Raw genomic sequence first — 71,821 nt, forward strand, 5'->3', positions numbered from 1 at the left:
GTTCATGATCAATTCATAATGTCAATCTCCTGCTAAAGGGAGGAAGTGTAGCAGATCACAGTCACTGTCATCGGATGTTTTGACTCCAAAATTTCATGCCGTTCGGTGGTTTAAGTTAGAGTTACTTTTTAATTACATACATGACAACTGTGACGAGAGGAACATCCCTGGAGTCTACACCAAGGTCTGCGTCTACAACTCCTGGATCCGCTACACCATGTCCACCAACTAGTCACTTTACAGTCATTTGTTGCGAGACAGATGTGTATATCTCTTTAATAAACAAAGAAAAAAAGCCCTCAATTTCCAACAAATCCATTTGACTTCTTTCTCTCAGAATGAACTCCTCACTTTTCAGTTAAAAAGATGCTGGAGCTGCTCACGAATGCACAAATCTTAACTTAAAAATGACAGACATAGTTATATGAATACAAAAGTGACCTTTATTGTTTTCAAGAGAAATTATAGCATAAAATGATATACAACAGAGCATGGTGTGAATCTGGTAAAGAGCTTTTGAAATGTTATTTTGTTTTCATGATCCTAAATCATGATCAAAATGTCGTCGTTCCCCCCCCCCACCTAAAGCAGCGAACAATAATGGCTGTTCAACAAAACAGAACATGTTTGACGGGTGTTTAAGTATGTTCTCGAAAAATGAAACATAATTTCAGTCATCATATTATAAGTTCACAATATGAAAAATAAGTGCAAAGCTTATATTCACTGTCAAATACAAAATGCAGATACAAGTCCTTATTGTAGACCAAACAAATTAACGTCCGCCGAGACAGTTTGACTTTTAGGGCAAGAAAACATCCACATGATTTGAAGTTTGATATTAAATTCACAGCGGACATGTGGTAATAAGATGCATCGTGATAAAGTGTTGGGAAATTGTTGAACTATCCACCTTTCATGAACTAGTCATAACATTCATCTGTCGACTCAAATTTTCAAAGCAATAATGAGTTGAATATTAATTCAGGCTGACCTCCATCAGTTTTGTTCAACGCAATTTATGTTGTGTACTTTTCCAAGTTGGGAGTTCACTGATTTCTTGACTATGCAGGGTAACAAGAATACACGAGGGATCCGAATCTTTCAGAGGTTACGTCAACGATATCAATATGTCCTGATCAAACTCTGGATTACCATGATTGGTTATTAACATACAGCACAATGTCTGTATTCGTAAATATTGTTGCGCGACATTATTCCACGGGTGCTTCTGGTTTGGCATCGGTTCATCCACTGTCGAACTTTTGTGGGACATCTCTGGGACAATGGGCTGCAGTTTACTTTGACAAAAGTGTCCAATTTAATTTTTTTTTCTCTAAAACGACATCTCTTCAGTTCATTTTAAGAATCAGAAATGTAATTATAGAAACTAAAGAAAGGTCAGTGCTTTCTACCTGAAGTTGCTTAAAAAACTTCATGAAAACAGAGAAACTCCAATCAAACTGACACGTGACTGGTTGAAATAACAATCGTGAACTCATCTTCCAAATCATTTAAGTTTTCCTACGTTTTTCATGTGTCCAACAATGTTTTGTAACATCTTATTAAGGCCCCCCCCCTGTGTTAAATACTGTTAAAACCATTAATGCACACAGAAAGGGGCACTGCATTTCCATTTTGTTTATTACACTTGGCCTCTGGCATGCTGCAAATAATGTTGATAAAGGTCTGAAATGGCAGGGTATGCATTCCCACACACGGCGCACCGAACACCATCTGGTGAATCTTCATTTGATATGCTGGCCTTGTACGTAAAGTGTCTCTTCACAGTTCTTAAAGGTGTGATGGGTTTTGCAGGAGCGTTTTCTTCTATTCTGTCATGACAGGTTTCTCTATCTTGAAGTGAATCTGTGTTGCCGGGATGCTCAGAAGAGTTTTCTGAATCAGGACTCTGAGTATGAACAAAGGAAATCACGGGCACTAGAGGAAACTCTTGACAAACTGGATCTGGATATTTGGATACAGGGCTGAAAGAAGAGTTGTTTTCCTCAGGCGCTGAGGGTAATGCTGCTGTATTGTTATTGGTAGGCGGGAGGAGCGTTTTGTTTTTTGACTGTGTACCGGGGTCATCTATGAAGAAATCGAAATCGGAGTATTTGCGAATGTCCTGCGTCGAGGAATGGCAGAGCTGGTGACTGAACAGCAAGTCTAAAGTCTTAAAGCTGCATCTGCACTGGTCACACTGATACGGCAGAAACACTTTCTTAGGCCTGACTTGAAGCCACTGGAACTCCGGGTGCTCGCTCATGTGTTTTTTGTAAGGCTCTACAAACCGGAAACCCCGCCCGCACTGAGGACAAGTGAAGCGGCCCCGTCTCTGGCGGTGGATTCTCTGGTGATGCCACAGTTTTTTCCAGTTTTCTAGTGTCTTACCGCAACAGGAACAGGTGTAACTTTGGCCCGCCGCGTGCGTGAGCATGTGAGCTCGCAGTCTGCCCATGTGTCGGAACAGTCGCCCGCAGCTTGGACACAGATATTTCCTGGGGTCTGACCTGTTGTCTTGTTTGTTTAACTTTGACACGAGATGATGAGGCGGTAGGACTGTTGATTGGAACGGTTTCTTTAAGTTAGCGAAGCGCTTCTTGCGGCCGGTCTGTGATCGTTTTTTCTGCGTTTCGCAGGTTACAGCCGGGCCAGGAGCTGAATTCGGTCCCGATGAACACCTAAGTGCAGGCACTTTGTACTGAATTAACGACATCGTCACTTCCTCTTTTGCTGCGGAGCCGGACGCGTTTCTATCTACTCTACACTGACTGCGATGGGCACTAAATTCAGACATCACGCCAAACAGCTTGTCGCAATACAAGCAGCGGTAAAGCTTGGCACCGGTGTGTTCTTTCATGTGGCTGTTGAACTCCTGCAGATGGTCAAAAATGTTCTTGCAGATGTGGCACGTGTACGTCAGCGTCGGCTTTACCTGTCTCTTGGGTTGCAAGTCGTCGCCGCTTTCCAAAGGTCTGCACGTGTGATTTTTTGCGTTGCTATAGTGAGTGAATGATTTTTCGCAGCGTGTGCAGTTGTAACGCTTCACAGACCAGTGCGTGAGCTCGTGGACACGCAGGAAATAGGCCTGGCCGAACGCTTTGCCGCATATGTCGCACTTGTACGGCTTCTCCCCCGTGTGGACGCGGACGTGTCTTATGAGGGCGGACTGAAACGGGAACGATTTCCCGCAATACTGGCAAACTTTTTTCTCTCTCTTCACCGGTGAAACTGGTCTCTGCGGTTCCTGGCTGTCTTCAGGGTCGGCCCCCTTGCTAAGTTTTTCGGGCCTGTTGTCCCTGTCCTCCTGGCCCAGCTCGTGTGCGTGCAGCTTCATGTGAGAGTCGTACTCGGAGCAAGAGAATTTGATCTTGCAAAACGGACATTTTTGATATATGTTCCTCTTTCTGTGCGTCTTGAGATGAAGATTTAAGTTTGAATTTTTGCTGAAGCCTTTGCCACATTCATTGCACTTGAAAGGCCTTTCTCCTGTGTGAATGCGCTGATGGATGACAAACTGAGACAGAAATTTAAACGTACGACCACAGTAATCACATTTCAGCAGAGTTTTACCCCCTTTTTTCGAGTAAACCACATTTGTATTGACATCGGGGTTAACTTCCTTGTCCGCATCGCCACAGTCTGGTTTTTGTTGAGCCTCACCGCTGGCTTCGTGATTCTCTACGAGCTGCTCTCTCGGCGACAAAACACGACTTATTCTCCTCCGCCTCTTGCCGCCTCTCTTGCGCCTAAAAGTGTTTTGCCGACTGTTTGGACGCTCCGATTTCGATGTGGTGTTGGCACTGCACTGAAGAGATTTTGGACTATTCGACTGTGACACGGGATTTAACCGATCCAGCTCAATCTCTATATTCTCAGCTTTCACAGCAGGAGGGATCCCGACAGATTGAGGTGTTTGGTCGGAGGATGTTACGATGTCTGTGCTCGAGGGCTCTGCCTCCTGCGACTCTATATTCGTTGGAGATTCAAAGGACTGAAGGGTTTTTGATTGTGACTCCTCGCTGCCATGCGCGTCCACTGACTGCTTCATTCCAGGGTCATCGGTCTGAGTAGGGCTTACCAAGTTAGGGCAGTTCAAGCCCTCTGAAGGAGTAACTTCAGGTTGTGTCTGGGACTGCAGCTTTATTTGTGGTGACTTCGGTTCCTTTAATTGCGTCTGCTCCTCTTGCTTTTCGGCGGACTGCGGAGAGAGTTTATCGGCTTTTCCATCTGTATTAGTCTCTTGTTTGTCAGTGGTGACTTCCGCCTGTTTATCGGTCTCTGCTCTCCCCCCACAGTCTGTATCATTACTCAACACATACAAGACCTCCTTGGAATCGTCCAGCTTGGACACTTTTGCTGGAACCTGCTGATTAACCTGCAACTTAGGCCTCCTTCTTTTTACACCCTGAATTCTGGGTACATTACTCCTTTCTGTAGGAGTCAATTCAGATTGCTCGAGGTCTCCCTTGCTATGAGACTCAGGCTCTCCATCCTGCGGTGAAGGATGTTGCTCTCCTCTACTCCTGAGTCTCCGTAGAGGGGCGCTAACATTGTTAACTTGTGGAGGAGCAGCAGGAGTCCTGGCGACAGCTGCCTTAGAAACCTTCTTTTGGAAAGCTGTGGCTTCTTTCTTTTTGGGCCGACCTCTTTTTTTTCTTGGCGGGAAAGGGACACCAACCTCTACTTTATCATCCACAACATGAGGACCAGGCATCTCATTATGAGGCAAATTATTAATTAAATGACCATCTGCAGTGTTAGGCAAATCATTGCTGTTGTGGTTTTCTAAAGACGTCGGCACAGGTATCGAGGTGCTGACCTCTTTATGCTGAACCGCATCAAGACCTGCAGTATCCGCATCTCTTTTTTCTTTAGTCAACAACAGTTTTATTTTACGAGGCCTCCCGGGTTTTCTGCAGAACTCCTTGGGCTTTCCATGATTGTCTGTAGTAGAGCTGCACACTCTCGCAGAGCTCATTTGAGACTTTGCTTCCATCCCTACCTGTGACGGCGTGTGCTCGCTCTGTCGACAATTTGTCCCGCCTGCTGTTTCGGAGTCGATGTGGCCATCAGGCTGGAGGCGCCCAGACGACTGGGAATTAATCTCAGACCCACTCAGCTCTGATGCTTTCATTTTGTCTCCCCACCTGGAGCCCACGTCTTCCTCACTGCATCTTTTGTCTTCAGGTGTCTGCGGAAGAAAAACAAAGCCTCATCATTAATGTATCAATAGTTCTAATGTCATTAAAAAATATAGCAAAATATTGACAAGGGCATGCTTATTTAACTAGTAGTTAAGTAAGTTACTCAGTAACAGTAAATGTAGGTTGTCACTTGAATTGGGAAAACAATTGCTTGTTTCCAACACACACACACACACACACACACACACACACACACACACACACACACACACACACACACACACACACACACACACACACACACACACACACACACACACACACCTCAATATATAAAGATGTCTTTACAAATATACCAATCAAAGTAGAAAGCATACACACTGCATTATAATTCAATGCACTCTTACTTAGTCAAGATTTAAATGATGCTTTATTCTGTAACAGACAGCTGAAATTTAGGTGACATGCCTATTTGGTCTTTCTCACTGGCTACCTGCTTGCAATCCGTGGGGGCATGAATGGAACTGCGAGGTTGAGGTGTCACAGAAGTTAACTCAGAGACTGTATTTTGCTCACTGCTTCCTCTGCCGAAGGACATTTTACTCCCCATGTCAAGAGTCTGTGGATTAAACAGCGACAAGGAGGCTGTAACGCATAAAAACAGTGACGTGCAAAGCAAAATGCTATCACCTTACAAATCCTGGCCTAAATAAATCTGTGAATAAGCTGCAGTCCGTTTATCAAAACAATTTATAAGCGGCTGGCTGCATTGTGGTTGTTCAGAGGTAATAACTTTTCCAGGCAATTCCATTTTGTTAATTCCACAAGCACTGATGTCTCCAATGAACCGGGCTACTTCACGAGCGGAGAGTATGGATTTGTGTTCAGTTAATGTGAGCTGCTTTGCCTGGGATTGATGACTGATTAGTTTTGGATAGTACTTCCGACCCTTTAATAGCCCGTGGTGGAAACAAGTAATGGAGAAATTAAAAACCCAATACGGAGGTATTTTTTCCTTTTGGCAAATCCACTTTAGACTGCCTAAAGTGTCAACTCGTCTCGTTTTCCTTGTTTTATTGCTTCATAATAAACGTTATAATGATCTGCTCGTTATGCACTTTGTGTTGTGTTAAATGCATGAATCGTGTTATAAAAATAAAGTCTATTTTTGCTATTATTTATACTTCACATTGCAGAGGGAGATATTTTACTTTTTACTCTTCAACATTTACATGAAAGTTAGTTAGTGGTTGCAGGGTAACATTTTCATTAAAAAAAAAAAAAAAACTTATAGGCATCTTAATATGCATCTTTACAGAATATTTTCCCCAACTTTTTCTAAACTATATAAAATGAGTTCCATCCACCTCCACAACAACATCAAAATTACACATATATTAAATAGTATCGATAATAAATGGTGGAATCATGTTGTGTTGCACAACAGTTAAAAAAAGATTTAAGTATAATGGTTAGAAAACACTGAAATAGGGAGATGATGATGATCCTGGAACATTTTGTTGAAGAGAAATTCTTATGTAGGAGTTTAACTTGTAATAGAGCAATTTTGCCTTCAACAATTCAAAGTATGAATAAGTTTCTCTGCTCATTGCAGAACACACATTACTTTAAAGCTCATGACTCTTTGTGTGTTGCAGTTATTAAGGAACTACATGTATGCACAGAGGTGCCTTATTAAAGGTACTCTTTAGAATACAATTATTTTATATCCTTCCTGTCCAGTGAAAATCATCTATCTCCCAATTTGCTGGGTTTAAATATATTGATAAACTGACGGATTAGATTGGCTCTTAATGGATTGAGAAAAATTGTCCTCCACCTTAAACTAAATAAAAGATTAGAAAACTTTCTCGGATTAGCCGGAAAACGAATCAACACGAAGCCCAAAACAACTGTTTTTCTGAGCATGTTGACTATTAAACAGGACCTTGGACAGCGATGCTGAAAACACATCATGATCATGCACAATATTACGAATTAAACTAACCAACGGCATTTAAAACACTTAAAATCAGCTTTACCTTAAAAAAAAAAAAAAAATCTGCAGCTGTAAAAATGCAGTACACAATCATGGAGCAGTAATATTGATCCAAAATTACGCAATACCAAGATATAAAAGCAAAACGCTCACAGGGAGTATTTTTTTTTTACTGCATTGTGTGTACTTTTGATACTTTAATTACATTTTGCTGATAACGCGCACATACTTGGACTTAAGTTTTAAATGCAGGACTTCCAAGTGTTTGTCATGAGGCCCATCATCCCAGCGAAGGGCCCTGAACACTGTGAAGGCATCAGATGTAGTAACACGTCTGGTTTCTAATGGTTGCTCATGTCAGCCCCTCCTTTCATCTAAACTGCAGAATACATCTCATGCAAAAATACACAAGAGCAGATGGCTTTTCATTTGGTGATTTCTCCCCCTCCCCAACCTCTCTATTTAAACCCGCCGAGACACAACCGCGTCCCGGCAGGTCACTCCATATGTATTTTAAGCACCTTTCGGGATTCAGTTGCCAATAATAATAATAATAATAATAATAATAATAAGGTGCTTACAATGTTAAGTTAGGCGTTATCGTTTGGTAGGCCAGACAGCTAGCTGCGCTTTCATTACAGGCCACACCAACCCCGTTAACCGTGATGTCAGGGCATGCGACTTTTCTTTAAAGCCAATATGCGGTCTGTTGCTCCGCGCCGGTGACCAGATGTGATGGGGTGGTAGTTTAAAAAAAAAAAAAAAAAAACCCGAAGCGCTTGCCTGCGTGGGGAGAGAGTCGGGGCTGGTTTCTGCGTAGCCATGCACTGACCGCCGCCGCTCACCCTGGCTAGCGCCCCGCTAACGCAAACTTGGACATGTTCCCCCTTGTCGCTCCGCGTCTCGTTTGGGCACCTTTCACATCGGTGCGTTTTGACGTGGACGCCGGGGGCTGCGGACGTCAACCCGGCTTGTTCTCTCCCTTCTTTACGGAGCGGTTTCGTTTGACGGAGGCGCCGCTCGAGATCCGCGCACAAAACAAACCAGCCGCAGAAAAAACGTCAATCACGGCAACAAGGAGAAACACGGAGCGGATACTTCAGGTGCGGTGGGGAATTTCGCAATTATTCTTCCAACGCGTGACACGAAACACTACACGAAAGACGCCTTGGCAATGATGATATGTAATTTTTTTTTTTTTTTAATCGAATTAAATTAGATAACGTTTTATTAAATTTAATTAAATTTAAATGTAAATACATTTTTATTTATATAGTGCCAAATCACAACACAGGTTATTTCAGGGCACTTAACACAGGACAGTCCTTATTACAAAACTTTGCAACATTATCCAGAGGAACCCAACGATTCCCACGTAAACTCGGGAGGACAAACGCAGGCGTCCAGTGAACGCCACCACCAGGCGGTTCAACGCAGTTCAGCTCGCCACCACACCTGTGATGCTGGATGGCACTCTGGAGCTGGAGGCGTGCAAAGTGATGGCGATTTGCTGCCATCATGAATGTGGAAAACAACTGCCTGGTGTTACTCCTTTTTTCTGCCATTCAAGGTATTTACAGAGTGAGTCAGTGTCACACAACAGCAATAATCCAAAAGTATATCAGTATACCTGTCCCGCTTTTGGTACTGGTCCAACTAACATAGGTAAACTCAGTGCGTGAACGTCGCATACAGGTATTAGGATGGGGGGGGGGGGGGGATGTTTACCTCATCATAATGCTCATTTTATATTTTAACTATATATTTAGCTAAAACTTAAATTATAATATTATAGACTGTGTGAAGCAAAGTTCTAGAAAAGTGCTACAACTGCTGTTTCCACTACTTCATATCATAAACTGAATCCTGTTGCGTTTCTTATGCTTTTTATCTGTTTCTTATGCATTTTATCTGCTTCCTTATTGATTTGATCTGTTTTTATGCATGGTATCTGTTTCGTCTAATTTCTTTTCTATATTTTAAAAGACTTATTTAAACAATTTTATGTGAAACACGGCATGTCATTCTCTTGCTGTGAAGCACCTTGAGCTGCATTTCTTGTATGAAAGGCGCTATACAAATAAAGTTTATTATCATTATTATTATTATTATTACTGGACACTCAACAGCGCCTTGTTGGAGCCATGCACTATAGACCCTGAATCAGTGACCAAGGAAAATGGGTTAGTCATTATAAGGAGCTGACAGTGGTGGAAGGAGTATTTAGATCCTTTAATTAAGTACAACTAAGTAAACAATTATATAAGTAATAATGTAAGACGTTATTCGACTATTAATACTGAAGCGCCAATGTTTAAGCAGCATGTTACCGTTGTGGCTGCTCCAGGTGGAGCTGGTTTTAACGAAGCCTACTTTATAGTTTTATAAATAGGGACAACAGATAGATCTGAGGGGTTGTCAGATGATTTCTGGGGGAGGAAAAAAGAAAAACAAAGTTCTGATACACAAATCTGTTCTCAGTTTTTGGACTTTTTCACCAATTGTTGATTTTTGGTGAAATATTGGATCATTTGAATACTGTTTCAAATGAAACTGTGAGAAGTTTAAAGAGAAAAAAAAATCCCTGATTAACAGAGCTGTTAACAACTTACCTCGACTAGAAATCTGAAATTGAGAATTGAGGGACCAATATCAAGAGATAAAAAATAATTTTGAAATTGAACTTGTTTGAGAGAAGTGTTGGAAATGTAAAGTCCACATAAGCACACCTATAATTGTGTAGGAATGTCAGTTCAAATTACAGCTATTTGTGAACAGTAATAAATAATAATAAAATAAGTATTAATCTTTTTTTTCTGCCACTAAATCAAACACATCACAACATACTAGTGGGAAATAGCCTCATTGCTTTTTGATTTTAATTAAACCTTTACTTTTCCTTTTTTTCCAAATATACTTAGTTCTCATTTCATTTTTGTTATTTTACACACTTAAATGTACTGTTCTTGCAGGCACCATTAACTGCACTTTAAAGTTTTAAGTATTAATTATTCAATTTCCAACCATCAATTGAACTTCCATGCACAGCACTAAGGTTCAAAGCAGTGTACATTTAAGTCCATGTATGTTGTGAATAACCTTGTCGATAATACAACATGCTGCATTATTTCAGGAACACAAACACGGGGAGTTTGAAAATATAGTTTAATACATCATATACTGTATTCTTAAAGTCCGACAAATCTGGTAACACACAAGGTAATGTGGTCAACGCTTCACAACACATTCTGATCATACTAAAAACAATATCAAGAAAATACCTCGAACAAAACAAAACTATTATACAGTACCTGGTTATCCCACTGAACATGGGTAAAACCATGAACATACATTTGGATAATAAAAGGATGATTTACACCTTCCAAACCTACTGCGGGGTCAACAACTTCACTCTTGGGAAGTTAATATTGGACTGTTAACTGTACTAAAAAAAACAACAATCCAGCTTAATCAAGATGCTTGTTTGTTATCACTATTCATTCTAAACTTCTATGCGGTTTTTTTATGTGATTTGGAGAAAGCCAGGAACAATTGTGATCCTGTGTGATGAACCGAGTAGATGCCATTCAACCAGGAGACTTAATGCACTTGGTCCATAATTAACATACAAGTGTGACATGCAGACTGGATGTGCCTCGCTAGTTTTGTCAAGTCTTGATAGGGAGAGTGGAGGTTACTTGGTAAATCATTTCAGCCGGTTTGTCTGGTCCGCTTTCAACAATGTAACAGTCATCGTCACTATCCACGTCTGTTGTCCCGTTATCCGGAACCTCTCCCGGCCCTTCATCCAGGCTCATGGCGACGATTTGGTTTTTCATCACGCTGCCGGAAGAGGGGACCTCAAATTTTCTCTCGCCATTAATCGGAGCCCGATTTGAGCTCGGCGCTGGTGCTATCCTCTTGGGTTTGTACTGCTGTTTGCCATCTCGCATGTGCCGCGCCATAAACTCCTGTGCTTTGACACACTTGTGCCTCTGAAGCAGCTGAGGAGTATCAAAAGGAATATAACAGACGCGGCACATGAATGCACCTGGTGTTAAGGAAGTTTCGGTAGGTTTCCTCAATGCGCCCAATGTGTGCCTGTTTAACTGCATCGTGGAAAGACCCCGACTGCTTGGATTCAATACACTATGATTTGGACTCTGACTCTTTGACAGAAAGGAGACACCGCTGAAAGGTTTGGATGCGCTGGGATGCCAACTCTTCAACGTCAGAGGTGGTGTGACCTTGGGCCCGTGATCGTTATTACTGTATGTCCTGCCGCTCTGACTTTTAAACTGCAGGAGGGAAGAGAAGTAGAGCGTCTGACTGCCTCTAGCGGCTGCACTGGGATTCTGTTTTTTCCACTGCAGAGAAGTGGGCTCAGGCCCCTGGGAACCCAGATTCTGTCCAATATCTCTACCGGCTTCCTTCGGTGTCTGGGAAATCAGCGGCCTTGCGGTGATGAGTCTGAATTTGGTTGCATTGTGGGTCGAGTTACAATTGTGGAAGCGAGGCACTAGCTTCTTGCTGGAGAGCAACATCCCACATCCTATGCAGCCAGAAACTTTATCTGTGACATGCGAGCTGTGGTGGAGGATGAGAGAGCTCTTGGTCATAAAAAGCTGCCCACATTTACCACACGTGAATGGCTTTTTCATGCTAAACTTGCCCACCGTTTGCAATAATACAACTGGCTGATAAAGCGTCCAAAGATCCACCGTTGGTGAACCGACGTCTGCAAAAATATTCAGCATGTCTTTCGCTGAGGGGCTATGATTCGGGAGCAAAGACGTCTGTGAGAGCGAGGGGTACAACTCAGGCACTTGTGAAATCTGCGCAGACTGCTTGGGAACCTGTGACATGAAAGCTGATGTATTCGGTGCTTGCAGCAAACGTTTGGCTCCCAGAGACATCGATGGCACGTTCTCCAACTTGGGGGTCTTCCACACAACCTCACCTTTCTGCAGTCTTTTCAGTTTCTCCTCCTCCTCTTTGTGCTTCTCAATTCTTCGCTTCCTTATAGTTTCATGATCAAGCACTTGGTGCCCCGGTTCATGTGTGGTGCTGTGCTCCAGCATGTCTTTGTATTCGGTGAACTCGGTTCCACAGGAGCAGATGTGGCTCGCAGCGGGGCACGCGTGTTCCTCCAGGCATTTTCGATTTGCAAATATCTGCTCGCAGCTGAAGCAAAACTGGCTGGCGTTCATCACGTCTCTGCCCGAGCCGTTCACCAGGACATTTTGACGCTTTTGCCTTCCCGTCTTCATGGTGCAGCCGGGCATGGGTGGGTTCACCGGCCGTGGATGTGGTGCCCACCGGAGCACCTTACCTGTTAAAAAAAAAAAAAAAAGGAAAAACATTTTTGAAATTACTTACGAGTTAAAACAGAATATAAGCAAATCCACCAAACACCATCTACTGCAGGCGACTGATGCCAAGTGGCACCGATGAGCTCGTTACACCAGCGGCTGCATATGATAAATGAATCGCACGCAAAGCTTTGACCGTGTTATTCAATATCACTCACAGCTTTCCTTGCTCATCTTTAAAAGCTGACCCAAACTTCAGACGAGCTGATGAACTCTTTACCCATTTATTTCCTTACACAGTCCGCGGAGTGTGAAATACACGCCGTGCTCACCTAACCCCACAACATGGTGGTGTACTACTTATATACGGGTTTTTTTTTTCTTTTCTAAACAGTCCGGTATTTGGATAAATGTTTTAAGAGTGTCACGTTTTACAATTTATAGCGAAGATATCATGTTGAACGCGCCCTTTGCTTTGCTACAATGCTAACGTTAGCCTCAACTAGCTCACTGACAATAACGCTGTCTTACCTTCACATGAAAATGAATGTGCCGTCGTATCAATACTCTGACTTATCCTTGTAAAAAATTCGCGGACAGACTGTTCATTGTCGTTTTGTGAGACATTCAGAGCCGGACTCACTCACACACACACACTCACACACACACACACACACGCCGGTGTTTAGCTGGAGAAGCTATCAGTTAGCCTGTCAGCCACACCAAAAAACAAGAGGGAAAAAAACCTTTCTTCTTCTTCTTCTTCTTCGACGGTACAACATCCGGGGTTCTGCCGCGCTACACTGACACCTATCGGCTTAAATTCATAGCACACATTTTATTGTTACTACCGCGACAGCTCGGCTAAATTAATTTTCGTCTTGATGATACAAAAAAAAAAAAAAAAAAAGGATCGATAAATAACACGAGCGTGAGATTTTCGGTATTGAGATTAAACTGAATTTCTGAAAATAATATATTGAAATGTAAGCCCCTCTGCAATCAGCACCATTTTCAATAATAACTAACTTAATTACATATTTTTTCTTAAACCACAACAGATCTCAGTTACATTTATTTTGTAACCTATTTACATAAATTCGATACATGTAACAACTTCCCAACAGTGGATATAAATATTTCAGAAGACACTTGGGACTCGACAGTTCATTCTTGTAATTGCGAGCAGTCTTAATTCAATCTACTGATGGGGACTGTGTGATACAGTCAAAAGCTCCTGAGTAAGTGAGTATGGATCTTGAGCACTGGAGGATATAGAACATTTTTAATTTTGGCACAATATCCCTTGAGGCTTTGGGAGAGCTTAACTATTGGCTATGTTTTATTTGTAACTGTAAAGAAAAAAACATACAACAGTTAATTTAATAAACACAAAAGCTGTATGATGATGATGTTTTTCTTCATTTGAACTTTTTCTCATACCAAGAATATTGTAATTTGCCCCTTCAGACTGTGAATACATATTTTGTATCAACCATAACAGTCTTAAGGAGTTAGAGCATCTTGGGGAATCAGTGTTCCCTCATTAATATGCAAATTAAATGTAAATGAAAAGACCAGATCTGTCCATCTATCCCTGTGGTAGTATGTATGAAGCTTCCATGCATTATTCTTCAGTCATCATGATAACAAGAACATATATATATATATACACTGCTCAAAAAAATAAAGGGAACACTTAAACAACACAATGTAACTCCAAGTCAATCACACTTCTGGGAAATCAATCTATCCAGTTAGGAAGCAACACTGATCGTGACTCAATTTCACCTGCTGTTGTGCAAATGAGAGGCAATTATCAAGACAACCCCTATAAAGGAACGGTTCTGCAGGTGGTGACCACAGACCATTTCTGTCTTTGTCCTTTCTGGCTGATTTTTGGTCACTTTTGCATTTTGCCAGTGCCCTCACCACTAGAGGTAGCATGAGGCGGTGTCTGCAACCCACAGAAGTTGCTCAGGTAGTGCAGCTCATCCAGGATGGCACATCAATGCACGCTGTGGCAAGAAGGTTTGCTGTGTCTGTCAGCACAGTGTCAAGAGCACGGAGGAGATACCAGGAGACAGGCCGGTACACCAGGAGACGTGGAGGGGGCCGTAGGAGGACAACCCAGCAGCAGGACCGCTATCTGCTCCTTTGTGCAAGGAGGAACAGGAGAAGCACTGCCAGAGCCCTACAAAATGACCTCCAGCAGGCCACTAAAGTGCATGTTTCTGCTCAAACCGTCAGAAACAGAGTCCATGAGGGTGGTACGAGGGCCCGACGTCCACAAGTGGGGCCTGTGCTTACAGCCCAACACCGTGCAGGGCGATCGGCATTTGCCAGAGAACACTAAGATTGGCAGCTTCGCCATCGGCGCCCTGTGCTCTTCACGGATGAGAGCAGGTTCACACTGAGCACATGTGACTGACGTGACAGAGTCTGGAGACGCTGTGGAGAACGTTCTGCTGCCTGCAACATCCTCCAGCAGGACCGGTTTGGCGGTGGGTCAGTGATGGTCTGGGGAATAAATAAATAAATAAATATATATATATATATATATATATATCCATATACATATGCATGTATATGGCCTATGTCAGTGAAGGTCGATGTATTGTTGTGACCCTGTTTGCATTTGGTTTCTACTCCTAAAGATCCATGCTTGCGTTTGTATTCCTCTTTAACAATTTATATATTATAACCAACTATCATTTTTGTATTTATTTTCATTTGTGAAATGGTTTAATACTACCTGTAAATGTAAAACAATGTATGCTTAAGTTATGTATGTATATATCTATAATGTATAAGTTTCTGGTCTCTTTGTTGTAGTATGCACTCTCTGTGTAACATGTTTGAGCTGAGTGGCAGAAGTTGGCATCAGCTGAAGTTTGGAGTCTTTAGAAAAGCCTTAAACATAATCATTAGAAAATATATGATGATGATGGAGAAAATTGGTCAATAACTGACAAAACTGTGAAAAAGCCATGACTTTGATAAATGGTTGTATTCATGAAGATTATAATGCATATAATGAACATATTGTGGTATTGTGTATACTGGGTCCAGTGACAGTAATACAAAAAAAAAAAGAAAAGAAAATGCAGACTGTCATTCCAGTTCATGCAACATTAAAAATTATGAACAAAACACACAAAGGAAAAACACAAGATTCATAACCTAAGATTCAGGAATGCCTCCCCAGACCATCGCTGACCCACCGCCAAACCGGTCCTGCTGGAGGATGTTACAGGCAGCAGAACGTTCTCCACAGCGTCTCCAGACTCTGTCACGTCTGTCACATGTGCTCAGTGTGAACCTGCTCTCATCCGTGAAGAGCACAGGGCGCCGATGGAGAAGCTGCCAATCTTGGTGTTCTCTAGCAAATGCCAATCGCCCTGTAAGGAATATATACATCATCATGTTGATGTCGTGACATATGATATATAACATGATGACAGTGTCCCAAATACCTTGGTGGATGGGAACAAAGAATCAGGGTTATGAGTTTCCATCAGGGTAATTTTAGAGAGCAAAACCCTGACAAGAAACATGGAAATCTTTATTTAAAAATTTAAAAAAAAAAAAAAAGAAAGCCATATCAGACATTTATTAAGTGCAGTTATTCACCTATATTTGAGAGACATAAACCTTTGTCAAATAGGATTCCACTAATATTTTAATTTCCATGTTAAAACATGCTCTTTTACACAGTTCTTGTGCAAATTGTGGAGTCTGTGCCTTGAAGCCTTTAAGCAAGATATTAGATCCTGTTCAACACAAAATAATACAGTATATATTTGTCACATACTGGAATTTTTATTAACACCAAGAACAACAACAAGCTACCACACCAACTCCTTGAAAGTTTGATTACCAAATACTCATTTTGATACAGGCTAATGAGGCTATGCAATAGAAGGATTACTTTGACAAAACTAAAATGTTCAGTATAATAAAGCATTGGTTTTTACAGTGGAAAGCTACTAGAACACCCAAATGTTTCTTAAAAATAACTAATGTAGCTGTACAATGGCAGAGAGTGCCTCCCGGAAAGGAAAAAACAAATGAGGTACAACTGACAAATGTGAAAAGAATTACAAATATTAAAACGGGCTCTGTTCTTAAATGCACCAATGCCATAAAGTGTTGTTAAGATGTCAGTTGTTCTTGTGTCATTGGTTTTGTGTCCCCAGCCATGATGCGATGAATCCTCCTGCGGTGGTTTTTGAGTGATTTCAGGTTTGGATATGTACCCTGACAGACATCACAGCGGTACCTTTCAGACTGTTTGTGAGTAAGCAGGTGTTTCTGCAGACTGTCCACAGTACCAAACCAGCGAAGGCAAGCAGGGCAACGAACAGGCTTGATGGCGGGCTTGCAAGCGCCACTCCTCTGATGAAATATTAGACTGATAGCATTTGGGAAGTCGGAGTTGCAGTGGGAACAGTGATAAGTCTTGGGTGGATTTGTGAGGGGATTTATAACCCGTGCACCTTTGCATCGATTCCAGGATATGTGCCTTCGGAGGGAGCAGCGAGTCGCAAAAGTGTTCCCACAGCGCGTGCATACGATCCGCTGCTGCTTTTTGGCTGGAAATGGAAGCAGCTCTGGGTGTGGTTTCTTCTGTGGAGGCCGATGCACTGACTGAGATGGCGGCTGCTGCTGCTGAAATCGAAGTAATAGAGGTTGTGATCGTTGTGGTTGTAGTCCCTTCAGCAGCTGGTGATGAGGATGCATATGGATCTGCAGATGAACTTCGTAGTCAGCCCAGGAATTAACAGTCTCTCCACAAGTCGGACACGTGTACGATTCTTGTGCATGCTTCTGCAAATGCTCCAGGAGAAGCCTTGGAGACGTAAATCCGACCCCACACTCGCATGTCACCCTCCTTGGAAGTACAGAGGGCAGTGACATGATGCCCCAGTTGCCTCCATCATCATCATCATCATCATCTGCGGTTTGACAGTCTGTGGCAGCATTCCCTGGTAAAGTCTGCTGAACAGTCTCTCTTTCCACATCTGCCATTGTACGCTGACATTTTCTTTTGTGAACCATCATGTTATCTTTGCGGTTAAAAGTCTTCCCACAGACAGAACAGGAGAACAGTGGTCTCAAATTACTGGTATTCACTGTAATAGCACTCTGACCACCACTCTGTGCGACAGTCCCGAGCCCGCGTGGCCTGAACCCACACAGTCGTAGATGGCGCCTCAAAGTAGATGCCCGACTGTAGGTTTTCTGACACCTATTACAAGGGTAACGTTTTATACCGTCTCTGACAAAATAGCGCAGGCCATGAGGCGCCATCTCTACATGTTCGACTGACACGGACTTCTTCACCTCTTCATCATCACTAGCTTTCTCTGTAGATCTCAGCACCTCCATATCATCATCTAAGGGCATTGTCCACTGCCCTTCATTACTGTCTTCATTATCGAGTGCTTCTGCATTCCAGCTGTTTTCATCTCCTTTCTGGATGGAAATCCCACAAAGAGAGGGATCGCTGTGCTGCTCTATGATGGAAGATTTGGTGGAAAACGGGGCAAATTGGCTTGCTGGAGAAGTCCAGGTCAGCTGTGAAACCGCAGACTGCTCTGAATCTTGAGAGGTCACCTCGACCTTGATACAACCAGTAACTTCAGTGCCCACAGCAATACTCTTGGAAATCTCCGATCCAGCTTCCTCTATATCAGTTGAGGTATCACTGTTTGACCTCAGTTGTATTATTTTCTGAATCGCGGGGTTGGTTTGCCGATGGAGGACTGATCGTGGACCCTGACACTTATGCGTTTTGAGGTTCCACCTCCGAGCATAGCTGTGCTTGCACAATGGACAAAAGAAAACTTTTTTTGTATTGTTGAAACTATGGAATGGCACTAGTTTTTGGGCAAATGGTAACTTTAAAGAGCTCGATGACTGTATAGTCTTGTTTCCTAACTGAGGGCATACATGATTGTCCGGCAAAGGCACCCGTCCAATGATCAGCTGTTTACAACGACGACAGCATTTGATCCTCTCTTTTTTGTGCAGGAAATGATGCTCTGTCAATCTATTCATGTTTTGAAAGACCCGCCGACAGCGGCCACATTGATATTTCCCATATGTGTCATTATTACCAGGATCCATGAGCTTTTGACGTGTCTCAAGAACCACGACCGGAGAGAAAGTCTTCGTTAGAGAGACAACCCTCTTCCTACTGGACTCTAGAATTCTGCTAATGGATGGAGCTTTCGTCTTTATACCGGGTTTTGCAAGAAGTCGCCTCAACTGTTCAATAGACAGATCGTTGATTGGTGACGCCGCCGTTTTTGCTCCGTGGGTTATATCAACAGGTAAAACTTCCTGCTTGGGCCTAGCTGTGTTATTGTTCTCATTTTCAGACTGAGGACCTGCAAAGCGTTTTATGTACGCCGACGCCAGCAACTTCATCAGGGTGTTACTTTTGGACATATCATCATCTTTATCACTGCCGTGAACAGAAGTGGTTTTATCCTGGATGTGCACGTCCTCCACGGTCTCTGGCATTTGCTCTCCTGTGGGTGACATGTTCTCAAGTTGTTTCTCACTGGCACCTTGAGGGGGTGTACACTGGCCTTGAGCAGTGGTTACTATGGCAATACGGTCTTCCAATTTGGATAATTCAACAGCTGGGGACTTGGAGGTAGAGGGGCAACTAGGAGGAGTGAATGATACATGCTGGGTAGGAAAAACCTTATCATATCCTGTTCCACTCGGGAGAACAATATTATTATTGTCCAGTAGCTGTGCTTGAGAGGCATGTGAAAGTTTATGCTCCAGCATAAGACCAAAGTCCTGAAATTCCTCTCCACAATCACAAATATAAAAAGAAAGTGAAGGACTCTCTGGTAAGAGTGCTGTTGGACTAGGGTGCTCAGTGGATGAGTCTGTAGTTTCAAACGGTGTTTCCTGTGGGCTGATGTTGGGCTGTGTTGGAGGGGCGGCAGAGACCTTGGTGAGCGCACTTGCATGGGTTGCCTGATGTACTAGCAGGGAGGCCAGTCCGTTGAAGGTGGCTGAACACGCCACACAACGATACACTTTGGGGGAAGAAGTATTTCCATGTAGGCCCAGCATCATGGCAGCCAAACATACACGACCAGGCAGCAGGTGTTCCGGTCAAGCTGGGCAGATTCCTGTAAATCACACACAACAAACAAACAAAAAAAAAGGACGTCACCAACGGAAAGCGGACAGTCCCAAATTAAGCAGGTCGATTTTTCAAATGTAGATCTTTCTACTCCCTTTAATGGTATGTTTCTATAGACCAAAAGTCTTCCCCATTCACGTCACCGTCTCAACTCATTTCACTGTTAGATGTAGTTTCATAAATATTAAAGCAAAACAAAACCTTTCAAACCTTTTGACAAGAAATGACATATCATCATTTTCGATTCAGACAAAAGCTTGGTTGTTAGGTGCAGACTTGATGGTACAATGCCTGATCAGAACATTTTCAAAAAACTTCAGCCAGTAAACCACTTAAACTAAAGGACATGCTTCATCAGAGTTGCTTTTGCCTGCATTTCTCCCAGCGCCTGACGGAGCGCCTGAGGCATGCCCTGGACTGCAACATGAAGAGATACAGCTGCAGCCGCCACTGGCCAGCAAATCCATCAGGTCTTTTTGCAGAAATGGGATCAGATCCCACAGCAGACAATTTACACAACATTTCCACCGGCGTGATCAGGCGCGTTTCCACCTTATCCTCACAGCAGGAAAAAAGTGCACAGACCTACGATACTGTGATACAGTCTTTACCAAGCTGCGTTGTGGAGAAACACCAATTGGCTCGACATGAGTGGCAAAGCAACAAACTAGTATTTTATGTCATGTAACAACACATCAACAGAATTAATAACACAAATATACAGTGGTGTGAAAAAGTGTTTGCCCCCTTCCTGATTTCCAATTTTTTTGCATGTCTGTCATACTTAAATGTTTCAGATCATCAAACAAATTTAAATATTAGTCAAAGATAACACAAGTAAACACAAAATGCAGTTTTTAAATGAAGGTTTTTATTATTAAGGGAGAAAAACAATCCAAACCCACATGGCCCCGTGTGAAAAAGTGTTTGCCCCCTCCTGTTAAAACACAACTTAACTGGTTTATCACACCTGAGTTCAATTTCTCTAGCCACACCCAGGCCTGATTACTGACACACCTGTTCTCAATCAAGAAATCACTTAAATAAGACCTGCCTGACAAAGTGAAGTAGACCAAAAGATCCTCAAAAGCTAGACATCATGCCGAGATTCAAAGAAACTCAGGAACAAATGAGAAAGAAAGTAATTGAGATCTATCAGTCTGGAAAAGGTTCTAAAGCCATTTCTGAAGCTTTGGGACTCCAGCGAACCACAGTGAGAGCCATTATCCACAAATGGAGAAAACATGGAACAGTGGGGAACCTTCCCAGGAGTGGCCGGCCGACCAAAATTACCCCAAGAGCGCAACGACGGCTCATCCGAGAGGTCACAAAAGACCCCACAACAACATCCAAAGAACTGCAGGCCTCACTTGCCTCAGTTAAGGTCAGTGTTCATGACTCCACCATAAGAAAGAGACTCGGCAAAAATGGCTCGCATGGCAGAGTTCCAAGATGAAAACCACCGCTGAGCAAAAAGAACATTAAGGCTCATCTCATTTTTGCCAGAAAACATCTTGATGATCCCCAAGACTTTTGGGAAAATACTCTGTGGACTGACAAGACAAAAGTTGAACTTTTTGGAAGGTGTGTGTCCCATTACATCTGGTGTAAAAGTAACACCGCATTTCAGAAAAAGAACATCATACCAACAGTAAAATATGGTGGTGGTAGTGTGATGGTCTGGGGCTGTTTTGCTGCTTCAGGACCTGGAAGACTTGCTGTGATAAATGGAACCATGAATTCTACTGTCTACCAAAAAATCCTGAAGGAGAATGTCCAGCCATTTGTTCGTGACCTAAAGCTGAAGCCAACTTGGGTTCTGCAGCAGGACAATGATCCAAAACACACCAGCAAGTCCACCTCTGAATGGCTGAAGAAAAACAAAATGAAGACTTTGGAGTGGCCTAGTCAAAGTCCTGACCTGAATCCTGTTGAGATGCTGTGGCGTGACCTTAAAAAGGTGGTTGGTGCTGGAAAACCCTCCAATGTGTCTGAATTACAACAACTCTGTGAAGATGAGTGGGCCAACATTCCTCCACAGCTGTAAAAGACTCATGGCAAGTTATCGCAAACGCTTGATTGCAGTTGTTGCTGATAAGGGTGGCCCAACCAGTTATAAGGTTTCGGGAGCAAACACTTTTTCACACAGGTCCATGTGGGTTTGGATTTTTTTTTTCCTCCCTTAAACCTAAAAACCTTCATTTAAAAACTGCATTTTGTGTTTACTTATCTTTGACTAATATTTAAATTTGTTTGATGATCTGAAACATTTAAGTGTGACAAACATGCAAAAAAATAAGAAAGCAGGAAATGGGAAAACACTTTCACACCACTGTATATTCGGATTCGACTCTTACGCTAGTCAAACAAATCTTTCAATGTACATGTTAAGATCTTATTACAGGTATCTGTAATGATTGGAAAAAGGCCCTCAATGTCACTATGAGCTTTCTGACTTAAATGAGGACAATATTTTACTCTTGTATGGTGGATATGGTGCTGTATAAAATGTGTTAAAAGCAATTATTTCCTTTTGGAATACCCTGAATAGAGATTAAACTGATATTGGAGACAATTTCACTTCCCCAGTGTGAACATCACCCTCAACCAAACTGTGACTTGAGTTGGTATAAACTGAACCGATTGGACACTTCAGAAGTGCTCGTGCAGCGCTGACCTTTCACTTTTGATGTGGATTTCCCTTAAGGAGTGCCAGAAATATGTCTTCTGACTTGAGTACATTTGTGGTACACCTGCGTTTACCTTTAATTTTGTGAACCAAAGACTGTGATCTTTGAGATTTATTTTTCTCCTACATCTCTGTTCTTATTCTGATTTACAAGATAGTATCCATGAGGTTTCTTATCCACTCTGCCATATAAGTGATATAATTGCTATTTCAAGACATAGCTAATGCCACTACACTCCACTCTTATTGTGGAGCACCGATAGGAAGGTCACCCTTATTTGTTACAAAAGGCTCGCCACCATCTGCTGTGGCCTTGTTCATTAAAAATGGGCCTTAACATCAAAGACAGACATTTTTAGTTGTTTTTTTTTCTCTTCATGTTTGCAGAATAGCTTCAATGTTACAAAAGTTGAATAAAATGAACAGACACTATGAACAGGATAAATGGAGAGCTGAGGTGACAAATGCTTTTTGTATTTTATGGTAATACACAAGTGAAATATCACCTGTGCTCAAAATCCATTTTTAGGTTAACTCTAGCTTCAAATGATATATGTATATTAAAGTCACTGTATTACAAAATAAAAATCCTACAGTTAATAAATGCAAAGGAAAACTGTATTGTTTCAATAAAGCCTATTTGGGTGTGACACATTTGCTTTATGTCCTGCCAGGTAAACAGTTAAAAGTGTAAACAATATTTAGAATAACTTTAGAGTTTGCCTTGCCATCTGACAGCCCTTTTTTTTTTATTTATTTATGGGGAACTAAGGTCTGCTTCTCCCATGTAATACAGTGACTGACTGAATGAATGAGTAACTTATACAATCCCAATTCAAACAAGCCGAACCATCCCTTTACCAGTTATTTCAAGATATCCTGTATGTTCATCGTAATTTTGAACTCTTATAGTTTTCAGGTGATGTAGTTCTCGTACATTCATACTTGGGGAAACATTTACATTATACGTACAGTGTTACTGGACGACTCTGTGTGATTATAATGTCTAATAATTTTGTCACGTGATTAAAGTTGTGCCGTCTTCTGGGATGTCAGCCACGCACAAGGATGTTTGGGCTCTCCAGGAGACACCATCTGACCTGTCACAGGCGGAAAAACAAAGGCTGCATCCAACTTAGGGGAGGAGGTCCGTCTTTTGTACACACGGGGTCTCCTCGGACCTATATACATGTCAAAACGTCTGCTGTGACAAAAGGTCTATTTAACATCCAAAACGCGAGCGATTTGCTATAAACAAGACCACAACATCAGGTTAACCAAGTGTTTACATGTGCGGTGATTCAGATGGTCTGGGAGCAAAGTCTTGTTTTCCGGGTTGCATTATTTGACTGCCACAACCGCAAAGCAGAAAGACGCCAAAACATAAGGAGGGGACATAAACACGTTAACGGGAACACTGCTGGAAGAAGAAGAAGAAGAAGAAGAAGAAATCACCACCAGACTGCTGGTATTGTCAAGCCACGTTAGCTCGCCAATGCTGGACACATTGCTGACGACCACAGCGGGGTTTTTTTTGTTTGTTTGTTATACTTACAAGCTAAGTTGCACATACATAAGCATCCTTTTTTTTTTTTTTTTTTACCATCACCAACCATCAAGGCTGAAGAGCTCCAAACGTGAGCAGCACTATGTATCCGCCGCATATGCAAATTGAAACATGTGGCCCTAACCATTCATAAACCCTCGGGTGTTGCTTTCGCGAGGGTTGGTAGTAAAAGCTAACCGGGTGGAGGAGGTGGAGGAGGTGGACGGCCACGTTCCCGTGGAAGGCCGGAGAAAGGAGCAACTTGGCAGCTAGCAACCATGACCTATGAAGCGGAGGCTGCACGGCAAAACGCCCGTCCGTGTCTTGCACGTACTCACCAGTCAAAAGGAGCATTTTCAATCGAAGAGACGCGCCGCAAAGGCTGGGAAGGACTCGGAGACACGGCTCGGCGGACATCTGTCCGTGCATGGGGAATAAACTCTCCCGAGGAAAAGCGGCTTCTGCTCAGCTCTGTGGCGAACAAATGTGATGATGTGCCAGGAGTTACAGCGACGAGCCGAGAGCCGCAGCTGCTGCAGGCGCGGAACGATTTACATCGCGCATGCGCGGTTAACGCAGACCTTTTTTTTTTTTTTTTTTTTTTTGGGGCAAAGTCCAGTCGTCAGCGTCATCTCCGCTCTCTCCAAAGGACCAGCTCCACTTTTGCTTCTTTTTTTTTGTTTTTACAGCAAAAGTCTGACCGATAGTTCCCGGAAGTTAGCAGCAAATACGATCGGAGCAGTAGAGTGCAGCACAATAGATCGTTTCCAGTGCACTTTTATAGGGTAGGACGTTAAAAAAATGTTGGTTTTTTTATATTATTAGATATACCAAAGTAGCATATATAATTGTAATTCATTACTCTAACTTATTTGATCAGGCCTATAAATTATATTACTATATATTATATTAAATTAGCATATGTAGTGTATCATGTGGATGGATTACCCCCACCAAATTAGTAGATTTAGGGAATTTTAACATATCAAGCTCAAGTTTGTTCACTAATTGCCATTGTTGTACAATTACAAAAATAGGCAAAAACCGTTTATGATACAGCCTGCGTTTTAATCACAGACTATAAATGGAAGTTGCTACCAGGTCGTTAAAATAACACGTTGTGGAAATGCGGAAACTGCAATGCCAACCAGAGCCACTAGGGGCTGGCTCCAAAAAAGGCTCAGGCTTCATAGATTACCATTGAACTTCTCTCATGAACTATAAAGTCACGAATTTTTTTCCATGAGTCATTACGGTATCATTTCTTAAAGTCACTCCTTCTTATTAATTTTCTATAATATCCCATCATTAATTTAATATTTGGCCTCAAAAAGCAGCATTTTGTACTGCAGTCAGGTTTCTGTTATTGGTGGGTGGGGTGTAGTGTCCTTGGGTTTCCAATCAATCAATCAATCATCTCCACTGCTCACTCCTTCCCAGCTTGTCCAAATAGGATGATTTCTGCCTCCAAAATAGCAAGCTATCAACAGCCAAAATGCCAAACTTGAGGCTTCCGAATGGCAGTTCATAAACCAATAAATTAAGTCTGTTAGTTGCTGCTTTGTTTTAACGTTTTTTTTTTTTTTTTTTGTGGGGTGGAGGGGGAGTCAAATATTCATTAAAGTAGTGTAGGATTTGGTGGATTTTAGCATAGAGGTTGCAGAATGCAACTAAATGAATACTCCTCTCTTTAACATCCACTTACAAGCATGTAGGAGACACGGTAGCAATGAAAACTTGTTAAAAATGCTAAACGCCTTCTCGAGAGCCAGTGTTTGGTTTATCCATTTTGGGTTACTGTGGAAATACGGCGGTGGAATATGGAATAAAAAAAGTCATATGTCACTAACGTAAAAACATATCCATGATTAAATTATATTAGTTCATTTGTGAAGATATTAATTAACCAACATGACATAAGTCACCATACACAAATTCAGTAACCACGAATTGTAAAAGCACAGGATGCAGCCTCCATGTGAGTTTCTGCTTGGCGAGTGCTGAAGGGTTATAACTGTTTAATTGCATCAACCTGAGATCAGAAGATTTGGGCCCCGACAGAAAGAATCACACTGCAAAAAGCTGATTTAAGATTTGTTTGGGCTCCCAAGGATAACTGTCCCCCAGGTGCTCTCTGGAATGTGCTGTGGCATCAATCAACTGAATGATGCAAGAATGACATCTTGAAAAAACTGAGTTGGAACTACTTCAGAAATACAGGATCAAGGAAATGCCTCTTTCAAGGAAACCAGGATAACTATCCGTTATGACAGTTTGACAGTAACCTGCTGAGACACTTTAAGCATCATGTAGCTGTAGCCAGTCTGAAGCAGTGTCTGGACTAGCAGTCCCTTAACTCATTATACTGTGGCCATGTATCTGCAGGTACTGCACCTACTTGTGCAAAGTTTTTTTTTTGGTAATCAGTGTTTAGCAAAGTACCATACATTTATTTTTAAATAAATATATAATCAATTTAATTGATTAATACCTTTTAATGCAATTGTTTGCAATGACAACTACAAAACAATACATTTTAAATGGCCTACATATTAAATAATGTTTTTGAGCCAGTAAGTCATTCTGGTTTGCATTATAAAAGTATTCCCCCTTTCAAAACTGATATTTTCATTCTGTAGAAGTGCTTAATGTGTTATGTTCTGTAGGCATCAACAGTGCAGCTGCTTATTGAATTTCAACTTCTTGTGATTTAAATTTACAGTAATATTGATTGATAAATTCAAGTTGCAAGTAGCCCAATTATCTGATATGGGTTGGTAAATTTCTTCATTGGTGCACAAAAACACAAACGAGACCCACAAATAGATTTTCTAGTTGACTTTACTCCTTAATTAAATGCATCAACTCAAATTTCTTGAGAAAAGTAACATCTTCAGGTTTTGAAAAGAAAATTCAATCAGAACATCTTTTGAATATTATCAAAAAATTCAACATTTGACAAACACAGAAAAAAACCCAGAAATTTACAAAATTATATATAGTACATGAAGAGTCATACCATAGAAAATATCATGGAATAAAATGGCCAGTGTAAAGTCTACTTTACATACCGTCAACAAAACTGATGAACATTATTTCAAAATATTGTCAAAAATGATCATATTTGATCAGTAATCTTAGTCTTTTTCAGACTTATTATTCAGTCATGAATTGTCCGTGTTCAACCCATGGTTTTAGTAAACCGCTTCTGTCATGGATTTACAAACACTGTAAAGACACAATATACATGTATTGTATACAAATCCCAATATTTTAACAGAAAATATATACATTAACAATAAAAACTCGGGTGAAGATCCTCTGTCAAAATGACATGGGCCAAGCGATTTGTAAGTATGCAACGAGAGCAAAAAAATAAAGAGGATCTAAATTGAATTACAAGTGGAAGTACAAAATCAGATGTAAGGCATGAAAGGGATTTCAAGATACTTTAGTGACAGTTATTCTAAGCAAAGGTATAAGTACTATTACTGACATACAAGATGTAAATAGCATTATTGAGAGGATCCAGCATGAGTCTGTTGATGTTCCTCCAGTAGGTTAGGAAAAGCAAAGGCTTTGTCACATTCTGTGCATTCATATACAACCTCACCAACATGGCTCTCTTGGTGCTGCTTAAGAAGAGACCACCGGCTGAATGACTTGTAGCACATATCACAGCGGTACTCTCCAACCGCTTCTTCAGCATGCACTCTCATATGCAAAGAAAGATCATAGGATGAGGGAAACCTGGCCTGGCACTGGATACATCTGAAGGCCCTCTCACTCGACTGAGGTGCATTTTGAGTCGTCACTTTCACACGATGCCTACGCTCATGCTCTTTAAGGTACTGCCTCCTGGCAAACGTTTTTCCACAGAGCTCGCATTTGAACGGCTTCTCATCTAGATGTCGTGCAATTTGATGCTCCAAGAGGACACTTTTGGAGGAGAACTGCATTGAGCAAACAGAGCAATTGTACAACTCGTCTCCGGTAACGTCAATCTCCTCCTCCTCTTCTGTTGCGTGATAATAAGTTGGAGTGGATTTCTTGGTTGATGGATTTGGGTATTTGGTCCCCGTTATTGCCCGTCGTTGATGGGAACAGCGGTGCTGCTGGAAAACATTGTACCCCACAAAGCTCTGACCGCACTCTGTGCATTCATATTCAGTAGCTGATGTCAGACGATGGCGTTTAGGTTCTTTAAATTTACTTTCAGAGGGAAGTGCGCTTTCGTCAGATTCAAACGCAGCTTCAGGATGTGTGGGAAAATGATGAATCAGTTCAGTGACACTGGAAAAACACTGTTGGCAAACTGGGCATATGAAACTGTCGGAAGGTCCTTCATCTTCAGACTCGCGTTTAATTTTTGCAGCCATATCAACATGGCTCTTGAGATGGCTGACGAAGTGTTGAGAGGACGAAAAACTACTGTTGCATTGATTACATGAATACTCCCTATTGGACCATGATGGTTGATGGGTGGTCCTGTGCTTTTTCAGGTGAGATGCGTGAAGAAAATGTTTCTTGCATTCTGAGCAATAGTATGGTCGCTCTTTGGCTTCCAGGCACCCATGCTCGGACAGCTCCTCTGGGTCTTTGAAACGCTCACTACAAACACCGCAGCGGTACTTCAATTCTGTGGTGAATCCAGATGAACTTTGTTCAGAATGTGAGGCAGACTTTTCATGCTCTTCCTTTGAAACCGAAGGTGGGGGATGGTCACCATAATTGGAGTGACTTTTCCGATGCTCTACTCTACTACTCTTGGACATAAACACACAATTGCATATGTCACAAGGGAAGTTCTCTTCACGGTGGGTAGACATGTGTTCTGCTAGCTGTAACGGTCCAGTGAAACTGAGGTCACACTTGGAACAACGATGAGGACGATTCTTGCCGTGATTATGCTTATGGTTATGCAGTGCAAAGAGTGTGACGAACCCTCTGCCGCATGTCTGACACTGAAATTCGGACTTGTGCATTCGCTGATGCTGCTGCAGCTGGGATGCCTGGAAAAAACATTTACCACATTCTGCACACTCGTGTGGTTTTTCACCCAGGTGACACAGCTGATGATCCTCAAGACTTTCTGACATTGGGAATGTCTTTCCACACACATGGCATGGGAAGTATGGTGCAGAATCTGAGTCGCTGTCCTCACTGCCTTTATTTTCATCCTCCTCACTTTCGCCAGCTGTACTGATTTGATTGCCGGATGGTTGTGCACTGCTGCTCTTTTCCTGCAGAGTACTGGAAAGATCCTTTTGCTCTTTTTGATGCCATTTTCTATAGTGTCTTGCCAGTGATTTTTTGACTGCATAGGCTTTGTTGCAGAATCGACAAGAAAATACATCATCTTCATGATCTTCTCTGTAATGGTTACATAAAGATGGTCTTGTCCAAAACCGTTGTTTACAAAGTTTGCAAAGATAAGGCCTCTTTCGATCATGGCATGTTCTGTGGGTTTCAAGATCAGATAAGGTGTAAAACATCTTGGAACAGTCAGGGCAAGGGTAATTGTTATAAATTCCATGCATCTTAATATGTTTTTCAAGATTTGCTTGACTAGAGCACACCCGCCTACACTTAGGGCATGTATTGCGCTTTTTCTCTTGTTCTTGCCTTCCATGGTCTTCAAGGTGACTAATGAGCATTAAGCCATCTGTAAAGCTCTTATCGCATTCTGAGCATTGATACTGCACGGGTTTATTCTCCGTAATTGAGCTGCTTTGCAACTGATTTCCTTCAGAATTTTGTTTGGAATCGTCCATTGAGTCATCGTTGCAGGAGAAGTTGGTCTGCAGAGCCCCAGTGCCAGTTGTTTTAGAGGCTTCTTTGAAAACAAGAACAGAGTCATTCAGCGCCAAGTCAATCGCTGCTTTCAAAGGGCCTTCTGACTGTTGGGGTGTAATTCGTCTATTTCTACATTTCCTGTAGTGATTTCGGAGGAGACTTTTATTCCAAAAGCCTCTCTTGCATGTTCTACAGCTAAAAGGATGCCCCTCTGTATGTGTCCGCAGATGAGCAGTTAGTCCCGCTTTACTTGCAATGGACATATTGCAGTCTGGGCAGGAAAATGATTTGGGGACCTCATTATCAAGACCTGCATCAAGTTTACAAATTAAGTTTGTATTTTCACGAAGTCGATCATTGCAACTCTCATCAATAGGCTCCTCTTTGATGTTTGGTATATTAGATAGATGCTGTTGCAGGGGAGCAGTTGACACTGGGGGAACCATCGTTTCCAGTTTGTGTGCACTCAAAAAATGCTCTTGTAGTTGTGAAAAAAGCAAGAAACGGGAAGTACAGTATGCACAAGAAAAGCCTTTTGGTGGACTTTGAGACGTTGACTCTCGGCAAACTGTTGATGGTGATGACCTTGATAATGGCGTGCAACCTTTTTTGTGATTTTCAAGCTGGTCTTTAGAAAAAAATCCTCCACATTTGTCACAGAGAACATTACTCGCCTGTGGTTTTTTGGTGCACTTTGGAAAATGACGCTTCACGTAATCCTTCCTTATAAATCTCTGGCCACAGTACTCACAGGAAAATGGCCTCTCTCCTGTGTGCAGGCGGGTGTGCACGCCTAATTGCCAGGCGTTTCCAAAAGCACGCGGGCAATAGCTGCATGAATACTTGTACTTTTTTTTAAGATAAGGCTGGATCCTCTGTAGGATTCGAGTTCTCATTCCATCAAGTGGTCTTGTCACATTTTCTGCTGATGGATTCGTTCCTAGCCGTTGAGAGGCATTTGTTTCACTGGAGACCTTTTTGCACTTATTCACCTTCTTGTGTTTTTTCAGAGATTTTTCATGAGAGAATGATGAGCCACAGGTGCAGTTGAACAACTTCACTGTATGGAACAAAGTGAAATGTCTGGAAAGTTTGGATTGAGATGGAAAGTGTTTAAAACAGACTTTACAGTCAAATGTCTCAGGCTTTTTGGAAGGCTCAATGCTAAGCTTACTTTGCCAGCCTTTACCAACGTCATCCAAGCTGATTTTGGGAATACAGACTTCCAATCGCCTTTTTTTACCCTTACATCGAGTCTGATGTACTTTCAGATGATCATACCTTGAAAAGCAGCTGTCACAGGCTTTACAACGATATGGCTTCACTTCATTATGTGTCAAAATGTGACGTCTCAGGTTTCGTGATTTCATGAAAGTCTTGGTGCAGAATTTGCACTTGTACTCAGCTTCATCTGTTAGGGGCCTCTGCATTGTCTCTCTTAGAGAAGGCATGTTTGCCGATTTTGTTGATGCATCGCTTTTAAGTTTTGGGAGTCCTTCTTTGTAAACACCATCACAGAAGGCTTCATGCTGCAAACACATTGACTTGGTTGAATATCTGTGGCCACAGTGCATACATACATAGGGTTGCACACCAGTATGTGAAACAAGATGTCTAAAGAGTAATGATCTGAACCTGAACCTCTGTGGACAGTGAGGGCATTTAAACGGAAGTATCTTGGTTGCGCTGGTCTGCAAAGGCTTTTTGTGGACATTCTGGCTTGTCTGTAAAGTACTTTCATTGAAATTGCCTGTAGGAGATGATAAGCCAATGTTGACCTTTTCAGTCTCCCTGCAATTCTGCTGATGTTGATTTATTTTATTGAATCCATAGTACTGCCCACATTTTTCACATAGATGCAGAGAGTTCGTCCTGTGGCCACGGAGATGATTCTTCACACGGTCTTTCTTACTAAACAACCGTGAACAATAGGGACACTGGTGTGTCCTTTTCGTCTTAGTCTTGGACAGCTTTGGGCCAGCATTCTCAGGTGGAGGAGGCAAACATTCCCGAGTATGAAGTTGAAGGTAAATATGACGGTAAAACTGTTTTCCACAGTTGGTGCAGGAAAAGGGTTTGTCTCCAGTATGTATGACCATATGGCGCAACAAATAGCGACGACTATTGAAATCAAGCTTGCAAAATGGACACTGGTTTGAGGAATCAGATATGTGCGTAAGACAATGTTTTCTCAGTATTTGGGCGTCACTAAATACTTTTTTACATAATGAACACTGTAGCTGCTTAGGTTCATTTTGCTCTTTCATAGATTCCAAAGACTGCTTTGGCTTTGATGGTGTGGTCTCTTCAAGACAATCTGCTTTGTTTTTGCGCATTTTGTGGGTATCTAGATGTCTGAGTAGATGTGCAGGATACTGGAACTGCAGATGACAGTCTGGGCATTGAAGCGTTCCCTTTTTAGGATGTGACCTTCTGTGCTGGATTAGTTCTCCAACAGTCAGTAGGATCTTTCTGCAGACAGTGCACTGTATTCTCCTCTGGTGAACATTTTTATGACCAATCAGATGACAGCGTTTCTTGAATCCCTTTCCACATTCCAGACAGCGGTAAGGCCTTTCACCACGGTGATTGCGCTGATGTTTCTTCAGTAACTGGGATGTGCTGAAAAATTTCCCACAAAATGTACAGCTCAGGGCAAGATTGCTATCCGTTTCATTTGATTCTGAGCAATCCTTACTCTCTTCAGTCTTCGCACGACTGGAAGTTTGTAGTTTGGATGTGATAGAGGAGACTGAATTTCGATACTTGAATTGTTTCCCAGTAAGTTTAAACAACTCATGTTTCTTCATATGTCTGTACTTTCCAGAAGCATGGCAAAAGATTGCTGGGCAGAGGTTACATTTGTAACGTGGTACAGTTTTGGGAGCTATTAAAGCTGAGGCTGTTGGTTTTCTCTGTTCATTTTCCTTCGATTGGGTTTTCTGCTCATTTTCTTTTGTCTGTATTTTCTGCTCCTTTTTCCTTATGTTTTGCTGTTCAACTTCTTGCGATGAATTTGCCTTCTCTTTCGCAAGCCGATTAAGACATTCTCTGAGGCAACCCACTTTGATATGTCTGTATCGGTTGGATGCCAAAGTGAAGTTAAAGTAGCACAAGGGACACCGATATTTACCATCAACTTTTCCCTTGCCACCATATACTGCATTTCTGACACAGTCACGCAAATGTCGAGCCCTGTTGTAGGAGTACTTGAAAAGCCGTGGACAAAGACGACATTTATATTTTCCTCTTGGGCCAATTCCTACTTTGCGAATTTTCTCATCATTGACTCTTGTGGTAGACTGATTTGTTGAAACTGCCCCACTCTTTCCCATGTGCACATTGTAAAAGTGCTTTTTGGCCTTCATCGGAGAAGCGAAGCCTTGACCACATAAACAGCAATGTTTTGCCATGGTGATGTCAACAAGCTTTACATAACATTTAGGCATATTTTCATATGTACTGATTTGTTCAGCATCCTTTTCTGATTGCGTTTCGGTTTTGCTTGCATCAGAATTTGCATCTGCAGCTATAGTATGCTTGCATCTGCCAGGTACTCGCTTGTGTCTCCGCAGGGTACCAGGCTGTGCAAAATACAAGCCACATTCTTTACACTTAAAGGGTGTTTGGCCCGTGTGCGACCGCATATGCTTTATATAATGAAGTATTTTTGAAAATCTGAGTCCGCACTTACTGCACCTGTGGCGGCCCATGCGTTTTCTCTTCGGTTGGCTACAATCAGAAGAGGGCTGAGGATCCCGTTTCATTACACCACTCAAAGGTTTTTCCGCTTGTTCATTCATCATCAGATGGACATTACGAGTGCTACAAAATGGAAAATTCGGAACTGAATGGCAACAATGATGGTGTTCAATTAGTTGATCTACATTGTGGGTTGTATGTTGGCAATTTTCGCAATGATACGAGTTACTCATTACTTTTGCTGACTCCAAGTTCTTTAGTATCACAACAGGGTGCAGGGATTTTCTCATTTGTCCAGAAGATTTTAGTTGAGGTACTTGTCCTTGTGAATGGCCCATGCTGTCTCCGTCAGGTCTGGACACACATGTTTCTTTATACTGATTACTGATTGAGACAAGTTTTGTTTCATCAGTGTCACATGAAGATTCTTCTCTTGACAGAGGTTCACCATACAGCATGCCAGTCACTGACTGTTCCTCAGTAGATGAGTCCAACTCTTCAAAGGACTCTCTTGAATTTACAGCAACTTCTCTACGAAGACTTTGGGGTTCTTGGGCCACTGGACTTTGATGTAATGATTGTTGCTGATCCGGAGAGGTGCTTGTATTCGTATTCTCTCCTGGACAAATCCATTCCTTTTCTGAACAAGAATTTATGTCTGGGCTTGACGTGCTTGGCTGTAAGCAGGATTCTAAGCTATTGGAAAAGCTTTGCTTGTTACCGTCACTAGTCACAGCACAATCTAGAGATTGTGGATCTGGAGAAGAGGTTGTACTTGTCCTTTTTTTTTTTAGACAGCGATGTATGTCAGAGCTTGAGGAGTCTGGCTGTAAGCAGGATTCCGGGTGACTGGCAACACTTCGTTTGTTCTTGTCACTAGTATCAACAGAAAGATTATCAGTAGTGACATCGGAACCACTACAATCTTGATCTGGAGGGGAGGTTGTAGTTTTCTTCTCTTGTGGACACATTATTTCCATTTCTAGACAGGGATTTATCCCTGTGCTCGGGCTGTCTGACTTTATGCAGGACTTTCCATTAGCATCACCTGGATATATGGTATTTGTAGAGAGACTGTCACTAGTGACACTGGAACCACTACAATCTGGAGAAAGAGTTGTCTTGGTCCTCTTTGCTGCACCTAAGAATTCTTTATCTAAATGGGGGTTTGCACCAGTGCCTGAACAATGTTTCAATAAGCAGGACTCTCCAAGAGTAGGCACACCTCGCTTGTTCTTGGTACTAGTATCTGTAAAAGAACTGTCACTAGTGCCACCTTGATCACTATGCCCTGCTGTACTTATCCATTCTGTGTTTGGACAGAGTCTTTTATTTATGCTGAAGCTGTTGGATTTAACATCATGACTGTTGCTTCTTGAGGAACTCGTGCATTCCCGCAGTGCATGAGCAGTGTCCTTACAAGTGGATGGTACAGCTAGTGGGACGGAAGATTGAGAGGTATTTGTGTAAATTTCTTTCTCCTGACTGTCAGTTTCTACATCTCCATCATGACAGTTAGTGGAACTGGGAACTGGGGATTTATGCTCATCATAAATCTTGTATTTCAATGATCCAGATTCCTTTCTTTCTCTTGTTGGGACCTCACTTTGGTCCTGCTCGTCTTTACTCAGGATTCTATCTTGACCATCTGGCGAGTTTGGATAATCAAATCCCTTATCGTCTTGGTTGAACAATTCTTTAATTTCCTTTTTTAAGACATTTTCATCTGAGCTATCTTGAGCTTGATCAAATGTACTGATGATATTTGGAGCAGCTAAAGTGACCTGCTCCTTCTCACTGTCAGTCAAGTTTTTGTTCCCACTTATTGAGATTCTTGAATATTTACTTTGTGTAAGATCTGCCTTCTCATCCTCCTTTTGTTTCTGAAAGTGACAACCATCATTATCAATTTTATAATGCAAAGACTCACTTTCTGCAGTTGCTACCATGCAAGAAGCAGCAGAGGGCTGATAACATTTAGCATTTGATTTGACCGCCTTTTCTGGACTTTGTATCTTGTGCTGTGTACCTATGCTTTCTTCTGTCTTCACATTTGAAGGCAAAATTACATTATTCTCTGACAGATTAGAGCACAGGCTCTCAGGCGGAAAAGTCATATTTCCAGTTTGCGGGAAAAAACATTCTGTTGTACTGTGTTTTGTAGGAACATCAGTTTTAGGTTTTGAAAATGAATTACTTGCCATGAATTTACAAGGCGGCCTTGTTTCACCAGCATCTTCATCCGAGCAGCTACTGACATCCGAGTAGTTCTCAAGAAATGATGTAGCTAGCATTCCGCAGTCTTGCTTAAGTCCTTGCAAGTCTGCTCCAAAAGATGAAGGAAAAGATCCTGTAGTACTTAATCCATCTGTAGCAAAATCTGGGATATCACTATTTCCACATCTTTGCAGGTAATCCTTTTCCATTTGTTCTCCATCATCTTGCCATTGTGTTTCATTGCAGTATCTTTGATAATCACAGTCTGAACTGGAATTTGTAATACTAGGATTTGAGCAATAGTTTGTGTTGAAGTTCGAGTTTGGTATGGGGGCTTCATGCGAAGCCGCAGTGCCCGTGAAATCATTATGTCCAATGAAGTTCTCTATATGCTGGGAAAGTCCTTCTGCCTCCGATGTCGTTCTCAAAGTCCGTGGATCCGATGACAGAGAAGGGAGGTTATGGAAGTATGCATCCCAACCGTGAGCCATTCTCTGCGAGCACTGGAAACTAGGGCTACTCCAATCCTGAACATACAGAGACATAGAATTATAGAACAGAAACTACAACCACTACCATACAAAAAGTGTACAATAATACCCTCACCTTTTTTTGGACATAGAGGGACCGTCCAAGATGAGAGTCGCATCTGATTGGAAACCTGCATATAAAATGACATTGTTTATTTATAGTACTCGAAACATTTTGCAAAGTACAGAAAAATCACATCTAGAAATGCAGTCCATCTATGACAAACTGAATTGATTGGACACAGTTTGAAAAAAAAAAAAAAAAAAACTGTGTATAAGGTCTTACAATTCATGCAACATGTCAGGACAAAAAACAAGATGTCTGTAGACCTGTGTGATAAGATAATGAAGCACAGTGGCCTCAATAATTTTTGAAACAGAAGTTTGGAAGCACCAGGCCTCCTCGAAGTTTGCCCATCTGAATAACTGAGCAAATAGGTCCTTGGTCAGGGAGGTGACCAAGAACCCAATAGTTTCTCTGACAGAGCTTCAGAAATCCTTTGCGGACATGAAGAACCTGACATAAGGTTGACCATTTCAGCTGCACTCCATTGATTTACTTTATTGTAGAGCAGACCAAAGCCCGTCAATGGAAAAGGCATGACAGCCCACTTGGACTTTGTCAAACAGCACTTAAAGGGTTCTAACGACATTAGAAAAAAAATTCCCTGGTCTCCCGAGACAAAAATGTAACTCTTGGACAGAACTTCATTACTTTAACAGGCAAGTACCAGGCATTGATTATAACCTGGCTAATCCATCCCTACGGTGAAGCATGATGTTGGGAGCATCATCCTATGGCGGTGCTTTTCAGCAGCGGCTATTTGGCAATTGGTCAGAATTAAGGGACGGATGAATGCACTGAAATACACAGTGGTTCAAAAGAAAACTTGAGTGCACACGATCTGGGATTGGGCAAGGGTTTGATGCGTTGCCAACAGGGAGGGAGGTAAGGGGGCAATGGCATACCTCATCTGATACAGAGTGGCGCTTTGTTAGTGGACTTGTGTTAGTCATGGACTGTCCCAAACACCATGATTGACCGTTAAGATCTTTGTAAAGGTGCATGGTATAAGAACACCTTAGGCAAAAGATTGATTGAGTTTATAGTTGTCTCATCAAATCTGGAGGCATGTGCCTTGCAGACTCATGCAAAGAGTGGAGCGGAGCAGGGAAGTGTTCATTAGTGGGTGTTGAGTTTCGATCAGGTGGCAGGGAAGACTACCAAATATGAGGGAGGATCAAAAAGTTCAGAGAATGCTCCTGTTGCGCATGAACAATGCGCAGCGCCATGATGTGCCTGGAACACAGAGAAGCTTTAACCTTTATGAGTAATCCAAGTTTTGACGCTTGGTCAAAATCTGCACCAGGGTTACACAAATTTATGTGAGCAGTGGATCAGGTACGTCTGCACTGTTTTATGCACCTCAAACTTGCGCAGAGAGCGCACATCAGTTTGTGATAAATTCTTGGAGAAAAGAGAGAAGTAGAAAAGGCGAGTTTGATTTTGGACTTGCTGTGCAAACAACGGCGCTTATCTCAAAGATGAAGCTAAAGACGTGCTTCTCATCAGCTTTGTCCAAGGCGAGAGGTTTTAGAAGTTGAATGGCATTTGTAGAGCCTGAGTTTATGGCGCAAAAAAATCTCTCTTTGTCATTCTATGTGTGTGTATGTGCGGGTAAGGGGGGGCGGTAATAGTTGGTTAGTTACATACGATTATTATTTAATATCTTAGCTTCAAATGCCCATCCTTAGAACAAAGAGGGTAAGATTCCAGTAGCTCAACCATTACTGGCTTATTTTCTAATGGATAACTCTAATAGAAGGTCCTTCCTAATGTTAACACAGCTATATTCTAGCTTTGACATGTAATCAAACCAAACCAAAATCTGAAAACACCAATAAAACACCAAAAGAGAGAATATGGTGCTGCCGACAAATGAATCCTATAAATAAATTGGTGTAAAAGTAATCTTAAAATCCCAGCAGGTCTTCCTCACAGCAGCTATTAGGTGTAAGAAGCAATAATAATGGCTGCATTTCATTCAGGTGTGCATTGTGCATACTGCGTCAGTGCAATAGCTGACTGACACGCAGTAATGGAAAAGAGCCTTCTGTGCTTGGCTTTTTCAAGTCCATCCCCATCTTCTCTTCCCTCTCTCTCCTCTTCTGACAACTGCAATGAACACCTCCTACCAACCGTGTCCATCTCCACACAGTGCAGCTTTTAGCTAGAAATGTGCCTTCAGCTCACACACAACCCCAACAGATTCAGATCGGGGTTGTGGTATATTCATGTAAAAGCCACTCAGCAATGAAATATGACCTGAGAGTAGGGGTAAGTAATGACAACAACAACAAAATTCACAGATTCAGAACCTATTCATCAATGTAAAAAATTATATATTTTCAATAAAGTTATGTTGATGGAATGAAAAAAGAGGAACTCAACTGCAAGTCCAAATGCAACACGTGGCTGGTGTACTGCTTGCACATACAAGTTACCTTGTAGTTCATCTTCAAAAAAAGGCAAGTGTTGGGCACATTTTGCATTCAAAAACTTGATGGTTAGCTTTGCAAATCAAATATTTTTTTGTGAATGCTTTGCAACGCCAACAGACTGATATTAGCAAAACAGAGCACTGAAGAGCAGCACCAATAATGAGACTAGATAACACTTCAAATGTTACTAAATGTCAACAAACTCTGGCGGAGTACAAAAAAAAAAAAGAAACCTTACTTAGGAATATTGGTAGAAAATTTTTAATATTGACTTCCACACCTTTTTTCTGTTCAACAAAGACCTTCATCAAAACCAGTTAGCTTAACTGTCAGTTGTGTTTCTGTGGTAGTGGGGTTTGTCATACTCAGTTGCAGCATAAAGACATGGGAATGGTTCAGGGGAGCAGTGCCAGAAGGAAGCTGATGGCAAAGCTGTGCACGGGCGACTAATTACCCTCTCTTCTTCCTCTTACTGCCAATATTACACTTTCTGCATCTGCAAGGATCTGCATGATGTCAATTTTGTCATCAGAGAGTGCATTGTGTGGGTTCTGGATAGACATCTGGGAAACCAAATTTGTTGCGACCACACAAACTTGTCTGCACAGTCACTATGCTGCAAGGGCACGCACTGTGCATGCACTGGAAAACTAAAATGGAAGTAAGCCATTGGAAGGGCGGACGGTACTTTTGTTTGGTTTTGTCTTCCCGGCGTATACTCTGTCTGTTAGCTTTGGAGGCAAAGTCCTTTATTTCTTGTCAGCCCACACATCTGTTTTCCTCTTACTAGTCACCACTAAACAGGTCTGCCAATCGCCTGACTCTGGCATCGTTGCCCTAAACCATTCCCACACATCTCCACGGCAACTGACCATAACCAACGTGAGTGCCACAGCTTCATTTGCAGCTCAGTGGACAACGGACAGGGTTCAAAGGTTTAGCACAGAGTGAACTAAGGTAAAAGGCAAATTATAGTACAATTTTTCTTTTCAATGAATTAAAAATTGGTCTGGATCTTGTGCGATTCTGTGCTAGGCTATGTTTATAATAATACAACATATATGTGTGCCATTTCATATTACTTATATATAGGTCGTATTATCAACTATTAACCCTAAGGTGTAGACAAAAGGCTGTGTTTGTAAATGAGAGCGATACTGCTGGGCCAAACCAAAAGGTCACAGGAGGGGGTCGGCAACCTGTGGGGTCACATACTGTTGTTCTTTGAGTCATAAACAGGAACACAGGACTGTAGGGTGTGAAGGAAGACAGCCAACACCTCGACCAACCAACAAAGGACACATCAACACACATGACTTTTTGGTTTCTGTACTATAAGAAGACTGGGTGAGGGAAAGTCAGGAGCTCAGACTTCGTGAACTGACACATACTCTGTTGCGGTCAGGGAAACATAGTCTGGACCCAGAGCTCTGTAAACTGATTATTCTGCGGCTGTTAAATAAATATCTTGAAGCCTGACATCTTCTCCTATTGCCTCATTAAAGAACACGCAGGACACATATTGGCTTATACTAGCAGGAGCCCAAGTCCAACAATCTCAAATCGATTCTGAATCGAATTTGAATCAAATCATGACATTTTCCAGATTTCCACCACGGCAAGCCAGGACTTCATAAATATGTTTCTTGTTTTTACAAGTTCAACATCTGAGATGTACCTTTGAAAGGAAAGAAAAAAAACAAATCCTGGGTCTTGTACCAGATATTCTCTGCTTGCAAAAATCAGCTGCTAGATGCATCATGCTCCCACAACAAAATTTGAACGAGTGACAGTTTCTTTAGCGCTCTAAGACTACAGCAAAATGCACCCTACATAAATGTAGATGCAAATAGGGGATGTTTCACAATTCACTTACTTACTAGTAACTAATGGGTGTCCGCTCAGTTGAAATACAGGGCTACCTTGCTAGCTCTATAAAATTACCAAGCACAATTACAACACAACACCAGTATGATCATGTAGGATGTTCTGTCCAGTCAGGTACTTTTAACCAACAAGCTTATATAGCAAATAGAGACGAATCATTCATAAAAACTTTAATCAGCAACATAGGGGACTCAATATATTTCAATGGATTTTTGTTGTTGTTGTTGCTCTGTGCCCACAGCCCTTACAGTCATAGATCAGTCTCTGCTGCTGATCAACTGAAAACCACATAGCTGTATTATATTAAGATACAGTAGAGGGTTCACAAAAAGTCTGAAATATCTGGTAATGCGAAGTGCCCACAGCATATATGAAGACAATTGACTAATACACACTCCAGATGCATAATGGCACAATCCAAGGATGGCTTTTACAGATGACGTTAAGCATTCGGCGCCACCTCCGGATGTGGCCCGAACAGATCAGAGCTCAATGCTTCCCGAGTGCGTTTCCACCGGTGCTTTTGCTGGCCACTCGTGGTCAGATCACAGCCAGGTCACGTGTGTCCGGATTGAAGTAGCCAAATGGAAACGGCCTCATTGCTCCGTGGGGCACTTTCCTCCCCATTTCAACCACACGCAAAGATTTGATCTAATGGAATAATAAACTATTGGACTCACTGCCTTCATGGCTTGCGAGTCCCTCGCTGCACTGCTGATGTTTGCTAGCACGTGCGTGTTCAAACTGCCAGCGTGTCTGCTGCGGCACTTCAAACGACAGCCCGATCTTACTACACTGAGTTTGCCTTTGATAATGGCCATCACTAAAATGTTTGAGGTCTGACAAGGGAGAAGTTGTAACCAAAACAGCCATCATGTGATTTTTCTTTACGTTCGTACAAAGCAGGACACACAGGCATACAGTCACAGAGAATGAGAGAGCGGGAAAGCACATCGAAAAAAAAATACCCTTCACCTTAACTTTGGTTTTTTTTTAAATTATTGGCATGATATAATCAAACCTATATTGGGTTCATGATATGATCACACAGTACATATGATCGCAGAGCTCTTCCCTCTCCAATTTTTACAAGGAACCGCGTACATCACGCGTGAAAAATAGACATCTTGTCTATTTTCTAGATCAGGGGTGTCAAACTCATTTTAGTTAAGGGGCCACATACTGCCCACTTTGATCTCAAGTGGGCCAGACTAGTAAAATCATAGCATAATAACGACAATATTTCTCTATGTTTAAATCATTGGTGAAGGTTTTTGGATGATAAACCCTATTTTAAGGTCTTTCTACAATAAACTAGAAACATAAAGACCAAAAACTCAGACATCAGCCGACTGCTTATCCGCCTGGGCTCTCCTCTGCGGATTCCCTCGCTTTGTGACGGGCTGGATGTTTCAACAAAAAAAAAAACTGCCCATTTTAAACTTTGCATATTTGGGTATGTAATAGAGATATTGTGCCAGAGTGCATTTAATTGTATACGTGTCCCTATTAAAGAGAGTGTATATGCTTTGACGGTGCTTCTCGTGCCATGGGATCATGACATAAAACCAATTATTTATCTCATCAGACGATTTTTTTTTTTAATTTTATTTTATACACTTTATTAATCCCCGAGGGGAAATTTCTTCACTACAGCAGGGGGGCTCTCAGGGGGGAGCTGCTGCAGCAGGCTGCCACTAGGTAACCTGACCTGAGGTGCATGTTTTTGGATGAGGTACTCTGCTCAAATTGTTTATCTCAATACATGAATGAAAAATACACCATTACCATGTTTCACTTTTCTTTTCTTTTACAGACAGATCATTAAAAGACCAAATGTAATGTTTGGCTTAAACTAGTGGAACTTTTCCACTCTCTTACAAGCACGTCCTCCTAAAAAGTGCAGGACAGCTTGGGACTGCAGACCTCACAGACTGGGTCCCCCCCCCCACCACCACATGAAACAGCAGCTTCACCAGAGAAACTAATAAAGTGGAAACGGACGAGCATCATCCAAGATAATTAAACTTTGGTGTGAAAACAATGAGTCAAGACTACAAGACATATACGTGTGTATATAACACAAATAGCTCACACATCAGAGCTGACACGAGGCAACAACTTTATCAGAAGTTTTTTGTTTTGTTTGCACGGCTGTGGTTTTGTTCTGTGATCATTTATAAAGAGATGCCACATTTAACAATATTACACATTGAATGACGACCAGGAACCGGAGCGCTGCTCTCGTCGCAAGATACTGCGGTGTTAGCCAGCCCGCTACGAAGACGGCGGACCAAAAGAAACCCGGGAAGATGCTTTTAGCTCGACCGAGACGTGCACGGCGACAACACCGCTGAGGTTTGAGACTCCTGACACGCGTTTGTTAATGATCCGCGGACGGTAGCTGATGCTCTGACTTGAAGCGAGTTAGCTGCCTCGTAGCTTAGCACAATGCTATCTAGCGTCGATACCTAACAGCTAATGGCTTCCCGGACACCTTACCAGATCAGGGCTCCGTGTTTCCTCTGGCCAGACTCCCCTTGTAGTTTACCGGCGACATGCTCTTGTCTTGCAACAATCACTTGGGCAGACACAACAGTGTTGAAGACAAAGCGGTTGTCCTTGCTTGCCGATGTCTCTCGTATTTCCAGAGGGACACCGAAAGGAGACCCCTTTTTTTCTTTCTTTCTTTTCTTTTCTTTCTCGCAGGACCGCGAGCCGACGAGGTCGATCAATCAAGAGAGCGTCGTGGTTGGGTTGTTTTTTTTTTTTCCGGCGAAACGTGGGACTGGTTATGTCCCGGATAGATGAACTACATTCAGGTCCGCCTCTTATTATCTTTGTTTGCGCAATTACGGACAAACTACCCGAAATTATGCGCACGTTATACAACTGTTCTCGTCCAACCAATAACAGGTGCGGGTCCTCCAAAGAGAGCCCGCCCCTCCACTCGCTGGCTCTGCCTGACGGGCGGTTGCGCGACGACTTCCGGGCGACCGCACCGCGGTTGCCTCCTTGCTGCAGCAGTTGCTCCTGCACTGATTACGTGCGGTGACAGGGGTGCTTGTGCTGCCCCTGACTTCCCTGGCCGGGGAGGTCCTCAGCGGGACTTCCGTGCTCCCCAAGTGCAGCCTCACTACCCCTATGTCACTGCCGGACTGACTACCATCAGGGCGCTGAAGACATACGTGCCTACTGGTCTGCTGTGTCCTTGGTGTTTAAAGGGTTAATAAGTTGCATTCAACCATTTTGTCTGCAATACTTGCTACAAAATGGTGCCCCCTCTTCCTGGCGTGGTGGAGACCCCTTGGCTGTGGAGGCATGTAAGAACCAGTTCCCATCGGGGCACAAATCTGAGATTCTTACAGAGAGGAGATCATTCCTAAAACCTACCCTCGACATAATTGGTAAACAGGAGTTCATGGATATGGTTCAATTTTATGTGTTGCAGAAAGTTACTTCCTCTAACTGGTCTCCCACGCTCACACTTTGCTTTTCCTTTAGAATGCGCACCCTAGCTCATTTAATAAATCTAAATGTGCTAATTAATATGAAACAACTTTTTGACCACGTCAGACTGTATTAACCTCTCAAATTTTAAACTTGCCATCCAGAGGAGCAAGAAAAAGGGGCCACTGATAAAACAGAGACTGGTTAGATAAGTGTCTCTCCTGTGGGAGTCAATTTACGTATTGCACCTTCCAATAAAAACAAAAACAAAGGTGTGGGATATCTGACATTGTGTCCCTCATGTCATTAGCTGCCTAAATGTTTCTGTTGATCTGCACGACCTGGTTGAGAGTTATTTTGTCTTATAACTCTTCACTAAACGAATTCTGAAGTTAAGATCTACAGTACAAGCTGTGCACTGAATTTGCCTGGATATATATCACACAGACACCACTCGCCTGCTATCAGTATGCATACAGCTCGAAGGGGCTGTGTTTAAATCCCTAGACGGGCTGAAAAATGTTGAGTTGGGATGAAGAACACCCCCACCCCCAGGAGCCTCTACTTCTAACTTCTAATAGCCCCCATGTGGTGCTCCCCTGCACTATCACACAAAATAAATAGACGAAACAAAGAACGTTATCTGCGGCTGTACTGGGTACTTCCCAGATGGCCTACTTGCGGTCTAGTGGTCTCTGCAAGGTCAAATGTTTGATGCTGGGGTATGTTTGAAAAGAACAAGTTTGTAAGACGTGTCAACACCAATGCCCAAAGGTAATAGTGCATACATCTGCTCATAAAAGACATGTCCACAAAACAAAACCCTGTTTTCAAAAGGAGGGGCACGAGGCTAAACAGATCAAAAGGAGACAATAGTGTGAACTTTTTCTCCTTAAGGGCATTTATGGTGCTGCACTTATTTGTATGCCTACATAGTGATGGAAGTACCAAAGAAACTTAGGAGGGCAGTTCGGGTCATGTCTGCCGTCCCACTTCTACACATCCAGCCAAATGCTGAGTAAAGTGGGCGGGGCCCTCGTATTGTCGGTTTTGGCAAATGACAAAAATCGTGAGATTATCCCCCTAAATTCTTGTTAGCATATGACAAGTAGGTGGTGGAGCGGGATTCAGGCATTTATTGATGATCTTCCAAGCATTGAACCCTTAACTCCAAAAAAACCCCTCAAAGCCCCACAAAAACCTAATACATCCAATGCGAGTTACACGGTAACAAAAGTCAGTAACTATCTATTATTTAGTTATTAGCTGCCACAAGAATAAGTGATGTTTGGGGCAAGACAGACTGCAGTGGAATGTGAGAATGTGAGACTGTCAGAATGAGTTTTGGCGTAGTGGCCACTCTCAGTGTTGTAGCATGTCACGGGCCAAACAGTTTTCCCCTTTCACAACTAATAGAAAAGGAGCTGCTATAAAATGGTGAATACATTTTTCTGACCATGACAAATGCCCAAAATGACTCTTTTTGTTATTTGTATTTAATCCGTTTGATCCAGTGATAATTTAAAATTGATTAAAATTGGGATAGGCAGTTTTTTACTTTTTGCATAATTGGGCAAAAATGACATAATAACCTTTTGGCATATTGTAATTCAAGTAGTCCAAGAGAACGCTAGACTTCGGCACCTCCTCTTGAATCTGTATTGAGGCTTTAGAAAATCTAGCCCGTGATGGACACTTCGCGCCAGTCACATGTCATTTTAGAGACAGGGTGTTCCATTGGTGCATGCATGTCCGTTGAGATATTAACCCTGCTTTAGTGGCAGAAAATCTTCAAGAAAAAGAAGCTATTCCAGAATTGGCAACAGCTAGCAGATTTTGCAACCCCCCAGTTCAACCCCACTCCCTCCAAGGACCACAGGGAGCAACCAGGTTAATGGTGCTGTTATACGCTGCAATTCCCATTGGCAGGACAAGACCGGGTGTCACCAAACAGGAACCCCAGACCGCATCCATGCGCATCCCAAGATCAAGTCCAGACATCAGAGCAGGCTGCTGTGAGTGTGTCACTTAGCTGGAAGTGTCGGGTAACACGGGTTGTCCAAAATGTAAGCATGGGTCAAACTAAGGGGGTGGTTTTGACTACAACACCCATCATGCAAGAGTAACCGTCGGTCCCCCACCACCCGCTCAGTGTCGAAAGCACACTGGGGAAGAGGCCCTTGGCGGTCGATTAGATAAAGGAGAGCGCGGCTGCTTTCCCAGCCGTAGGGGGGCCGACAGGCAACCATTCTGTTGTGGGCGCGTATGAAGTGTGCGCATATACCCATCGATATACAGGAGACTATTTCAGCAAATGTGCATAGTGAGAAACTTCCATTGGGTGGTACACCATCTTGGAACACGGTGTCAAAAAATTATATTCATGGGTAAAGTCATGCCTACACCATTGACTGCAAATGAAGTTGAAAGACAACATGACGTTTCCCCAGAAGTGAAGCCAAAACATTCCTGAAATGGGCCCTGTCGTCTTGCTTGTATGGCATTTGCAACCAGTGTAGGAAGTAGTGACTAAGGTTGGAGGCGTGGTATCAAGGTCAAGATTGAGACACCAAGCTAGGAGCACAATCAATCCAGAGGGAAAAGTAGTTTATATGTAGCTTGCCAAGACACTCAAGATTGCACTAGTTGGGCGTATGTGAAGTTCAAGAGGTGTGTGCTACGTGTGCTTTCATCTGGGACAGGCAAGAGGCAAGACTTAAATACCACATCTCCTCCTCACACTCACTGCAGAGGGGATTGTCATGGCTATCATATCAGCCACTAAAACTGTCAAAGCGTGGTTATTGGTTGGAAGCTAGTGTGCGATTGTGTAGCAGTTACAGCATTAAAATCCTGAGAGATCAGGCCTGTCATGTCGATATCATGTATTATTAACAGTGTTTGGTTATTGGAGATGTTTTACCATTCAATTGTGTGAAAACAAGAAGAAGAACTTTCTTTTGTAGAGAACACACCATGTGTTTAAAAGGTGATGGACCATACATGCCCAAAGACAAGATTGATGACTTGTAGGGATGTTCGGCAAGTGGTCACAGATGTGTTAAGGTAGGGCTCTTGTGTGGATGGGACAACAGTCACACACCATTAGTAAATTCCATAGCATAGATTAGTGATACACAGAAAATAATAGGGCCTAAGGTTCAGGTCAGGATCTCATACCATTAATCAACTGCTAGATGCACTTTGGGCAATTTTTCTTTATATCTAGCCTTTGGAGGGGAAGGTTGCTCTAATTCACACACCACAGATCTAAATCTGAATTCCGAGTCCCCTGTGAGGGTCAAAGTTTCGCAAGACTACAGCTGAAGTCCATGAGTGTCCGCATAGTTGTCTGTCACAATTGGTTGTATACAGCCCAAAATGTACATTCAGCATGCAAACTTGCGTGCCAGCTAAGCATCTAAAAACAATAATTCAAAGGTGTCACTACCCAACTCACAATACAAAAGTCCTCACTGTTGTCTGCCAAACTAGTTCCCTTGGGTCAAAAGAGTAACAGTATGGGTCCCAGTTACAGAAACGTGCAGGCGCAGAAGGGGTCCTCTGGGCCAGCAGACAGATGTTTGACAGTAGCACATAAAATACAATGCATGTTGTGAAGTTCTAACATACAACTATTAGAAGGAGCAAAAGTAGAACTTGCTTAGTTAGTTTGTAGACCTACCAGGTCTACAAACTATTCCGGATATAGTGCTAGTGAATATAAAGGGAGCATAGAAGTTTTTCTGTACACCAGTTGAAGCTTCTACTTTAGAAATCTTTTCAGGCCGTTTTGAAAACTGGCAAATGTGTAGAGAAAGCACTGAACTCTTTGACTTTGCAACGATTAGACTTTTGGCGAGGCAGGAAGGCCTAGCATTTAAAGGGCAAGAAGACTCAATAAAACCACACTAGCCTGCCCTTTGGAGGCAAAAATGTTGCCCTGGGAAGTAAAGGATGATGAACATAGTAAAGCGTAAAAAGAAAGGCATGAAGAGGAGACTCCTGTTCATACTGTGCATGTTTCCATAGTCAGATAGTTGTGTCACACAAACAGAATTTGTAATTAGGGCCCAAGCACCGAGTGATGTCAAGGCCATTTTGTTTTTCAAAAATTTGTTCTGGCAAATGATTTGCCGTTTAGAGGGCTTTAACATTCTCAGAAAATTCATGAAACTTGGCACACGCTTCAGTCGTTGTGAAAAAATTAAGTATTCTAGAGGTTTTGGCCATGGTCATGGCAAAATGGCTCGCTAGCGCGCCCTTAACTGTACCCCTATGGCTATTTTCACCTACATGCACCAAATTGGGTACACATGTTCAAGATTTAAAAAAAAAAGAATAATACAAAAAGAATTCTCTTGGCGCCATGACCTCAACTCAATAGGAAGTTGGCCATTTTAAAATGTTCAAAATGTTTGGCGATTTGCAATGTTTTGTGTGCTATTTGGGGGTTGAAGCAGGTTGAACCAGGTTGAAGAGGGGGATCTGTTCAACCTGTTTCACCCCTAAATCAGGCAAGAAAAGCCTTAAGACTTTGATGATGCCACGCACAGTGCTACGTAGTAAATGTGGGAAGTGATAGAAAATGTGAAATGCATTATGTCCACCGCACACCACGCAGGACATAACATCTAAAAACTAAAATGCTGAAAACTCCATGTTCACCCCCGTATTGCTGGCCCTCCGATGGGTGCAGGTGTGCAAGGTCCCGTGTATCAGTGCTTGTTTAATGTACTATTTCTCAATACCTTTTAAGTAAAACTTTATTCTCTTTTTATCAGCTCAGGTGTTGCAATAAAAGCTTTAAAGCCAGAAAAAAAAAGCGGTCTCCATCTCAATCATACAGGCTCAAACTGAACGCTGGTTCTGCAGGTGATTAAATGCCCCATGGAAAAAGTTATGAACTATTCAGAGCCAAAATCTCATGAAAAGAGTCACCACCATTAACTGTTTATAAAAGTGGACGTAGCTTTCAGGTCCAAAAAATTAGGCAAATGCGGAAGTGCCTTAAGCTGCAATACCACCGAGTGGGGCCAGAGTTTGGCTCCAAAAAACCTCCAGCTGAATAGACTCCCATTCCATTCCAGAGTTATCTTGATTTTGCTAGCTAAAGTCACTTCTTATTAATTTTCTTGTGTTGCATCTGAAAATAATCCCGTTATCAATAACAAAATAAGCTTAAAAAAGTTGCGTTTTGGGGGGCGTGTCTGTTTGATTGACAGGCCTGTGGTGCAGTCAGGTTACTGCTGTCGGTGGCTGGGCCGTAGTATGGTCGGATTCACCACTCGCTCCCAGCTAGTCCAAATATGGTCAATTCTGTCTCCAAACCACTTGGGATTAGCAAAATCGTGTTGGCCAAAATCCAAACTCAAGGCTTCATAACGGCCGTTACCAAACCAAATTAAAAGCTCTCCAACCTAAAGTTATGACACCTTATTTAATGTCCCACCAGTGATACAAGCAAAGTATTCTGAAAGCAGATATCGTGTTCTATGATGCTGCCCACAACATATGTGTCCAATTATCCTTTCAATCGTGGTTTAAAATATATATATACACAGAGGATAATAATTAACATTGTTTGAAATGTTATGTCAGCAGTTATGTGGCCATGTTTCCAGTAATGGCATCCATTGAAAAAATGTTTTTCTTCGCCACAGGATATTATCGTGACACTGTGCTTGGCTGCAAGGCCAAACTGGCAGTGAAGGCTGACTATGCTAAGGCATTACCAGCTAAAAATATCAATTGCCACTTACCTCCACATTTTATATATTACTAGCTTACATACCATTGGATACCCTCGACGACCTCATTCTCACTGCCATTTTGTCAATGCCACGAGCCGCAAAGGGTTGCGCACATACAGTGGTATGAAAAAGTGTTTGCCCCCTTCCTGATTTCTTATTTTTTTGCATGTTTGTCACACTTAAATGTTTCAGACCATCAAACAAATTTAAATAGTAGTCAAAGATAGCACAAGTAAACACAAAATGCAGTTTTTAAATGAAGGTTTTTATTATTAAGGGAGAAAAAAAATCCAAACCCACATGGCCCCGTGTAAAAAAGTGTTTGCCCCCTAAACCTAATAACTGGTTGGGCCACCCTCAGCAGCAACAACTGCAATCAAGCGTTTGCGATAACTTGCCATGAGTCTTTTACAGCTGTGGAGGAATTTTGGCCGACTCATCTTCACAGAGTTGTTGTAATTCAGACACATTGGAGGGTTTTCCAGCACTAACCGCCTTTTTAAGGTCACGCCACAGCATCTCAACAGGATTCAGGTCAGGACTTTGACTAGGCCACTCCAAAGTCTTCATTTTGTTTTTCTTCAGCCATTCAGAGGTGGACTTGCTGGTGTGTTTTGGATCATTGTCCTGCTGCAGAACCCAAGTTGGCTTCAGCTTGAGGTCACGAACAGATGGCCGGACATTCTCCTTCAGGATTTTTTGGTAGACAGTAGAATTCATGGTTCCATTTATCACAGCAAGTCTTCCAGGTCCTGAAGAAACAAAACAGCCCCAGACCATCACACGACCACCACCATATTTTACTGTTGGTATGATGTTCTTTTTCTGAAATGCAGTGTTACTTTTACGCCAGATGTAATGGGACACACACCTTCCAAAAAGTTCAACTTCTGTCTCGTCAGTCCACAGAGTATTTTCCCAAAAGTCTTGCGGATCATCAAGATGTTTTCTGGCAAAAATGAGACGAGCCTTAATGTTCTTTTTGCTCAGCGGTGGTTTTCGTCTTGGAACTCTGCCATGCGAGCCATTTTAGCCCAGTCTCTTTCTTATGGTGGAGTCATGAACACTGACCTTAACTGAGGCAAGTGAGGCCTGCAGTTCTTTGGATGTTGTTGTGGGGTCTTTTGTGACCTCTTGGATGAGTCGTCGCTACGCTCTTGGGGTAATTTTGGTCGGCTGGCCACTCCTGGGAAGGTTCATCTCTGTTCTATGTTTTCTCCATTTGTGGATAATGGCTCTCACTGTGGTTTGCTGGAGTCCCAAAGCTTTAGAAATGGCTTTATAACCTTTTCCAGACTGATAGATCTCAATTACTTTCTTTCTCATTTGTTCCTGAGTTTCTTTGAATCTCGGCATGATGTCTAGCTTTTGAGGATCTTTTGGTCTACTTCACTTTGTCAGGCAGGTCCTATTTAAGTGATTTCTTGATTGAGAACAGGTGTGTCAGTAATCAGGCCTGGGTGTGGCTAGAGAAATTGAACTCAGGTGTGATAAACCACAGTTATGTTTTAACAGGAGGGGGCAAATACTTTTTCACACAGGGCCATGTGGGTTTGGATTGTTTTTCTCCCTTAATAATAAAAACCTTCATTTAAAAACTGCATTTTGTGTTTACTTGTGTTATCTTTGACTAATATTTAAATTTGTTTGATGGTCTGAAACATTTAAGTGACAGACATGCAAAAAAATTTGAAATCAGGAAGGGGGCAAACACTTTTCACTAGATAGTGAAATAGATGGATGCTAAATCTTTTTACGGTGCAAGGCTATGCAATTTTTTGACACTTATACCAGAAAATCCTCAAGACTCTGATGCTGATCTGAGTGATGATGATGACCAAATTGAGGATCCTGATTATCAGCCCACACAAGAAGAAGAGGCTGGGGACACTCCTTTTGAATCCATGGATGAGGCGGCGGTTGCCTCAGCAAGCACATCTTCTACACTGCAAGAAGAGCAGAAAAGGGAAGAACGCCCTAAAAACTGTTTCCTTGGAGGACCCAGAGGACCCACCTGACCCAAGTTCACCCTCAGGCCCAAACAAAGGCACAAGGAGAATCTGGAAGCATGAAGACATTGCAGAATTACAGGTTCCTAAATCAAGATTTGAACACCCTGAGGCCGTAAAAACACCCTTCCAGTACTTAAAAATGCTCTTCACTGACCAGATGATTGAACATATTGCTCATCATACCAATCTGCACTCTGCCCATGAGGTGGGGGATCCAATCAAGACTAGCCCAGAAGAGATTGAAGATTTCCTGGCAATACTACTCTTCATGGGTGTGTTCAACTTCCCAGCCCTGGAGGACTACTGGCACCACGAGTCACAAAGTTTATCTAACATTTATGCTGTTTATTACTGCCATAAGTTAGCATTGTATTTGAATAATTCTGTTTTGGTATTTGTATGTATTTTGGTACTTTCACCATAAAGTGACATCTCAACCATTTGGTAGAAGACTGTATTTACAGAACTGTGGGGTTAGTTGAAATTTTTTTTTTTTTTGATTGTCGTTATTACTGCCCCAAAGAAATAAAAAATGCAAATAAATAATTTTTCCATTACTTTTTTCTTGGTGAGGACATTAAAGCGTTAATAGCAACCTTGGTGAAGTATAATTTTTTTACCTCAAATTCCACCTTGGCCTGTTGATGATGATTCAAATTTTAGTGAAGTTGAAACATTTGCAGAAATTGAAAAAGTTTTGCATACACTACACGTTACAGGAGGATATTTAATGTCACTCCAGACCCCCTTGGAAACATGTACATCTACTATCCAAAGAATGTCTGCGGCAATTTTGGTCACATTTGAATGAATATTTGTGGACGGTGGAGTTATAGGTTGCAGTGAGCCAAAGATTGTCACAATGCAGACCATCTCCTGGGAAGATTGATGATGCAGTGGTTAGCACTGTTGCCTCTCAGCAAGGAGGTTTGGGGTTCGAGCCACCAATTTGTTATGACTTTTTATAAAAATCATACTATAGCATGTCGTCCAAATTATGAAAAGAAAATTGTAATATATCAAAAAGTGACCCAAAAGTCACTTTTTGGCCACCGAGCCACGGCCACACTGATCGACGAAAACAAATTATTTTGAATGGCGACTCCACTAAAATAAAATACATTTCACAGGGAGACGCATGTACCAACTTTCATGAGTTTTTGAATATGATAAAGCCTCCAAAACTGCAGTTGCTTACAGAAAATAATAATAACGCAGAATAATAACTCTTTGAAGAACAACAGGGCTTTCGCACCATCGGTGCTCGGACCCTAATAAAGTCCTTGTAGGAAGAAGGTTGGGGGTGGTTGGATGGGCTTTTATCCACATGACAGGTGCTTAAGCAAAAGTCAATGTGGATTTCTTAAGTAACTTGCGTGATGAGAGACACGCCAAGAGGAAATTATCTATATGACATGTAGCTTTGACAAGAAAATGCAGTATTTAGAGGCCTGGTAATGACGAATTGAGTCAGCAGCTCTTCACAAGCTGATTTATGCAAGGCATTACAGTTTGTGTAAAACAGTATGGTATCCCACAGACTCTGAACTTAGCAGTGCTGCCTGCTGTCAACTGGTGTCTTTTTTGAAACTACCACTAGGTGTCACCAAAGACAGACATGTTGCAATTCTCTGTACAATTTTAATGGCACAAGTAAAAACCTTCTAGGTGACAGTACTATCTTTTCAAATGAAGATATACACTTAAGACAGATTAAAGGTACTGTTGAAAATCACATAACTGCAAGTAAAAATGTATATAAAAAAAAATAATGAAGCAATATGCCACCAAAAGTACAAATGAACAGCAACATATTTACCATAGCTAGTGAATTGGCGTGACTTTCAAGTTAACGGAAACCATAGTTTGTTGGACACTGCTGGGTTTAAACGATGCATTTTACCCATGACAGGTATATGTTGAAGTTGTGCACATTTGTTTACTGTGAATTTCAAAGTCATTTGGTATGCTCTCTACTCCTGCCTTACTTCCTGGTTCCCTTGTTTTCTGACACTCATCAATAAAAACATTTTCTCATCAGGGTAAAGACAGGTGTATGAAAGTATCTTTGTAAAATAAGCATTGCAAATAAACCTTTACAACTCTTCAGAATCTATACTGTTATTAAACAATGGCACGTAAAATCAAAAATACTCGACCCTTGAGAGCTTGTTTGTTGGCAATGACAATGATGACGCGTCTGATTGGATAGTTAGTCATTGTTTTCTGAGCCATGAGAAGTCTGATGCTGAAGAAACATCTCTAAGCATGAGAACGTCTCAGTGCACTCGGTGCATTCGTAAAGAACCTCTGAAGAATTTCCTTTATCGTTTTGAGTATGGTCCATATAGTCATCCTCTATGTCCTCTGCATTACCCTTTTGCAGGACAGTGTCCCTGATTGTACCAGTACCACGAGATGTTTGTCCATCTTCATCCGTTTGTCCAGTGCTTGAGTGATTTTGAAGATGAAGCTCAAGGGATGCAGAATCCCTAAAGTGAGCTGGACACTGTGAACACTTACTGGGTTCTTTTTTGTGATAGCGCAAGTGTCGTTGGTACACGCATAACAGCCCAAATCTCTTTCCACATTCTTGACACTTGTAGTTAACTCGACCTGCTTTTCCTGATAGCTTCTCCTTTGAATGCTGCTCTGGTGATGTTGGTTGTTCATTGTCAGAAGAGCTCTTGGTGTTCTCGTCAGGGGGAATTGGGTTTTTCTCATCTTCAATCGAAGTGGGGGCAGGGCCATTTTGTGGAGTCGTATACAAGTGCTTTAAACCGGGTTTGTTTTCCAATTCAGCTTTGTGGTACATAGCTACATGTCTTCTCAAATCACAGCGCTGAGGAAAATGTCTACCACAAAATACACATGTGTGCATTGTACCTTTATGGTACCTCATGTGCCGTGATAAACTACTAGAATGATTGAAGACACGGTGACAGTGCTTGCAAGGATGCAGCTTTCCATTTGGATTACTTCCTCTTCTACGCCTGCCTTTAGGTGACATCCTTCGCTTAATGGTTTTTTGGGATTCTTGATTCAGCTGATCTATTTCCTCCTGAGTTTGATGTGTGAGATGATGCTCCTTCAGAGCTGTTAACTTGTGGAAACGATCCCCACATAAACCACATCTGTATGGTGTGAAAGAGTATTCAGTGTCCATCTCACTGCTACTATCCCGAAAGATTTTACTGTCCCCATTCTTTGTATCCATAGGTGGGACATTATTAAGGCAGTTTTCAAGTTGTTTGTCTTCTGTGTTCTTAGAATTCACTTCAATTTCTATTTCAGTTGAAAACAGAGCATCAGGCTCTTTTCCTTTGCAATGATACAGTGAATGTGTCTGGAAATCTGACAACCAGAAAAAATTCAATTTGCACTTTTTACAAGGGTATGTTTTCTCAAACTTCTTTTCCTGCTTGTCCGATTTACCCAAAGATGCAGACTTGGGGGAGAGGTGACTCTCTTTTTGATGAGCATTCAGTGCATCCGCTTTTAGAAATCGCTTGCCACAATGACCACAGCAGTGAAACCGTTCATTGATGTGGTCTTGGAGGTGTTTCTTCAAGTCCTGTCTATCTTCAAATATCTTACAGCACAAAGTACACTTGTAGCCTCGCTCCGTGTTCCGATACTGCTGATGCCGATGTAAACTCTGCAGGCAGTTAAATGATCTGTTACATATTTCACAACGATAATGGCCCTGGCGAGACTTGTCCATGTTCAAGTCTGACGGCCTTGGCCTGAACGCATCATTGTAAGGAGAAGGCTGCGGCCTCAGAGTTGGAGACAGCGGCTTGACAGCGGATGGGAAATGCGATGGTAATACTCCAGGAGGTACTGGCTTCATTGAAGAATGTGACTGTGCCAAACCATTTACAACAGTCAATGTGCCATTTTCTTGTAGCACATATTCCCGAGGGACTTCAAAACCATTGGAGGAACCATCAAAGGAAAATGACTCCAACGGTCCATGAATAGCCATGTGGACCAACACACTGGCGTACTGACTGAATCCATCACCACACTCAGTGCAGATGAAGGTACTGGATTCTCCGCCCAACTGTGCTGAAGCAACACTATTAACGGATTTCTGCTTTTCCATTATGAAATGATTTTGTGCGTGTGCTGATGGCATCACTCTTCAGGCTGCAAGTACAACTCTATCCAGATGTCGACAAAACTGGTCTCCAGGCAGCATTCAGTGTATTCACTCAACACTCTGGCTCTAAAATGATGTCCTTCGGAGCTGTATGTTCAGCCCTCTGGTTTTCCATGTTGTATTAGCACCTGGAAGGAAAAAAAAAACAGAATTGTCAAACCACTGACGGCTAAGTTTGTTTTAAAAATATATAACGAGTTGAGTTACTTAGCATTCATTTCAAATACCAGAACAGATAACACTAGTTGAACAATATGGGTTGAACCTGCATCACAGTGATTAGAAAGGAGTTTTAGAGCTCAACTGTGTTCACTTTTTGCACCAGATAAAGCTGGTTGATCAAGTAAGGCCTATAATGAGTTTATGTGCCCAGGCAAAGGACTTGTGCCCAAGTGACATGGTTGACATGATATTCAGTGTTCAACAATGTTTTTTTTTTTCCCCGTGTGGGAATACACTTGATTTGCCTCATGAGTGGTTGTTGTTTTTTATGTTTGGAAGCATCCAATTTATACTACCCTAACAAAAAATTATTTTGAAGACAGACATGGGAATTGTAATTTGTCTAATGTTATCAGCCACCTAAATTCTGATCTGTTCTTTCCCAAACTGTGATAGATATTTTTGTCAAAACCAATTTAAAAATCATACATTAGGACAAGCATGGCCGTCTACAATAAGCATTTGCACCACTTCTCTTTCAATCCCAGTAAACCTCTGACTATCCCTTTTCCAATTTATTAAGTTGATGACTGTTTTGAGCATATTTCAAAGATGGTTACATCAGAGCTACTGGTCTTTAAAGAATTTTGCTGGCCCAATTCAAGTCCCCATCTTGTTGGATGACAGTCCTTTGCCTGACAATTAGGGAGATATCAATCTGATACTCCAAACTAACATTAGCATAATTGAAGACCTTATTAAACAGATTAGGAATTAGCCATGATGTGATAGATCACCATTAAATGCAGTTACTTTGTCAATGTTTTTACAAATTAAATGTTTTTGTTAATACTCACAGAAGCCACAAATGCCAACGTTTAGTGCAGTTCTTGGCAAATGCTGCTTCTATTTCTAAATACAAAACTGGACTGACAATGATTGTTTCAATGATTGTCTGAATAACTTAGGATGATATTCGATATTGAAGACTTTTACTTATTGCTTAACCACCATGGGAAAATTCTTATTTATCCAGGTGATGGTATACAAGGGTCGATCAAAAAGTTCAGAGACTGTTCCAGTTGCTTGTGAACAGTGACGTGCATGGAGCAGGGGAAGCTTTAACCTTTGTGAGTAACTAGTACAGGTTTTGTTGCTTGATCATCATCGGCAGGGCGAATTCTCCATGCAACTGTAACTTGAGCAGAGAGCGCGCATCAAAGTTTGCATCAAATTTGTTGGGAACAGACAGAAGTCGCAGAGAGGCAAATCCAGTGAGTACCAGGTGTGGGGAGCTATGTCACTCAAAACATCTCGTCCAGCTCCGAAGCATTTCAAGGGGTCTGCGTTATCGATTTTCTGAGTATGCCACAAAATTTGATGTGCGCCCCTCACCCAAGTCCATGGAGAATTGCCTGAACCGGTGCTGTGTGCTACCGAGGTGCTGCTGATGCTCAAGCAACGAAACTTGCAATACTTGAAGGTTAAAGCTTCCCTCTGCTCCGTTCACGCACAACAGGAGCAATCTCGAAACCTTTGGATCGACCTTTGGATCTTGGCGTTATCCGAAGGCAACTGGACTTGCTTGGGGAACCTGAAGCCGTTTTACCTCTCATGTGAGAGACTTCTTCAGTTCTAACTGAATGCTGGGGAGTGCCTGGCTTAGGATGAGCTATGAAATGCTTTTAACAAAACAATAACCAAGTCCAGTTGCCTTTGGATAAAGCCTAGTCTTACCCACCGCTGTGCCAAAAGTATGGAGTTTTTTTTTCTTCTTTTTAAGCCAACAATTGTTCTCATTATTACGAATGACAGAGCACAGGGAAGAGGCTGAACTGAGCACATTGTGTACTGCAGACTATGCACTGTTTCACATCAGTCTTGGCCACGTTTAAACTTGATCATGGGTTCGATCCTGCTACCCCATCTTTTCTCTGACAGTAAACAGCCACAACTCTATGCATACAGAGGCAATCTCAGCAGTGACCATGGTGAAAAAGTACAAAAAGGGATCGGGATGGCTTGCAGCTCGACCAATTTTCCCGCAATTGTGCATCTAAAACAAACCGTTTATCAAAAATGGCATTTTACAGAATTACAACCACAAGCTCATGAACATCTGATCTTCTAATCAGGATTTTTACTATTATCAACTGTAGACAAAGTGAGTCTGTGGAACCAGCCTCATAGTGTCAGCACTTTTTTGGGCCAGGGGAAAAAAATTTAAAATGTAATTTTTTATATAAATTATTTTATTTTATATATAGTCTCTGTACTGCCATATATCCAATCTAGCATACCACAAACATGTAATCAAGGTAACCTTCATATTTAACTTTACAAATGGCATATTTTGCTCTTTGTCCTTAAACCTCCCATATCCACTAAAGCCCTTTTTCCACTGCTAGTCCTGGCCCTACTCGCTTTTGGCACCAGATACTGTTCTGCGTTTCAATTTCCAGTGCGGATAGTACTGCCTCAACGTGAAGCCACGTGACATTACTGTGACATCACTTTCATTGCGACACACACTCATCGGATCATTTTGTTGTCAATCAAACAGAAGAACCTCTGCACCTTTATTGTCCATGCTGTGTTTTTGAGGTTGCCATTAACCAGGTAGTCCAGTCAATAAAAACAATTAGGTAGCATTGTTATCAAGGATGGGTTTTGTTCGGATATTTTTTTAGATCATTTGCTGCTGGTTTATTAAGAGGTTCCCAGCAACAACAGAAAGAAAATTGTCAGCTACGCTCCAAAGCTGTGGAACACACTAGCTGTAGATATCAGGGAAGCAAGCTCAGTAAATACTTTTAAAAGAAAGCTCAAAACATCAAATGGCTTTACTTTAGCCTTTAACTAGTTACTCTTGAAGCTCTCTTGCACATGGCTGCACCTGAACTCCTGCGCCTTTAAAATGCATTTTGCCTATTTTATATTTTAACTCTATTTTCATTTAATCAGTTCTCATGCATTTAATTTCTTTTCTATATTTTTAAATGTTCCTTTATATTTGTTTTTATGCGAAACACCATGTAATTCTCTTGCTGTAAATCACTTTGAGCTGCATTTCTTGTATGAAAGGTTCAATACAAATAAAGTTTATTATTATTATTATTATTGTATTGATACCGATTCCAATGCGATATGACTTATTGATGCCGAGAAGAAAAATACATTTTAATGAGTTTAACTGTTCAGATGTTTTAAATCATGTCCACCTCAGTGACCATTACAAATATAATATAATTTTTTTTGACCAGCCAGAACCAGTGCAAGTGTTTAAACACAATTTGTCAAAAGTTGATTATTTCCAGTTAGGTCCTTATGCATTGAACAGGGACAAAAATGATTTCACCACTTGTACACCACTGCAATGGAGTGAAATGAAGCAACCAAGATGTTTGTGAAGTGTAGACTTTCAACTTTCAGTTGTCAGGTTCAAATGGATATTAGTGAAAAAGACAAGCCTTGCATCAATAAAGCAGCGCAACATCAGCAAGCATAATTTCAGTCTTCTGTAGCGGAGCATCACAGAATTAGTGTCACCTATGATGATGATGGAAAAATGTGGTGGATAAAATGGCAACTGTGTGCAAGCACTGTGCAACACGTGCTAGCAGCAATACTTCAAACGAAAAGCAAGTAGGTTGAAAAAGCAACATTTAAACTGCCTCTCTGCAAATTCAGACAGGACAAAATCCAGAACTAAAGCATTGGGGGTGTTCGTAGCAAAAGATATGCAACCCTATGCACTCATTGGGGATGTGAGATTTCAGCTGCGCTGTAATATCCCCCCCCCGCCAACACTAACGCAGGAATTTCTGAAGTTTAAGAACTGACATTACAAAGAATGGCGTCATTCTGTCAAAAGGTCCGAAAATTTAGCACGTTATACATTTTTTATATCGTCTGAAAAATTATACCGGTATTTTCATGAACGAAATGATATTATTTTATTTTATTGTGCATTTTCATATTTCTTACACCGTTATTTTTATTTCTTTACCTGTATCTGTAATGTTGCTGTGGCAAAAAAAAAAATTCCCCTTGTGGGATTAATAAAGTAAGTAAGTATGTATGTATGTATGTGTGTGTGTCTGTCTGTCTGTCTGTCTGTCTCTCTCTCTATCTGGCACACCACTAAGAGACACACAAGTGAGCATCACAAAGGTGCTTGTTTGTGTGCAGCATAAACTGTTTAATGTTGATCACCATTATACCTTTAAGGTGATCTATAATAAAGAAGAAAACCTAATTTTTTTCAAAATAAGATTTGAAAATGAAGCATGTTAATGTTTTTTTTTATGTTCATAGGGAGGATTTTGTTAAGGCAAACAGTTCGTAACTTTTTTGTCAAGTAAACAAAAAGCATTGAAATTGGCAATTCCAGGTTCCCAATTTTTTCAGTTTTGACCACTAACACTTCAACAACAACAACAACAAAAATACACCATAAAAAATTCCAGATACACCACAGCCGAAATTCTGAAATGGGCTACAACATGCGAAAGATACAACAACAGAATATATATGGAAGATTGGGATGCCCCTATCGGGATCAGGATCGAGGTTAATCCAGATATTTGATCAAGTAAACATCAAACATTAATCTGTCGTAATTTTTTTTGGTAATATATTTTAGTGCTGTATAATTAATCTAATCCCAATCTCTGTCAGACTACGGTTGCAAACCACAAAAGGCTACGATAAAAATAAGCGTTGAGTCGGGGCCGACCGATTATCAGCCTTTTTTTTTAATATATATATATATTTTTATTCAATCACCAATAACAATGAAATAATTTAAAAATGCGCTGCATTGGCTCTGATGCAGCGTCCCTCTCAGTCTGCAGTCACCACTCTGTGGTGTTGAGCAATGTCCCGTCCACAACTTTATCCGATTGGCTCCACCTCATGAGCATCCCAGTACACAAGATAGTTTACTACACGTTTCAAATCAAAGTAATTGCCCTCATGCAGATTATGAACAACACATAATATGGTCAATATTCATTTTTAAAATGAATTTAAATGTAGTCGTGGTGTGCACCGTAATTGTATTCAGACGGGAAACCTTATATTTGCATACGATCACTGTCAAAAGAGCACATCCGGTTTGTGAAGAGTGCCATTTCCAAATTGAGAATGAAACTGGAGACACGCGCAGTGTGCAAATGTCTCCACAGTCTGTCTCCAAAACTTTGACAGGATTTCCCTGGAAGATGGACACGCCTATCACGTACAAAGACTTTTGTTTATGGTCAAATAAGTCGCAAATACTTGTTTATAAAGGAGATGCATGCCGCCCGCCAGGGACCGACTGCATCCTGCTCTGCAACACATGCAGGCTAATGTAATTGGGCGGTTGGTTACGCGTTATCACACTTGAAATATGAAAATAAAATAATAGGAGCTGGCCAAGACGAAGTGACAAAGATAAAGCTACAGAAACGCGCAAATAAAGGGCAGCACATAGTCTGTTTCAGCTGAATGTGAGCCTGGGAGCTACTATTGTTGTCAGATAGCTAACGTTAGCTGCTACGAGCTAGTGTTACATAGCAATGGTAGAAAAGCTCTGTGATTTTCACGTGTCCAGACATTTATAAGTCCCACAGTCACAAAGGAAAAATGACTTACCATAAAATGTAGTGCATCTCCGAATACAATACGTATCTTGTGCAGCTTTCCGCTCAGACGACTGTGAGATCGATGAGACTGCAGCAGGCCGGAGGTGTCTCCCTCCCCGTCTGCCCCATACTAATTTTCTTTCCTAGGACGGCGAAGGCGTGACCCGCCCTTCTCCCCTCTGATTGGCTGCTCGGTCCGCTGGTTTGGTTACATTTTAAAGTGAGGAGTAATGATTGGTTATGGTTCAAGTAACAAATCACAGTAAGCCAGTCAGAGGCAGAGTAGGGCGGGTCATTCTTAAACTGTCCTAGGAAAAGAAAAATACCTGCTTTTTTGAGATGGTAAGACTATGACGTCACGAAGCAAGCTGCGTACATTTATGAATTCAATTCAATTCAATTCAATTCAATTCAATTCAATTCAATTCAATTTTATTTATATAGCGCCAAATCACAACACAGGTTATTTCATGGCACTTAACACATTAAAGTCCTTACAGTAGAACTTTACAACATTAAACAGAAAAACCCAACAATACAATTCCCACATAAACTAGGACGGAAAAAAAACCCTCCTCTTTAAGGGAGAAAAAACACCAATATAGGGAAGGAAAAACTCCTTCTTAACAGGAAGAAACCTCCGACAGAACCAGTACAGAGACGAGTCCATTATCTGAGGCTAATAAAAGGTCGTTAGTAACTTTCACCAGAGCTGTTTCTGTGCTATGATGAACTCTAAAGCCTGACTGAAAATCTTCAAACAGATCATTCCTTTGTAAATGATCAAAAAGTTGATTTGCAACAACTTTTTCAAGGATTTTAGAAATAAACGTCAGGTTGGAAATTGGTCTGTAGTTTCCTAAAATAGCTGGATCAAGAGTCGTTTTTTTAAGTAAAGGTTTAATTACAGCCACTTTAAAAGCCTGTGGTACATAGCCGGTTACAATAGATAGGTTGATCTGATCTAATATGGAAGTATTAATTAAAGGGAAGACTTCCTTAAAAAGTTTAGTTGGGATGGGATCTAACAGACAGCTAGAGGATCCAGATGAAGAAATAATTCTAGTTAACTCAGAGAGCTCAACAGGAGAGAAATTTTCCAAGTATACATCTGGTCCTATAGTTGCTTTCAGGGCTGCTGTGCTTAACATCACATCATGACGGTGGCAGGAAGAGTCTGCCCGATTCTTTCCCTAATAGTGAGAATTGTATTGGTGAAGAAGTTGATGAAGTCGTTACTGCTGAGAGCTGAAGGGAGAGAGGGCTCAACAGAGCTGTGACTCTTTGTCAGCCTGGCTACAGTGCTGAAAAGAAACCTGGGGTTGTTCTTGTTGTCCTCTATTAATGATGAATAATATAAAGTTCTGGCCTTACGAAGAGCTTTCTTATATAATATTAGACTATCCTTCCAGGCCAGGTGGAATTCTTCTAAATTAGTGGAACGCCATTTCCTTTCCAGCTTTCTAGTCGCCTGCCTAGCAGAGCGTAGTTTTGAGTTGTACCACGGAGACAACTTCCTCTGGTTCATGACTCTCTTCTTCAGAGGGGCGACATCATCTAGAGTTGTGCGCAGAGAGGCTGCAGTGTTTTCTAACAGATGATCCACTTGTGTGGGACTAAGATCAATGTAGATGCCTTCCACCGCTTTAACACACGGCATCGAAGAGGATAAGCATGTAACTGCTTCCTTAAACTTGAACACGGCATTATCTATCAGACATCTACTGTAGTGGTATTTATTCCCACATGCTGTGTAGTCCATTATTGTAACTTCAAATGTTCATAAGAAGTGGTCCGACAAAACAGGGTTTTGAGGAAATACAATTAAATTTTCAGTTTCAATGCCATATGACAGAACCAGATCGAGGGTGTGGTTAACACGGTGAGTGGGTTGATTTACATTCTGAGAAAAAACAATGGAATCTAATAATGAGCTGAAAGTAGAACTGAGGCTGTTGTTGTCCATGTCAACATGAATGTTAAAGTCTCCCACTATCATCACTTTATCTGAACTCAGCACTAAATCTGATAAAAAGTCGGAGAATTCAGTTAGAAACTCTGAATAAGGACCAGGTGGGCGATAAACAACAACTAATAGAATCGGTTTCTGTGCTTTCCAATTTGGGTGTGAGAGACAAAGAGTCAGACTCTCAAATGAATTATAACTAAATTTCGGTCTCGGATTAATTGATAAACTTGAGTGGAAGATTGCTGCCACTCCTCCTCCTCGGCCTGAATCTCTAGCAGTATGATAATTAACATGACTGGGAGGAGTTGCTTCATTAATACTAACATATTCTTCCTGTTGCAGCCAGGTCTCTGTGAGACAGAGTAAATCAATCTGATGATCAGTTATCAAGTCATTTACTAAGAGATTTATACGAGAGAGATCTGATATTTAATAGTCCGCTTTTAATTGTCACATTTTGATCCATTAATTTGGTAGGAAACAATTTTTATTACATTTTTATTGACACATCTTTTGTTGAGTTTTTTTTTTTTTTTTTTTTAAATATAGGTGGTCTGGGTACAGACACAACCTCTATAGGATGTTGAACGTTTTGGGTGAGTGACAGCTCTAAAGAAGCTGCAGAGGAGCATGTAAGACTGCAACTCTGCATCCTGGCCTCAACCCTGGGATGTCATGTTTTAGGGCTGTTAAGAGACACGGCCATATTTCTAGAAAGAAGAGTTACACCCTTCAAAGTAGGATGGATGCCATCTCTCCGGATCAGACCAGGTTTTCTCCAGAAACTATTCCAATTGTCAATGAAGCCTACATTGTTGGCAGGACACTACCTCGACAACCAGCGGTGAAGTGAAGACGTACGGCTAAACATATCATCACTGGTCACTGAAATGTTTCGAAAATGCAATAAAGAAAAGAAAAGCAAATAAGCACAATTCACAAATTGCTAATGGAATTAATAATAGGAATATATTAACCTACCTCTTTTGTAGCTGCTTAATATTGAGTTTAATTTTTCTCATGATATCAAAATACTATTATATGATAGGGATAGTGGGAGTGACAGGAGGAGTCAAAGCTAAACAATGCACACAAAATACCTCTAAAAAAAACAACACATTACTGGCCTTTACTAGCTACTACAGAAATAAGAGGCCATACAGGACTGTAATGCTCACAGTGATCTGTCAAATGGCAACATCAACATAACTTCAGTAGAAAAGCCAACATGAAGATCTGACTCCTCACTGTCAACAGCTTGACAGTAACATCAGCAACACTGCCAGTTTTACTATAAACTAAGATTAGCAGAATATTTGGCAGCCACAAATTCACCACTCTTGCAATAATTTTTTTGTGGCACATGCAATATTTTTTCTGCTTCTTTGCAGCAGTTTAACCCTTTCCATCCTGGATGTCCCTGTACCAGGACCAGGCCATCTGTTACAAATCGCTACCTGGTAGCGATTCGAAGGTGCCCAGAAGCCTACTACTGTGACATAAAGTATGTAGCATTTATTGCATTAGATTTGATAGTTATGTGTTTTTAGAAAAGGTTACGTAACAATTGTGTTCACGGACTCAGTGTTAAAATACTGTTATTTAAACTTTAACGTCCAGAGGTGTGTTAAAGTTAATTTACGTATTTGATAAGGTTGGCGTAAAAATGACAATTTTTTTTTTGCTGGAGCAGATATAGTATACAGTATTTCAAAATTCTCCCATGTGCCTCTTATCCATAAAGACATTTTATGGATGTTTTTTCTGGTGAAGTCAACTCCAAATAGTGTAATATTTTAACAATGGAAATAATAGTAAAGCAAGAACCGCAGCAGTAGTAATGATTATCATCGTGTTTTGACTTTTAGTAAGGTTGGCCACTTGGGCTGAAAAATAAATATTTCAAATGATCATATATGTATACATTAAAATTAAACTTAGAGGTTATGAAGGTATTTTTGAGTCTTTATTATGCAAGCAAAAAAACCTGAGAATAAATTATTTGCATTGGAAACAAATTTGCTCTTACAGTTTTGTTGGTTTTGGTCACAGAATTGAGACTTTTGCTTATGAAACTAGACTTTTGCGCTGCGGATTTAAAACATGCTGTGGTTGTGGGCCATGTGTTAATGTAAATATGAGGACATTTCAAATGTGGTGAAGACCGTGAAAGCCACAGAATCGTCAAATGTGATAACTAGTGAACATGTTCTACCTTTGCAAGTTTGTTGCCTGATTCTCTGCTCCTAACCCTGTTTAAAAGTATAGTTTCATAAGCAAAATTAGAACAAATCTAAATCTAAACAATATTAGATTGGAATGATTCACCCTGGAAAATTATTTGCAGCTTGTGAAAATCCAAACAAATAATTTGATATATGTCTACATTTGGTACCTCAGTTTTGTCATTTACAGACAGTTGCCTTTGCCAACAAAACCTACATTTGTGTTGCAAGTGTTACACAAATTTAACCACAAGCTAATGTAATACTGATTTTGAAATTGCTGACCCATTCTTTTATCCAGGAAATGACATTTTACAATCCCTTTTGTTCTACAATGGTGCAGCCTGAATGCCCTGCTGCAAGTTAAAGAGGCGCCAACAACAAGACAGCATTAAAAAACATTCCTCTATCACAGCACTGACAGTAAGTTCCACCACATTATAAGCACTGTAGATACAATGAAAAGGTAATTCATTTTGATAGATCAGTTGGCATACAGAAAAACAATATAAATCAAGCAATATTACATTGAAATGATTCACCCTGGAAAATTATTTACAGCTTGTCAAAATCCAAACAAATAATTTGATATATGTTTACATTTGGGTCAATTTGTTTTGCAATTTACAGTTCCAGTATTTGTTTCTTCATGTCATGGACATGCTTGTACCTCTGTGAGCTGACTTTTCTTTTCTATTATTGGACTCTTCTGATTTTGTGAAAGTGTGAGAGTGTGTCTCATCTTCCTGGAAGGCAGTCTCCAATACATTCAGAATGGATTTGCGGACTTTATCCTTGAAATCTTTTCCCATGAACACATACAGAAGTGGGTTCAGGCAGCTGTTAAGAAAGGCCAGGCTTGTGGCGATAGGAACACCAACAGCAATGACAATTTCTAGTGACTCATGATTTTCCACTGTGAAATACACCAACTCAATTATTTTCATGATATAAAAAGGAGCCCAGCACAGGAAAAAAGTGATGATAATGGCAGCGATGATCTTAAAGGTGCGACTCGACTGGCTGGCCAGGGTGCGGTTTCTTCTGAGACGATGGATTATGACAGCATAACAGGAAACAATGACAGTGAAGGGGACAACAAATCCCAGGAGCAAGCGGGTGATGGTCATGGCCTGATGTCGAAACTCTCGCAGCTGAATCACAGATGGTGTTACAAAGTCATCAGAAAAAGCAAAGTTGTCAAAGCAGATGATGATGTCTGTACCGGGTATTTGCAAAGTTGTCCTGAAGATGATGTTTGGGACACAGAGAATCAAAGCCAGTACCCAAACACCCAGACTCACGCAGGACGCCTTGCGTACGTTTCGGTGGTTCTGAGCCCAGACGGGCCACACCACAGACACATATCTGTCCACACTGATCACCACCAGAATGTAGACGCTGGCAAAAATGTTCAGAAAGCTCATGGCAGTGTTCAGCTTGCACATAAACTTGCCAAAAGGCCAGTGGAAACCCGTAGCTGTGTATGTCACAGTGAGGGGGAGGAATGCTGTGAAGAGGAAGTCGGCCACAGCAAGATTGAGGAACCAAACTGTGTTAACGGTTTTCTTCATCTTGAACCCAGTTACCCAGATAACCACTCCATTCCCGAGAACACCGAGGACAAAGGCCAGGCAGTAAACAATGAGAGACATGTTGTTGAGAGACTGTCTCAGTTTTGCATGTTTATCAAAATTCTCAGAGCCGCTTCCATCAGGTGCATCAGTTGTATTGGTGAGAGACACAGAGGTTGCAGTCATGTTCGTCATTATCTTGAGAGCTGCGGTGGCAACATGAAGAAATAATATTAATGAATTTACAAGTCATCCTCGATTTTGTTGCTGATTCTGTATCTTATTAATACACTGGAAGATTACCAATCACTTTTACACAAATACTTATTGTCCAGTGGCGCTCAAATGTGATGAAGACCATGAAAGCCACAGAACAGTCAGATGTGATAACTGGTGAACATTTTCCACCCATCTACCTTTGCAAGTTTGTTGCCTGATTCCCTGCTCCTGACCCTGTTTTTCTCACCTACAGTTGAGTCTGCTCTGGCTCTGTGTCTCAACCTCATGGGTTCCTTCCTGCTCCTTGTGCTCTCAGCGAGCCACGCCACTCTCTGCCCTCGCCCTACCACTCTCTGCCCTCGCCCTGCCACTCTCTGCCCTCACCCTACCACTCTCTGCCCTCGCCCTGCCACTCTCTGCCCTCACCCTACCACTCTCTGCCCTCGCCCTACCACTCTCTGCCCTCGCCCTACCACTCTCTGCCCTCACCCCACCAACTCATCTCTCAGCCTGCTCGCCTCTCTCAGTCATCGCCCTGTCAACTCCACTCTCTCCATACCTTTCTCATCCACCACTATCAGGTCCATCAATCTCCCACCATCTCTCATTCGTTCCACTTACTATTGTGTAAATACGTTTTACTTTAACTAGGGATGGGCATTTCTAGCAAAACTACTATTCGAAATGTACTCAGGACTGAACTGTTAATATTTTTTACAAGTCACCCTCAACTCAAAAAAGTACCTCTCTGTGAAATAAAAGAGTTTAGCTTTTTAAATTAATTCTAATCAATAGCTTTATTATTTTATTTAAATCAAGAGTAGAAATTGTTATGAGTTTACAACAAAAATCGATTGATTTCATGTCCATAAAATAGTAACGTTAACGTACCTTCCTCAAAGATCTCTGTACGGTGGCGTAATCTGCAGCAGGATATTCTGTGATCAAACTCCAGCGGGTTAATATAGACTTGTCTGTAAGTGTGATGTCACTGCCTACGTATGGGCGGATCCACAGTCAACCTAGAAAAAAAGTCATAAAAAAATTCCATTGATGTTCTTTTTTAATCTTTAACTGCTCTACAGAAACAATAATATCTTAAGTGAAAGATGAGGTGCACAATGCTACATAGTCATTGTGGCTGCACATATAACTTTGTCAGCATTGTCGCTTTGTGTTGACATAATAAATCAACATCTGGACATATCACATCTTTTAACGTCCCCTCTCTTCACCTTGCACCCTATTACAACAAAGTCACTGCAGCATCTGTCAGTAATTGGAGGTAGCCAAAACAGTTTCATAGAATATCAGGCTAATCCTTACTTGAATCTGCACACATTAAATATGCAGCCTCTGTGAAACCAACACTGCAACCAAAAGGCAACTGAAATCAAAATGTAAATATGTTATTTTTGGGTGTGGGTGGGGAGCTACAGTATGGTTCTTCCTCTCTGCATTCTGTCTTTGTTCGCTTATGTAAATTTTCTCTGAAATTACAAAAGATATATTGTGCCATCGTAGTTGGCCAATTTCTATTCAACGAGTCATCTCAAAACGACTCCACAAACAGTGATGTGAATGATAATACCACCAAGTAAGACATATATTATTCAGTGTAATGTCTCGGTATTCCTAATGTCTGACTTTTAATTTTGCTTTGACCACATGGAATATAGAGCAGACACATCAGATTTTGACCAACCAATCTTCCTCAACTACCAGCACAACAACATTTACACTGCAGAGCTTACTTCTAAGGTGGATTGTTTTGATATCACTGGGGCTATTAACCAACTGAATTGACGTCTTCACTTCGCCCTTGACTGAATTATTTCCATAATAGCATCAAAACATGTGCAGATGTTTAAAATTAGTTTAGTTTAAAATGTTATGTCTATCTAACATATACATAACACACAAATAGGCAATTGCTGGTTAGGACTAAACAAATATATCTTATTTCAATGCAACTTTCCAAACTCCCACACTAAGTAAACACATTTAACATAAAAGGAAGCTAAAGTTTCGCAGTAAATGGTCTTATGCGGTGCTTGCTCACTACTACAGTCTGCTTAACTGTATAGTTGGGAGTGCTGCACAGTGTGCTAACCAAGAGTTATTTCAGCAACTGTTCTCTCGTCCGTCAGGCAGTCCTCTTTGGGTTTTGGTGGGAATATCTTTGTTGTAGCTGCATTTCCATGTTTTAGAAAAAAGTTAAATAAAATGTAAGATATCATGCTCAATAAGTGGGACACAGGACCAAGAATAAAAATGTCGTGCAGTCCCACATAAAGTGGGACACCCGGTCACCCTCGCCACCGTCCTGTTGGGTTTTGGTAGATAAAATTTGTCCTGACTGCCATTCCTCTGTCTGTCAGACCACAGCAAGACCCTCAGCAGTTACCAGGGATGCTTTGGGATGCTTTGGGACGCTTTGGCATGCCTTTCCCACGCCTGCCTTCACCTGGGAACTCTGCCAGAATCCTCTTGGTGGATTTCATTTCTGCATTCAGTACAGCCCGATGGCACCAGAAGGTCAGGAAACTGTACCAGCTCATGATCATCCTTCCACTTCTCATCTAGCAGGTCTAGGTTTTCCTTAGAGTTAGAGCACATGCTGTCAAAATATGGTACTAACATCATCAGCCAGCATCACCAATCTCTCAGTCCATTTCTCTACACCCACTGCATTAATGGCGGTATCAGCCCATCCTACACTGACACTGCAATACTTGCACTGCTTAATGACAAGTTACTGCCTACCAACACCCCATCTCCACCTACAGCTGAAGTTTATAAAAAAAAAAAAAGAACAGACATTGGTAGCCAGCCAAACTCTAGTTGGTCATAGCTACATCTACTGAGAAACAGTTAACCAGGTTGAAAGCTTCAGGTATTTTGAACTTACCATTGATAGGAAACTTTCCCCAGACACCGGCAGTATCCACAAATGGTGCCAGCAAGGATCTCCTGCCATGTGTGCCATGGTGCCTGAGTTCATGAGAATGAGAGAAATATATGTCTTACTTGTCAGCCTTTAAATGTCCAAACAAATTTGTTGTTTGTGTATGCTACAAATCAATTAGTGTGCAGCAGTATTTGGTTCTTCTGTTTTTTTGTTTGTTATTTTATCTGTGAAGCATCTGATATGTAAAACAGCTCCTTCTGGTGGTCATAGTGTTGCGGGACGTTGCGGAGTGAGGTGTAAATTGTGAAAAATGCAAAAAAAATGCAAAAAACAAAAAATAAACCACTAGATCTTGCTTCCAAAAATGGTTTTTTTCTCAGTTTAAATTGTTTATCCTGATATTAGACTGAATATTTTTGTTTGTTGTTGACTGTTAATCAGATAAAAAAAAAAGATAAAACTGGCAGTTGGAAGATTTGAACCCCCCCACACACCAAAAGAAAATGAGCAGATTATTTGACATTGAAGATAATCTTATGTTTCAGTTCTGATATAAACAAGAGTGCAGAAGGTGTGTGTGGAAATTACATTGATATTATCAGATTATGGCACAGCATGCATGTGCTCAAAATGGCCAGAGTCTGATTTCTTTTAAAACGATGGAAATGAAAGCATAACAGGAGACAATGACAGTGATGGACACAACAAATCCCATGGTGAAGCAGGTGATGGTCATGGCCTGATGAGGGTAATACAAATTTAATTAAAAAAAAGTTGTTGACGCAGTTGATGATTTCTTCATTGTGGAATGATGGCCTGATGGCCCTGAATAGAAAGGATGGGACACCGGGAATGAAAACACACGAGGCCTTGAATACATTGCTGTGGTTGTGGGACATGTATAAATGTAATTATGAGGACATTTCAAATGTAGTGAAGACCATGAAAGCCACAGAACCGTCAGATGTGATAACTAGTGAACATGTTCTACCTTTGCAAAGTTGTTGCCTGATTCTCTGCTCCTGACCCTGTTTAAAAGTCTAGTTTCATAAACAAAATTCTCAATTCTGTGACCAAAACTAACAAAACTGTAAGAGCAAATTTGTTTGCAATGCAAATAATTTATTCTCAGTTTATATTTTTACTTGCAAACTTGATTTTTGATTGCAGTGCGAGAAATTTGCTCTCAAAACAGTTTTCTTTTGGTTTCTAAAATAAACAGAGAGAACAGTGGGAAGTGTGAATTC

At 41.5% G+C, this 71,821-nt stretch overlaps 5 protein-coding genes and 1 long non-coding RNA gene across 14 annotated transcripts; all 6 read right to left on the reverse strand.

Annotated features, from left to right (window-relative positions):
* Positions 1-426: 426 nt before the first annotated feature.
* On the reverse strand, positions 427-8,226 carry LOC138617934 (zinc finger protein 184-like). 9 transcript variants are annotated; one of them, XM_069693317.1, is made up of 4 exons: positions 7,731-8,226; positions 7,379-7,541; positions 5,644-5,769; positions 427-5,197 (listed from the first exon to the last, which is right to left on the reverse strand). In XM_069693317.1, the coding sequence occupies exons 3-4, from the start codon at positions 5,758-5,760 to the stop codon at positions 1,646-1,648; spliced, it is 3,669 nt and encodes a 1,222-aa protein (XP_069549418.1). In that variant the 5' UTR covers positions 5,761-5,769; positions 7,379-7,541; positions 7,731-8,226; the 3' UTR covers positions 427-1,645. The 9 variants fall into 9 exon arrangements, with proteins under 9 accessions (XP_069549418.1, XP_069549421.1, XP_069549420.1 ...); XM_069693320.1 differs by lacking the exon at positions 7,379-7,541 and having other exon boundaries at positions 8,065-8,226; XM_069693319.1 differs by lacking the exon at positions 7,379-7,541 and having other exon boundaries at positions 7,995-8,226.
* A 2,069-nt stretch (positions 8,227-10,295) lies between these two features.
* On the reverse strand, positions 10,296-13,224 carry LOC138617937 (uncharacterized). Its single transcript, XM_069693326.1, has 2 exons — positions 12,993-13,224; positions 10,296-12,481 (listed from the first exon to the last, which is right to left on the reverse strand). The coding sequence occupies exon 2, from the start codon at positions 12,432-12,434 to the stop codon at positions 10,818-10,820; it is 1,617 nt and encodes a 538-aa protein (XP_069549427.1). The 5' UTR covers positions 12,435-12,481; positions 12,993-13,224; the 3' UTR covers positions 10,296-10,817.
* Positions 13,225-15,494: 2,270 nt separating this feature from the next.
* Positions 15,495-24,420, reverse strand: LOC138617936 (zinc finger protein 616). Its single transcript, XM_069693325.1, has 2 exons — positions 24,209-24,420; positions 15,495-19,621 (listed from the first exon to the last, which is right to left on the reverse strand). The coding sequence occupies exon 2, from the start codon at positions 19,563-19,565 to the stop codon at positions 16,617-16,619; it is 2,949 nt and encodes a 982-aa protein (XP_069549426.1). The 5' UTR covers positions 19,566-19,621; positions 24,209-24,420; the 3' UTR covers positions 15,495-16,616.
* A 2,273-nt stretch (positions 24,421-26,693) lies between these two features.
* znf1035 (zinc finger protein 1035) lies at positions 26,694-34,012 on the reverse strand. The gene has a single exon (XM_069693314.1). The coding sequence runs from the start codon at positions 33,824-33,826 to the stop codon at positions 27,386-27,388; it is 6,441 nt and encodes a 2,146-aa protein (XP_069549415.1). The 5' UTR covers positions 33,827-34,012; the 3' UTR covers positions 26,694-27,385.
* Positions 34,013-34,031: 19 nt separating this feature from the next.
* Positions 34,032-43,504, reverse strand: LOC138617942 (uncharacterized). Its single transcript, XR_011310687.1, has 3 exons — positions 43,007-43,504; positions 36,192-36,246; positions 34,032-36,112 (listed from the first exon to the last, which is right to left on the reverse strand). It is a non-coding gene; the product is annotated as an uncharacterized lncRNA (long non-coding RNA).
* Positions 43,505-65,589: 22,085 nt separating this feature from the next.
* Positions 65,590-68,581, reverse strand: LOC138617943 (chemerin-like receptor 1). The gene is made up of 2 exons (XM_069693335.1): positions 68,555-68,581; positions 65,590-67,650 (listed from the first exon to the last, which is right to left on the reverse strand). The coding sequence occupies exon 2, from the start codon at positions 67,637-67,639 to the stop codon at positions 66,518-66,520; it is 1,122 nt and encodes a 373-aa protein (XP_069549436.1). The 5' UTR covers positions 67,640-67,650; positions 68,555-68,581; the 3' UTR covers positions 65,590-66,517.
* Between the last annotated feature and the right edge of the window lie 3,240 nt (positions 68,582-71,821).

The sequence above is a fragment of the Brachyistius frenatus genome, unplaced genomic scaffold (assembly GCF_029030835.1).
Source record: "Brachyistius frenatus isolate BFR_SWC_R1_liver_20210118 unplaced genomic scaffold, ASM2903083v1 Contig_14, whole genome shotgun sequence".
NCBI classification, from domain to species: Eukaryota; Metazoa; Chordata; class Actinopteri; family Embiotocidae; genus Brachyistius; species Brachyistius frenatus.

Coding starts and splice junctions, on each gene's coding strand:
- LOC138617936 (XM_069693325.1), bottom strand. CDS start 19,565: ATGATGCTGGGCCTACATGGAAATACTTCTTCCCCCAAAGTGTATCGT.
- LOC138617937 (XM_069693326.1), bottom strand. CDS start 12,434: ATGCCCGGCTGCACCATGAAGACGGGAAGGCAAAAGCGTCAAAATGTC.
- LOC138617934 (XM_069693320.1), bottom strand. CDS start 5,760: ATGGGGAGTAAAATGTCCTTCGGCAGAGGAAGCAGTGAGCAAAATACA. Junction 5,198..5,643: donor CCCCCACGGATTGCAAGCAG/GTAGCCAGTGAG, acceptor TTTCTTCCGCAG/ACACCTGAAGACAAAAGATG.
- LOC138617943 (XM_069693335.1), bottom strand. CDS start 67,639: ATGACGAACATGACTGCAACCTCTGTGTCTCTCACCAATACAACTGAT.
- znf1035 (XM_069693314.1), bottom strand. CDS start 33,826: ATGCTGTATGGTGAACCTCTGTCAAGAGAAGAATCTTCATGTGACACT.